The 72,089-nt window shown below is 37.9% G+C and overlaps 2 protein-coding genes and 1 non-coding gene across 4 annotated transcripts; 2 read left to right on the top strand and 1 right to left on the bottom strand.

The window, feature by feature from the left end:
* The first annotated feature begins 22,114 nt into the window (after positions 1 to 22,114).
* Positions 22,115 to 60,758, top strand: LOC140800940 (eIF-2-alpha kinase GCN2-like). Of its 2 annotated transcripts, none has more exons than XM_073155876.1 (11): positions 22,115 to 22,568; positions 22,697 to 22,759; positions 31,296 to 31,337; positions 31,436 to 31,499; positions 31,594 to 31,717; positions 39,365 to 39,419; positions 39,611 to 39,726; positions 40,190 to 40,377; positions 51,075 to 51,184; positions 51,265 to 51,487; positions 60,365 to 60,758. In XM_073155876.1, exons 3-11 carry the CDS (start codon positions 31,311 to 31,313, stop codon positions 60,373 to 60,375), a joined length of 918 nt encoding a protein of 305 aa, XP_073011977.1. In that variant the 5' UTR covers positions 22,115 to 22,568; positions 22,697 to 22,759; positions 31,296 to 31,310; the 3' UTR covers positions 60,376 to 60,758. The 2 variants fall into 2 exon arrangements, with proteins under 2 accessions (XP_073011977.1, XP_073011976.1); XM_073155875.1 differs by lacking the exon at positions 60,365 to 60,758 and adding an exon at positions 57,406 to 57,629.
* LOC140801158 (uncharacterized) lies at positions 25,304 to 27,864 on the bottom strand. The gene is made up of 2 exons (XM_073156161.1): positions 26,990 to 27,864; positions 25,304 to 25,814 (listed from the first exon to the last, which is right to left on the bottom strand). The coding sequence occupies exons 1-2, from the start codon at positions 27,862 to 27,864 to the stop codon at positions 25,304 to 25,306; spliced, it is 1,386 nt and encodes a 461-aa protein (XP_073012262.1).
* LOC140801520 (small nucleolar RNA Z266) lies at positions 59,587 to 59,679 on the top strand. The gene has a single exon (XR_012111468.1). It is a non-coding gene; the product is annotated as a small nucleolar RNA Z266 (small nucleolar RNA).
* Positions 60,759 to 72,089: the final 11,331 nt, after the last annotated feature.

The following is a 72,089-nucleotide window of genomic DNA, read 5'->3' as shown; positions in this document are numbered from 1 at the left end:
CTTATAGCTTTATAGCATTCATATCATGCATGTGCATATGGTTTTCTTACCATTAGTAATGCATGTCGTATATGTTAATTTTATTTGATATTTAGTAAGATTATGCGTATTATGATTTCTATGCATACATGTAAGGCATAATCATGTATGATAGCACGTAATGCATGACAATGATATGTATTCCACTATCCATGTTGTGTTGTGTAATGTCCTGCCACTTGCACATGTACATGACCATAAAATGACTTCTATGTCTTGATAGTACCTAACATTTTCCTAGCCAGAGTTAAGGGCAGGGGATATTATTATACTTATATATTAGGGCCCATACTTGAGGTCTTAGTCTGTTGATCACTAACAATCAGGTAGTTATTTCACTGGGCAATGAGCAATTTACTATCGATTAACAAGAGTCGAACTCCTTAGGGTATTTAAGTTATAAAGTAAATGGTAGGATGTCGTAGACCTAGTAGTACCCAATGCTGTAAGGTGAGCGCATTTATGAACAACGACTCATGATTTCAATATGGAGCCAAGGACTTGGATGGTAGTATCGATGTGCGATATATACATAGGTGATGGGCTTATGGTTGAGGTCCTCAATCTACGGTGGCAGACAATTGGTCATGCTATTTATCGAGTGATTTACCACTAGAATCTACCCTTCCCTTATGGGTTTTGTGTGGTCAGGTTTGAGCGTTGATGTGGCCTACGAGTGCAGCTCTACCGGTTGGACCTACCTAAAGGAACTTGGATCCATCCGATTTTTCACGTGTCAGCACTAAAGGCCCAGATCGGGCCTAATCATGTCGTGGGATTGACCTTACTCGAACCAATGAAGGAAGGATAGCTCAACTGAACCGATCCGAGCCTTCGGCCGTAGAAGAAGACGCCATGGATTTAGATTGGAGACAGAAGTGTTGATCGAGTGGCTAGGCAAGCCCACTGACGAGTCCACCTGGGAGCTAGAGTCAGATATCATGGATCGCTTCCCCAATTTCACACCTTGAGGATAAGGTTGCGAAAGCATGGTGGATTGATACGATTCGGACTTCACTGATGTCGTCTCAAGTATGGATACACCTTAGGGGTATCTTTTATTCTTGTTTTAGTGTTTATTTCATAGAAAAATAAGTTTTCTGCATGTCGCATTCGAACGCAGGTGGGATGCATTCGAACGCAGGTGGGATGCATTCGAACGCGCTTGCGAACGCCTACATTAGTTCACAAATATAGAGAACACAAAATGTGCGTTCAAACGCAGTCGGCAAAATTCCACTATTTCTATGGTTAATAATTGTAATTTTTGAATTGTTTGGTTAGCATCTAAAGGAGTGGATGACAACCAAGGAGTCATTATTGAATGAATTGAGTTTTTCCCTAGTCTCCTTCGTCTTCTTCTCTCTCGTTCTCTTGTTCCTCGGCGTCGCCGCTTCTAACCTCCCTCAACTGGCCATACACCCTAGTCCCTTAGGGGATGGCCCACTCCTCCCTCTTCTTCCAATCTATCTATCACCTTGCCCTAACCCCCCCTTCCATTATCCATAATCATTCCATCTCCACTTACTCACCGGTGTCACCCCATTATCGTCAATCCACCACCATCCATCAACACCTAGGATCTCGTGCCTCCATTCACGGATCCATAGATGGACTCCCTGATATTCATCTACTTCTCGAATGATATCTCGAGATCCCACTGTCCGATTTCCCTAAAATAGATTTGTTGGACTTTTCCAGGGCTAAAACATATTAAACTTTCATGTCGATCTGAGGACTGCATCATCCGGGATCTATTTTCAAAGTTTTATGCCAGATTTTGTCCAGATTTGAAAATGGGATAGATCGAACCTTGGCCTAAGGGAAGATTGTATCAAACATCAACTCATCAACAAGGTCCACGGGGTCTCAAATAAGGGGGTTCGGGATCTGAAAATATTTAAGTAATATGAAATTAGTCATTTATCTAATTAGAATTAATTCAAGTAAAATATAAATGTTTATTAGGTTTAGAATTACTTCTTTTTATTTTTGATTACATAACTAGATCTATATTATTTATACGATTCAAATACTATAATTATACTATTATCATAAAATGCTAATTATAGTATAAGGAGAAGAGGTATGTTTCCTTTTATATAAGAATACTTCTAAATATATAATTATAAAATAAAATAAAAGGCTAAATAACTATAAGTATAGACAAGGTCTAAATATAATTAATTAGGGATTATGCAGTCTTTACTCGATAAAATAATAAATAAATAACTAAATAAGCCTAGTATTTTATTTGTTGCAGAATACTAATATATAATAAATTACTAGAATTACTTAAAATGTATATCATAAGAATATTCGAATATAAATCTAATAATTATAATTTAAAAATCTATCTATTAATATAATAGACATATAAGTAAATAAATAAATAAATATAAGTATTACCTATATTTATGTGTAATAGTTTATAACCTAATTAATCATTAATTAATTATAAATAATAATAATCATATTGATGAATATATATTATTATTAAAATAATTAATATCTAAATCTATTTGTATTAATTAAGAAAGAAATACTTAAATAAATAAATAATAAAAAAATAAGGAGTACTGGCACTAGTGTTGGGCTTGCTTGCTACAGTAGCCCAGCACTGTTGCGGAAAAAAAAGAAGAGAAGCAATTGAGGAAGAAGAAGAAGAAGAAATGAAGAAGAAAGAAGAAGAAAGAAGAAAGAAGAAGAAAGAAGAAAGAAGAAAGAAGAAAGAAGAAGAAAGAAGAAAGAAGAAAGAAGAAAGAAGAAAGAACAAGAAGAGAAGAAGAGAAGAAAGAGATGAGGGAAGGGAAGGGAGGGGCCTCTCGCCGGTGGCTCTATTCCGACGAACCCGAGAGAGAGAGAGAGAAGAGAGAGAGAGAGAGAGAGAGAGAGAGAGAGAGAGAGAGAGAGGGGGGGTGAGAAGAGAAGGGAGGGGATGAGGGAGCACCAGTCGCTTCTCGACGACGGGTCGGGTGGTCGAAGGCGACGGTAGTAGAGAGAAAGAGAGAGGGAGAGAAATAAAGAGAAATAAAGAAAAAGAGAGGGAGAGAGAGAAGAAGGAAGAGGAGGAAGGAGGAGAAGAAGGCTCATCGACGTCGGTAGCACGACGGTGGAAGCGACGACGATGGTCCGAAGTGGCCGGCGTCGGCATACTAAGATGGGGAAGCTTAAGAGAGAAGAACGAGATAGAGAGAGAGATAGAGAGAGAGCATTTGAGAGGGAAAGAGAGATAGATAGAGAGAGACGCAGCGGCGGAAACGGGCAGCGGCGGCGAGGTCCCGCCCAGGCCAGCTGGACGCAGTCGGTTGACTACGGCAACGGTAGGTGGGGCGTGTGGCACCCTCCACGCAAGCTGCATATGCAGGTTGCATGGGCACGAGGCTGGCCAAAGTGTGGCTGGCCACGTTGTGCCCAAAAACTTTTTGATACGATTCAGACTTCACCGAGGACGTCTCGAGCATGGATACACTTTAGGGGTGTCTTTTATTCTTGTTTTAGTGTTTATTTCTTAAAAAAATAAGTTTTCTGTATGTCGCATTCAAACGCGGTTGGAATGTGTTCGAATGCGGTTGTGAACGCCTACATCATGTCCAGAGAGTGTGAATTGTGCGTTCGAACGCGTTGTGAATGCCTGCATCGCATTGGCAAATCCAGAAAAGAGCGAACTAGGTGCGTTCGAACGCGGTCGGCAAAAATGTACTCTTTAGGGTTAATTTTGAATTGTTTGGTTAGCCTCTAAAGGATGTGGATTGATGCGAATGCGATGCAAGCGTTTGAACACGGCGTTCGAACGTGACCCCTTCTGCGTTCGAACGTGACCTACATGAATTTTATTTTAATGAAAACAAACAACTAATGCAATAAGAAAAAACTCTAACAAGGTGTATTATGTTATTAAATCATGTATTGATGTTATGGATGCTGAGGTGTTATAGTCTGTGGAGCGTAATATTGGAGATATAGATATGTTCATATGATGTGATAAAGTGAAAATTTGTGAAGATGTGGAAATATGTATTTTGTGCAGAAGGATTATTCTTACTAGATTTGAGGTTATTTTGAACAGATATTGCATATTTTGAATTTTGATTCTTTTATGGATACACTTGGGATTATGAGATGATGTAAAAAGATATAAGTGCAGGAAGACCATTTTGAATCTTTAGGTAGATTTTGATCATTGATTGTAGTTGGATGATTTTCTACTGTGAAAATATGTTTTATGATATGATATGATTGGGGATTGTAAAATTTTAGGATGATTGATATGATAGGTTGTCTTTACAAGATGCTTGTGTTAGTAGTATAAAAGTTTTGATTGTATTAGCAAATAGATGTTTAACGTCTCTGTTACATTATTAACTTGATGATTACAAAGAGGATAATAAAGATCGAAAATATGACATGAACTAAAATTACGGATTAGGAATGATTTTAGTAGTTGAGTTTAATGTAATTTTTGGATGACATGAAAGTGAAGTTTAGTTTAGAAACTGCTAATTATATGGATATGATTAAGTAGAAGAATGATAATGAGATGAACTGTATAGGGTGATAGGAATTTACTAAGATGGTAGCACTTGATATACCTTATATGACAGTGCAAGAATGCATTACATAGATTTAGAAGATAAGAATATTATAGCATGTAGGTTGTGTACTTTTTATGATGTTGGATTTGAGTCAAAAATATGTAAACTTATATTGATTTACAATTATTATGTGGTACCGATGATGTTTTAGAATAATTTTAAACAATATGATAAGATTAAAATATTTTATTCAGAGGATGTAATAGAATATTAAGTTAAAACTTTTGAGGACTTACCGAGTCTAGGTGATTATTTATTAAAAATGAGATATGATGACCTTTTTTACATGGGTATTAAATTGGGTATTATGATATTGTTTTGATGATATAATTAGAGAGGTATATAGACAGGATTATATATAGAGTATATGACAGATATGACTATGCATTATAATCGATTTGGAAGTTGGACTAATTGCTGTATAGGATGGACCATATTTAGTGTATTGATGGATGTTTATTATATTGCTAGACGTTAAATAGATAGTGATGTATAGAAAGTGATTATATTAGCATTTCTATAACCTTTGACTTACGTGATAAATTATTACTAGAAGTGATTGAGCGAGTCTTTTAGAATGATGAAATTGAGCTTAATTGATTATTATTCTTGGGCATTCTATTATCCATATGAATAAATTGATTTCAGTTGTTTTATTAGTATATCAGATCATAATAGTATGAATAACTCAGTACATTGATCTTAGTATCTTATTAGTTCATAGACAGTACTTTTATGAGTTTATCTGAATTATGAGTATGTACTCTTAAAGATTGAGTAGGATGGGTAAATACTTAAAACTTTGTTAGTTATATGATGCTATGTTTATGTTATTGAGTATATGTTACCAATTGTTGGATATGGATTTATTTTATGAGTTGAGTATTATATTGTCGAGTCATTGGAAAAGATTGTTGGATTATTTGACAGAATTTACTAGGAAGTTATTGCTTTTACAATGGTGATTGAGTTGATCATGATTAGATTGGAACTATATGAATTAATAAATAGATAGTTTGGATGCAAAAAATAATTGATAGAAAGATCATTATAATTTTTTTTGCATATTGTTGCTTGAGGTAGCTTGAATTTAACCATTCAGATATTGTAGGTTAAGAAGGAAGATAATATAGGAAATCAGAAGGCTCTAGAAATTTTATTTGATATTGTAGCATGATTAACATTGATAGTTTGGATTTAATGAGTTATATATTATTTTGAAGAATGTATTATGAACATAGACTGTGATTTAGTAGCCTTATACAAATAGTTGTGATATCTCATTCAGATTTGTTTAGTAAAGTGCATAATGGTTTAAGTATATGAGTAGTGTATCTTTGGATAACAGAGTTTCTACTATTGCCTAAATTCTATGATGATATCAAATGATAGTGAGTATGTTGAGATTAGCGACATAATTTGCTTAGAAATAGAAACATGAGTTAAAATATTTCCGATGTTCTTGAAATATTATGTATTTATTATGCTACCCGGTATTAGTGATAGTATTGAGGGTTAAACCAGTAAGCATGTTTGGGATCGGAGTATACATTCAGGTGATAGATTTGAACAGGTTCAAGTATTTTGGAGTAGAACATGATACAATTAATAGATGACAACACTTTCTACAATGTACGTTCTATCTTGCAAACCGGTGGTATTATCGATGTCTATGGATATAGTGTGATTACTTGATTGACTTAGATCTAGGAATTTATTCTTATATGGAAGTTACTTGTGGTTGTGTAATGTTAGGAATTAATGTGTAAATTAGTAAACGAATTATGAGTTCTGGATCTGGATTTGAAAAAGTGAGATAAGACAATTGTCGATTTTGATTAGGTGGTAAAACTAGACATTTTGATTTTCTAACAAAACTAATGTGATTAAAATTTTGGGGTCAAAATTTTTATAAAGGGGGAAGGAATATAACAACCCAGAAAAAAAATTTAATTTAAAATGGGCACAATGTGGTCGACCACGTGCCCATGATAGTGCATGGCGTGTGGGGGTGCCATGCACCCCCCTAACGCCATTGCCGCAACCAACCGGCTGCAGCCAGCTGGCCGCGGCAGGCCTTAGCGCCGCCGCAGCCACCGCCCTTTCCTCCTACTGCCTCTATTTCTCTCTTTTACTTCTCTCCCTTCTCTCTCTCTTTCAGCCTCTCTCTCACTCTCATCTCTATCTCTCAAACACTCTTTCTCTCTCTCTACTACCCTCGTCACCTCATAGGCCTACCACCGTTGCCACTACCTCCACTGACGCCGATGAGCCTCTTCCCTCCTCCTCTCTCCCTCTCTCTCTCCCTATCTCTCTCTTTCTCTCTCTTTCTCTCTTAGGTACGTCGAAACTAAGCAACTAGCGAGAGGCCAGCCATTGGCTGGCCAATAGTGGCCGAGCCCCTCCCCGCTGGCCCAGCTCCTCCTCCTAACCTTCCTTTCTCCTTTTTCTTCTCTTCTTATTCTCCCTTCTTTCCTCTTCTTTTCCTCTTCACTTCCTTCCTCAACTCCTCTCTCCTAATTGTAATAGTGCTAAGCTCACCCTCCCTACTGGCTTAGTTTAGGATGCACTTAGTGGATGATTGATCGCTCGACATAGTCGTGATCCTATGGCCTTACGTCCGAAGTCATTAGTCTATGTGCGCAGTAGACATTCAGACACATGCCATTCGCTAGGATATATGTGGCGAGTTATCCTCACATGTTTCTATCAACTAGAAGGGTACCCGGTTTAGATGGATGTTGATACTCTTAGCAGATGGCAGGGTATGGTTATGATTGAGATACTCTTTGCGAAAGGCAGAGTATGCTTTGATCCTTCGAACATGATGTGGAGATCGAGTACCAGGTATTGACTATGCACAGTGATCTAGTATGATGATGACATACAGAGATGACATTGATGATTGAAATATTGAGAAATAAATATGACTTCATTATCATCTAATTACCTGATAATCGAGTGGTCAATATACATCACATATAGTTGTATTTGATATCATAGCATGGTCATGGTTGGCATACATTATATGTCATATTTGAGAGAGAGTTATGATGATAGTATAACATGGAGATTTATTTATTCATTATCGATGATTATATATTTTTATCAGTTATGACATATTATCTACTTTTTATTTATGTATTATTAAGGACTCATTCATGACATGATGCTCTTTCTATATCATATTATCCAGTATATGATTTACTCTTTGTTTGGCATCACTAATTCAGGGTAAGGTTTATTCACTCAGCCTTTGGCTCATGATTCTCTATTTTTTTCTAACCCCCCGGATATTATAGTACATAATAGCGACTTGAGATATCCTGAGGAGATATTTTAGAGCAAAGATAAAGTGAGCTATAGACGTGAGATGGCATAGAAGATAGTTTACCCAAATATTGAGTTATACCATTATTTAACATTAATACTCTATTGTATAGACGATGATTTGTATAATATAGGTCAGATTATAGTGTACTCATGTATTAGTGATTTTAGTTGTATCTTGATAGTTTGTCATAGCCTGTGTGGGTCTTGCCACATCATGTATAAAACAAATGATATGATTTGGACTTCACCGATGTCGTCTCGAGTATGGATACACTTTAGGGGTGTTTTTGTCTCTTGTTTTAGTGTTTAATTCTTAAAAAAATAAGTTTTTTGTATGTCGCGTTCGAACGCGGGTAGAGTGCGTTCAAACGCGGTTGTGAATGCCTACATCATATTCCTACATCTAGAGTGTGTGAATTGTGCATTCAAATGCACCTGCGAACGCCTGCATCGCATTTGCAAATCCAGAGAAGTAAGAAATAAGTGCGTTCGAACGCAATCGGGCGCGTTTGAACACGGTCGGCAAAAATGCACTATTTAGGGTTAATTTTGAATTGTTGGTTAGCCTCTAAAGGTGTGGATGGCAACCATGGAGTCATGATTGATGAATTGAGTTTTTGCCTTGCCTCTTTCGTCTTCTTCGCTCCCGTTCTCTCGATCCCCGGCAACGCCGCTTCTAACCTCCCTCGATCGGCCAATCACCCTAGTTTCTTAGGGGTGGCCCTCTCCTCCCCCTTCTTCCAATCTATTCAACACTTATCCTAACCCTTCTATCAACCATAACCCTTCCACCATCATTTTTCACCGGTGCCACCCCGTTAACGGTCCACCACCAACCACCATCATCTAGGATCTCGTGCCTCCATCCACAGATCCTGATTAGACCCCTTGATGTTCGTCCACTAATCAGACGATATCTCGAGATTCCTACATCCAACTTAAAACTTGATTTTTTGGAAATCTCTTTTCGAGAGCTAGAACATATCAAAATTTCACATCGATCCGACGGCAGCATCTTTCGGGATCTATTTACAAAGTTCCGTGCCAGATCTAGTCCAGATCTGAAAATCGGAAGAGATCGAACCTTCGCTTAAAGAGGAGATCGTATCTACAAATTTAAGAACCTAACATATTATATATAAAACACATTGATTCCAAAATACATCATGTTTTAGGGATAGTCATTGACGATTTTCGTGCATATGAAAAGTCTAAGTACGAAATAGATATCCTAATCCTATTAGGGATATTATTGGGAGACGTGGGGATATCTCGAGAGCAGAGGTGACGCCACTGAAGAGATGCCTCAATTCACGTACTATTTTCATTAATATTACATCTAGTTTCATATAAATTATCCACTACTTTCATTATTATGCTTCAACCATATTCATCTAGTTTCGTAATTAAATTATCCACTACATTCGTTATTATGTTTCAACCATATTCACGAACTTTGTAAATAAGTTGGTTGATCGATGTTATTAATTTCACTATCAATTCAGACATTAGCTAGAATCTTTTATAAATAGCTAATTATATTCCCAAACAACTACAAGAAAAAGAGAAAAGAAAGAAGAAGAAGAAGAAGAAGAAGAAGAAGAAGAAGAAGAAGAAGAAGAGCTAGTTATATTGTAAAGCTAACTTGCACATCTACAAAATTACTCATTTTTAACAGATGAACAAAATTTTGGAGGTGCTGCAAGTCAACCTAACAAAGAGAATATTCCTCATTTCAATTTAGAAAGAGAAAAAATGTATTGTACTCTTCATGCAACATATTTGTAAGTTTTTTTTTCATGTGCAAAATGTCCAATGAAAATCACCCGTCTAAGTCATGTTAGTTGATAAACATGTGCGAAGTAGCATATGCCATGTTCTATGTGGTTCTTAGCCGGGTGATTTTCATTGGATATTTTGCACATCTTCAAATCCCAGCCAAGAAACACATGTTCTATGTGGTTCTTGGCTCTTCCTCTGATGACTACTATTATCTCAACATTTTTTCTTATTATCGTGTTTAATGATAAACTGTCTTTCATCTTAACCTATATATAAAACTGGTGAAATTCGTCGTTATGCCAAAGGAATTCGTACTTAATTTGCGAACTTCCTTGATATGTTTGAAGCATTTCGAACACTAGTAAACAATTGATGCTTAAACACATCATGTTTATGACAAACATGTGTGAACCTAAACACATCATGTATAAAACAAATCTAAGAACCTAAGCACATCATCCTTAAACACTAACTATTGTATCTTTAGTATTAAATATAAATAGAGTATTTAAGAACTGTCCTTACAATATACTGTAAATCATTAACTCCAGTATTTTTTTCCATTGTAACAAGAATCGTCATTTAAGAATGAAACCCATCAAAAACAACTATAGATGTATAGATGGTATTCAATTTTAATAAGGTAGTTGATAGGTGAAAAATAAATAAGTTGGTGGGCAGATGAAAAGTAAATAAGGTAGTTGGCATGCGATATTAATTCACTAACAAATTCATTTAATAGATAGGATTTAGGGTTTAGGGTTTATGGTGGTTTCATTAAAAGAGGAAGACGAACGGATGATCAGAAAGGAGGGAGATGAAGAATGTGTCGACGAATTTCATCCAAAAGAGAGAGAAGCTATACCATGAATTGGTTCACGTTAACAAGATTAGTCGGTAATATTTGTAAGTATTGTGTTCATTTTAAATATATTTTAGCTCTTCTCAAAGATAATAATTTGTAAAATATTCTTTATATCCCAGCCAAGATACACATATAACACGCAGCATATTGTCATTTCGATAGGCAGTTTATTAGCTTGGCTCTTCCTTTGATGACTACTATTATCTCAATATGTTTTCTTATTATCGTTCTTAATGATAAGTGTCTTTCTGCTTAAACTACAGACAAAACTGGTGAAATTACGTACTTCTCCTAACGATATTCGTTCTTAAACTATGAAATTTTATGATATGTTTGAAGTATCTTACTTCTTCTAACGACATTCGTTCTTAACCTACATAGAAAACTGGTTAGATTTGTTGTTATTCCAAAGGAATTCGTAATTAAATTACGAACTTCCTTGATATGTTTGAAGCATCTCGAACACTAGTAAAACAATTGATCTTTTATACGTTTGAAGCAAAATTCGTACTTACTAATAAATTGTCTTTCTGCTTAACCTACATAGAAACTGGTGAAATTCGTTATTATGCCAAAAGAATTCGTACTTAACTTACGAACTTCGTTGATATATTTCATGTAACAACCCAATCCAAAAAAAAAAAAAAAACGCACTAGTTACATGGCACGACGTGGCTGGCCATAGTGTAGCCGGCCTTATGCTATGCAGTGGCAGGAGGGGAGCGTGCCACGCCCCCCTCGCGTCGCCGCAGCCAACCAGCTGCGGCCAGCTGGCCGCGGCGGGCCCCAGCGCCACCGCAGCCACCGCCAAGACCCCCCCCCCCACCGCCTCTCTTTCTCCCTCTACATCTCTCTTTCTCTCACTCTCTCTCTCGGTCTCTCTCTCTCTCTCTCTCTCATCGAGGCCGGCATATCGCCGTCGCCACCTCCGCGAGCTTCGGTGAGCTCCTATCTCTCCCTCTCTTTCTCTCTCTCTCTTCCTCTCTCTCTCTCTCGCTCACACTCGAGCTCGGGCCCGTCGGAATCGAGCCGCCGGCGAGAGGCCGGTCACTGGTTGGCCAGCAGCGGCCGGTGCCCTCCCCGTCGGCCCGGTTCCATAGTTCCCTCCCCTCCTCTCTTTCTTTTCTTCTTCTCCTCTTCTCTTCTTATTCTTCCTTCTTTCTTCTTCCTTTTTTCTTCTTCTTCCTCAGCTACTTCTTCTCTTCTTGTCTTTCTACAACAACAGTCTTGGGCTCGGCCCAAAGATCAGATGTGACTAGTGCTGGACCAAGCCCGAAGATCAGAGCGGGCTAGTGCTGGACCAAGCCCAAAGATCAGCGGGCTAGTGCTGGACCAAGCCCAGCACTAGTACTAGTGATCCTTATTTTGGTTTTTTTTTATTTGTTTAAGTATTTCTGCAACCTCCTCAATGTGGCATCTGTATCCATCAAAGCTAAATCCACCTCCGTCCGATCTGCAGATGCCACTGGATCATAAGCGCATAATGTCGGGATTGTGCGCTCATACACCACCTCAAACGGATTCATGCCAATGCTGCTGCGGTAGAAGGTGTTGTAAGACCACTCTGCCCACAATAAGAACACCAACCATCATCTCGACATCTCTACAGCAAAGCATCTCAAGTACTGTTCAATACCTCGATTGACCACCTTAGTTTGGCCATCCGTCTGTGGATGGTAGGCCGAACTAAAGTTCAATCAAGTCCTTTAAAATCTTAAAAACTCTGTTCAAAAGTCGCTCATAAATATACGATCATGATCTGAGACAATCGTGTGTGGCATGGTAACCGAGCCACTGACTTGGCTAAAAATATATGAGACAATGCAAAAAAATGTGTATACTTACTTAATCTGTCAACCACCACAAAAATAACGGAATAACCATATACCAACAAAAGATCCTATGAATTCCATAGAAATATCTTCCCAAAACAGTCCAGTATTAGTAGAGGCTGTAGTAATCCGGCCGATTTCAATGTGGTTGCCTTAGCCCTTTGACAGACTTCGCAAGCACAGACAAAGCTCCTCACATCATGTCTCAATCCTAAAATTCATAGAAATGTCTTCCCAAACACGGTCCGGTATTGGTAGAGGCTGTAGTAATCCAGTCGGTTTCAATTTGGTTGCCTTTGCCCTTTAATAAACTTCGCAAGCACGAACAAAGCTCCTCACATCACGCCTCAATCCTAGCCATATGCAACTCTGAGATATCCTCCTTTAAGTCCTCAAGATACCCTTATGACCACCCTCTGGAGTTTGGTAAAAGTGCTCCAACAATTTTTGCTGTAATCCATCATTTGCGGGCACCCAAATGCACCCGCAGTCCAGCAACAAACCGCATTGATTCTCCAACTTTGGATGGCGGTCCGGATCATCCAACACCTCCTGTAATAATCTCAAAACATCTGGGTCAGATGTACATGCATACCTCAGCTCATCAAGAAAAAAGAAAAGTGGGAGAAGAATAGGCTGCGAGCTTGGCGGTATCGGGTTGGCATGATAGTGCATCCACCGCTCTATTTTCTGTTCCTTTCTTGTATTGAATTTCAAAATCATACCCCCGCAATTTTGTGACCCATCTCTGCTGTGTCAGAGTGTGTATACGCTGTCCCATAAAGTATAGAAGGCTCCTTTGATCGGTTCAAAAAATGAAATGCCTACCGATCAAATAAGACCTCCACTTTGTTACCTCATGCAAAATTGCCAACATCTCTCTCTCATAGGTCGATAATTGCGGAGATTTTTATGATAAGGCCTTGCTAAGAAAGGCTATAGGACATTATCCTTGCATTAGTATAGCTCCCATGCCAACTCCCGATGCATCACATTTCACAATGAACTCTTTTGTGAAGTCCGGTAGAGCTAGAACGGGCATCGTTGTCATTGTTATTTTTAGTTTTTTAAAAGCTATAGTGGCTTCATCAGTACATCTAAAAGAGTCCATCTTCAACAAAGAAGTGAGAGGAGTAGCGATCTTGCCATACTCGGCAATGAAGCGGTGATAATATCCGTCAGCCCTAAGAATCCTCGTAATCCTATGATGGTAGTAGGGATTGTGATACACTTAGTTAGGATCTTTTCTTATTGCATTAGGTGTTTAGTTTCATTAAAATAAAATTCCTGTAGGTCGCGTTCGAACGCAGAAGAGGTCGCGTTCGAACGCCCTTGCGAACGCCTGCATTAGGTTCGCAAATACAAAGAATGCATATTGTGCGTTCGAACACGGTCAAGCGAGTTTGAACGCCTACATCACGTTCACACATATAGAGAACCTCTTTTGGTGCGTTCGAACGCGATCGACGAGAAAGTTCTAGAATTAAGGTTTCATATTATTGTAAGATTTGTTGGCTAGCCTCTATATATATGTGGATAGCAGCCAACTTTAGGATGCTATTGGATTATTGATTTCTTGCCTCCTATCTTCTCTCTAGACTTCTCCCTCCTCCCTCTTCACCATCCTTCCACCTCTACATCGAATCACCGCTTTGGAATTTTGGGAAGTCCAAACGTACGGTTCTCCCTCGATAGCATTATCGGGTTCACGAAAGATTCTTGGTTCAGGTCTGAACCTTTGTGCTTATTGATCTCCTCTAAATCCTCAAGCACGTCCATCTCCATCTCTAAAGGGATCAACATCATCCTCTAAGTGCCAATCCTCTTCATCGACGAAGCGCACTGGTGCCGCACGCCTCTCGAGTTCCACCACCGCTGGTCTTGGGTTGTGTATCGGGGGTGGGGGATGATGTGTAGGAATAGATAAAATATGATCATTGACATTAACATGTCGCACCTGGACCTGTGGGGTATCGGTTCGGTTTGGTCCCACTACTGGTCCTTCTTGAGGCACCGATCTTCGTCGAGGAGATGACAAAGCTGATCGGTTCATGACATATTCCTTTAAAGCATTATGATCATTCTGCATTGTATTTACCTTCTACAGCAATATTTAGAACATGCCCCTAAGTTCATCCGCCAAGCCCATGTTCACACCCATGAACGTTGGTTGACTCGGTCCTACTGTGGTCGCTCCAAAGGAATTGGCCTCATGGTTAGGGTTATCGTGGATTGAGTCTTCCCTTGTCGGTGTATTCTCTGTTGATCTCCTTGTTGATGCCATCTTCCTTGTTTTCACCGTTAAAGAATGTCTGAGGTTCGCCTAGCTCTGACTCCAATGATAGGTTACGGAACGATTCTTTCAAGATATGAATTTATTGTAGGAAGTAGTCCGTGCAACTAAAAAAAATATTCACAAAATATTCTTCCGTAATCAGAAAATTATGAAACCAAATGGGATTGATCCATAACTCTCTGATCTATGTTCTTTTTTATATTTACACCCTTTATAGTTTCAAACTAAAATTGGGACCAAAACATGATATAGTGCGAATAATGGTGGTGGTGATAGGTGGAGTAGATGTTAGGGTTATGGATGATAATGGGGATGAGGGTGGATGGCTGATGTTGTTTAAGTGATAGAGATGAAGGGGTCGAGATCCGAAAAAAGAGGGAGGACTCGACAGACGAGGGAGATTAGAAGTTAGGAGAGACCTTGCCAATGATAGAGATGGTAGGTTGGTGAAGAGGAAGGAGAGAGATTAGGGTAGAGAGACTAGAGAGATAAGAAACTAATATTTCAATAGCATTATGATTTTGGCTGCCATCCACACCTTTATACAGGCTAGCCAACAAGCTAAAATAATAATTATTAACTCTAATTCTAGTGGACTCCCGCCGATCACGTTCGAACCCGCCCAATCGCGTTGGAAAGCACAAAAGACGTTCTCTATTGATGTGAGCGTGATGTAGACGTTTGAACGCGGTATTCAAACGCAGCATTCGAACGCGCCTGACCACGTTCAAACGCGCATTTCGCGTTCTCTGTTTTGCAAACTTGATGTAGGCATTCGAATGCACCCTCAACCGCATTCGAACGCGACCTATAAAAATTTTATTTTAATGAAAATAAATAACTAATGCAATAAGAAAAGACTCTAATTAAGTGTATCAGATTAATGGCATACAAACTTATCATAACAAGTAAGCCTCTAAACTTTCCAGTTAAGAAAGTAGCATCGATGCCGAGCAATGGCCACAAGTGTGACTTGAATGAACGCAAGCATACACCAAGAGCTCAAAATACCCGCTTAAAACATCCATAGTCAGCCCATTGAAGTTTAGTTACTATATTAGGATCCCTCTTTTTAAGCTCATGGAGGTAGCCTTGCAACCACTTGTAAAATTTCTCATAGTTGCCACGGATCTCTTCTATTGCCTTCCATTTAGCGCGATATGTATTATAGTAACCTACTGAAACACCAAATTTTTTCTACATTTTAACTTGAATCATCTTCGGAGTATATGATTCAGTATTCTTTAGGACCTACTCACGCACTTCATCACGTATGAATAAACTTGTACATTGCTTATGATCCCTGTCAAATATACCTCTGCTGCATACGTGTTGTCCAATAAGATACTTTATCTTGAATGTATCAACATCTGCTATCTTTATAGCCTTTATCTTCCATGGACATTCCTCTGAACTACATCGGACAATAATCTTCTGAAGTTAGTTTTAACAGGCTTTAATTCAAATCTATGCTTGATAGCAAATAATTTCAGTGCTTTTGTAAACTCTAATGAGTTATGGAACATCTGTCCTATAAATAGATCATCTGATATGATATATTGTGCCACTTTAGCTTGAGGGGTTTCTAAATATTGTACATAAGATTCTACATAATCAACAACACTTGAAATATGTTCATTATCACAATAAGGTTGGACACACAAGTTTGTCAGCACATCACCTTCATTAGTGAGATGGATCAATAGAATTAAAGATAGGAAATTCTTCTTGAAGATTGTGATCTATTTTCTCATTTAAAGATGAATCAATACAATCAATAACATTTGATGTGACAATATTACCATGATCATGTACAGGAGAATCAACCTCACTGTCGGGTACATACGGTCAATTTAAGTCGAAGGGCTAATCAATGGGATGATTGAGAAGAGACAATCCTTCTGCCCCTAAAGTATCCAAATTAATATCGGTAGGATTTGGAATATTTGAAACAATAGGCAGCTACTCATTCATCGAACTTTTCATATGGATTGTCCTAAAAGAACATTAATAACATGACGATGTTAAATATTAAGAAAACCCATAGCTAAATTATGATATTCGTAACTAAATTTGTAGTTCAATTACAAAATTCATAACTAAATTTGTGGTACAATTATGAAATTCATAGTTCAATTATAAATTTAGCTACTATATTCGTAGTTCAATTACAAAATTCATAGCTAAATTCATACTTCAATTACAAAATTCGTAGTTGAACTAATAGTTCAATTTTGAAATTCATAATTCAGTTGCAAAATTCATAGCTAAATTCGTATTTTAATTACGAAATTCATAGTTGAACTAATAGTTCAATTTCGAAATTCATAGTTCAATTGCAAAATTCATAGCTAAATTCGTACTTCAATTCTGAAATTCGTAGTTGAACTAATAGTTCAATTTTAAAATTCATAGCTAAATTCATAATTCAATTGCAAAATTCATAGCTAAATTCATAGTTCAATTACGAATTTTGTAGCTAAATTACGAATGTCGTCATTAAAGTACAACATATGTTAATCAATAATGACTTTTATATTCAATGTCGTCATTAAAGTAAGTAAAAGTAATTTCCCTATATATGTTCAATATAATCACGAACATAAAAATATCAACTCACCCGGATAAATCCTTCTCTTTTCTCGTTCCAAAAATTTGTATAGCTCGACAAAATAACAGTAACAGATCATACATCTCTACAACATCACTATCTTCGAAGATATTGACAAATATATTGTGGTTGTTCGAAGGAAATAGGAACTTCAAAGAGACTTCAAACTCACCTAGAGAGATTCGTATTACTTTGGAGAACTTCGACTTCAGATCCAACAAACTATATTGTCTGCTTATACTTCTGTGAATGATATAATCGCCCTCATAGTACAAAATCTCTTCTTATCGTCCAAAATAATAGCACCATTATAGTGAAACAAAATCCTCATATTACGATAAGATAGATGTTCCATTCTTATGAATATAATGAAGATAAGTTCCTAAATGCACAAATTAGAAAAGGAAGAAGCAGCTCAATACGTTCCTACAATGTCTAGTCAATCAACTTCACGTAAAAAATATTAATTTGTTTGTTTGCTATTTGTCTGCGGCATTTAATGCAATACTCGAGTACAAGAAGGGCAAAGTTGGAATAAAAATATAGAAAATACCTCAAATGTAAGGGAAACCGAAAATGACCCTAGGCTGCCAAATCGAAAACCAAGTGAGTTTTCGGTGCAAATAACATTTGTAAATTTGATAATAGCAATTTGGGCGATAATTTGAGGAGAATATTTTACTTTACTTTTAATAATGCATCAGGCCTTGGTATAGCTGTGCGAGCTCTTCTTGATTAATAAAGGTAGGAATTTTGAGACGGACCTACCCAAGCCTGTAGTGAATGTCAGTAAGATTATTTAACTAATTAGTGATAGGAATATTGTGCTTATGATTATTTACTTTTTTTATCAAGGTAGACTCCATACCTTATGAGGATGATCCTGTGGCATAGTTGCAGCTAGTATCAAAAAGTGGTTCAGGCAAGTGAAACTTTATAATATAGGAGTAGTGTAGATAATGAAATAACTTACCACATCATGACATTTATAGCATATATGTGCATATATTTTCTTATTGTTATTATTGCACGTCATGCATGGTAATTTTATTTTTGTTCGGTAAGATTTCGCATACCATAATTTATATATAGGTCCTAGTATGTTGATCACAAACAATTAGGTAGCCGTTTCGCCAAGCAATGGGTGATTTACTATCGATCGACGAGAGTCATACCCTTTAGGGTGTTTAAGATAGAGAGAGAAGAATAGGATGACGTAGACCTAGCGGTACCCGATGATGTAGTGTGAGGGGATCCGTGAGTGATGACTTATGTTTTCCGCATAGTAGTGCAATGATGTGGAGCCGAAGCTCGGATGGTAGTATCAATATGTGATAATGACCTATGTGATGGCTTATGACTAAAGCCTTTAGTTTGTGGTAGCGGACAATTGGTCATGCTATTCGCCAAGTGATGAGCTAGCTATTCTACCGCTAGGATCTACCCTCCCTTAGGGGTATGCGTGTGGTCGGGTAAGAGATGATGATGTGGCCTACAGGCGTAGCTCTGCAAGAACCTAAGTTACAAACTTGGTAGTCTGAGAGGATGCATGTTATGTGGTGTAGCATTGACATAGCATGTGGGCGGAGCTCGGTGTGAGCTCGAGTTTGAGGACTAGATAGTCCGGATTGATGTTGTTTTGGACCAGATCTAGAATGATCCGTCCGTAGGATGATTATGAAAATTTAGGTGGAGGTAGCCTCGTGAGATAGGGTTCTAATGGCTTTGGTTTCACTAAATCGGAGGTCCGGATAAAAAGATAAAAATAAAAGAGTGGAGATAGGTTAGAGAGAGCAAAATGGTAATTTCTGACGTTGTGGCGGTTGTCGGAGGGTGGTGGACGGCTGTATTGTAGGGTGGCTACTGGAGATAGGAGGTGGCTAAGGTTTGAATGCTTGAAAGGGATCTATGGTTATGTTCTACTCCAATGAAGATAAAAATAATCTAATGGCTAAAGTAAAAAAGATACAGACGAAAATAATAACTGGCTAAACTTAGATTCATTCAATTCAATTTCATTCAATAATTATCAATACATATCCACTCCTATTTATAGGAGTAAAAATTCATAGCGGATCGGATCCATATGCGGATTATCCGATTTATTTGAAATTCAAACAACAAGATAAAGCTAGCTAACTAACTAAATTAGCCTTCTTTATCTTTATCAGAATACCAAAGTTGTAGATCTGGAGGTTGGCGATCTTATCTAGCTAGTTTGATATTATTCAAATATCTATAGAATATTTTATGAATATTTTCCTAAAACTACGCAGAGCTGAATTTAACTAATTAAATAAAATCCTAACCTTCTAACTAAACCAAATAAGCAAATAAGATAATTATACTCAATCCATTGAGCCCGATCTCTCCTTGATGTGATCCGATCTGACTCAGTTCGCATCAGAGGCATGGTAGGTTATTGATTGCATTAGAAATGTGTTTTAGTCTATAACAATTAAATATTTGTAGATTTTGCTAATACTAGGTACTTGTTACTTATTGTGACTCTTCTTGAATGTCAAATGCATTTTCCAATTTTTTGTTGTAATATTAGTATTGTTAAACTGAAGAAAGTAGTCTTTCTATCTTGTCATCCATGTGACCAACCAAAACTTCTACTCATTTTGATGAACCTAATGCTTTGAGGCCTGATGAATCTACAGCATTACAACATCCTCCGATTGAGAAGCAATGGGACGTTTGAATTCTTTTCTCTTTAGTTTTTTTCAGATTCTATTTCTTTCTTTTTCTACAAATCGGTTCATGAAAGTAATATCATTGATTTTTTTAAGTTGTTCAACGCAAGAGGTCCCACAGAGATTTTTTACATATGTTGGAGTACCTATTGTGTATAATATTAGGCATTTTCTTTGTCTTGGTCTGTATTTAACTAAATAATTTGGTATTACAATGACAAATAGATGATAATAGGTAATAAGAAATTAATAGTGCGGAGGGCAGGGGGAGGAAGGGAGGCGCCTTGTGCAAATGTATATAACAGTTAGTACATGACTTTGCTTGTTTTGGGCCTCAAAGATGGAGAGTCCACATCAAGGTCAATAGGAAGAATTATTAAACCACATTTGTCAATATCCTGTTTGTAATATTCTTTATCACAAATAGCAAAATATCAGTGGGACAACCAAGATTTAAGTCATTCGTGGAGTTTTATCATGCTGCTGCAATTAAATTCTTTCTACCTTTATGACATACTTGGCCAAGGAGCATCTCATATATTTAGGGACTAAGAATAATCTCAGGGAGTTTGCTTCATTGTTTATTACCTGATTACCTCCGATGATAGACATAATCTCTCTAACAAATGAACCATAAATAAGGACACACAATCACTATGCCAATGTGGCTCTCTGATGGTAACCTTATTTTCTATGATTTTTTATATTATTTTTGATATCTGTATACATGCCTCATTGTTCTCAACCGACTATGTCTAACTTATGAGCAAATAACGGATTTAGAGGTTAGCTAGAAATTTTAAAAATTTAAATTAATTCTAACATAAAATGATCTCGGCGTCAAGTTGTTTGAACGTCGTAGACGAGTGTTCGAACACTTCCTCAAATTCCCAATATGTACAGTTTGGGCATTGAACTGGCTACCAGTAGATGACGTTCAAACACCCTTAGATGAAGGTGCTCTCAGACTGCGACATTCGAATGTCGTTGGTGGGCGTTTGATGAAGACCGTTCTCGAGTTGTGGCGTTTGAACTTCATTAGTTGGGTGTTTGAATGCCTCGATGAAGGCTGTTCTTATATTGTGCATTTGAATGCCATTAGCCAAATGTTCGACCACACAAGCCTGATGCATACTAAAAGTTCTCTAAAAATAATAAATAACTAATGCTACGATAAATATGTTCAATCAAGTGAACCCAATCTCTCTCGTGAGATGACTGGATTAGGCCTTGATCACATCATAGGACATAGAAAATTTCTCTTTTATGCGAGATAAAAATTACTAATAAATTTTTTACGCTCTAAACTTCAAGAAAAATAGATTTTTTTATTATTTGCATGTGTTTGTTAATTTTAATTAGTAATAATCTGTTAAGAATATTTTGTTAAAAATTAACCATAATAATAATTCTAAAAGAATTAAAAGTAACATTTGAGTGGCAATTATAATGTTTTAAATAACATAATGATAATTATGATATTTTGAATGTTTTAGTGGCAATTATGTATAAAACCCTAATTTTTATCCAGATTGTGGTTACTATCATAATTATGATTTGGCCTTTCGCATGTTAGCATAATAAATTACGATTTAGTTAATGCAGATATAGGGTTCAACTGAGCCAGGTTTATTGACTGGCCACGTGTGAATTTATTTTAAGGATATGCTCCTACTAGTTGGGTTCCGAATCCATACAAGTCTACCCCATTTCCCAATGTGGACGCACATCGTTTATTCTTGTCGATCCTACGGAAGCTATGTTAATTAGCACTCCAATTAAATTAAATTACTCTAAAAAAGGAAAATTTTCAAATAACATACCAACATTTTCCAATTAACACCTCTTCTTTGAGGATTTTATAAATATATCTCTTTTTTTTTCTATAGTATTGAATAACCCTATCCTATCCCACCAAAGAATAATGTCTATATTAGTATTCTAATATAATATTTTTCGATTAATATCAAAATGGTTGGGAGGTACCATATAAAAAATTATATTAAAAAGGAGGGGTTAGATTACAAAATCTTTAAATATGAGATGTTAATCGAAAAACAATGAAAATAGAGTGTTAATGGAAAAGTCACTCGGCGGAGGAGCCTAACGAGAAGAGGAACAAGGGCTTTCCCCGCTTCCTACCTATAAATTCGAAATCGTCCTCCTGCTAAAATAGAAAGGTCCCGCTCCCTTCGTCTCAGTAGAAAGCCAGCGTCGCTCTCTGTTTAGGGTCTGATCCCATCTCCGGAGGCGAAAGAGAAGAACACTCTCAGGCCAAAGAGAACCTATTTTTTTTTTCCTTAAATGGAGGGAAAGAAAGAAATCTGGAATCCCGCGATGCCCAGCTATAAAAGCTTGGGAAACCCCCTCCGCCGGGGGCACTGGACTTTTCTTCTCTACCTCCTCCTCCTTCCCCTACTCTTTCCCTTTCTTCTTCCTCATCTTAATATTCTTCTTCGTCCTTCACCGTCGGAAGTGCAATAATCGGTTTTGGCCGTCGGAGTGTCGTCGACCCTGTGAGTGCTCTTCCACATCCTACAGTTTATTTCAGTTTAACTGAGTAATTTTGACTCAAATTCATTTGAAGAGGTGCTTTTTTCTTGTCATCATAATTAATATAATTTTATTCTTTGTTTGTCTTTAGGAAATTTTATCTTTCACCATGAGCAGCAAAAAGAAGGAAGAAACATGCTTAAATGACCCGGAGGTAGTAGATCTGTCACCTTGATATTAGTTTGAACTTTGAAGCTTGAACTTAAATTAAATTCTGGCTTTCTGTTTGTAGTTTACAGAATCATGTGCTTTATTAAGTTTTATATTTATATTGATGTTTAAACATCTATACTTTTTTTCTATATAAATGTTCTCGCAACTTCAACCCGTAGAATAAATTCATACATCCTTAATTTTCAACTTTAGTATTTTATCTAGAAAGAAAGGCGGATAGTTGTATACACTACTGGCAGCAACCGCCATGACATTTTCATGGAATATGTTATCCTTAGGTGCACTACTATGCATATCGAGAAGAGCTATACATTTGCACACTTCTCATTAGTGGAGGATCTCATTGTGACATGAAGTCTTATGCCAAACTTGTCCACGAGGAGTACTATTGATGCAAAACGTGGTGGAGAAAGATGAAGAGAAAATAAGAAGGAAAGGAATGGGGTTTCACACTTCCACCCTAAGAAAATAGTTTCACACCAAAATTCTTCAGAGAATAAAATTACATAAACTTTCATTAAGTTCCAAAGAAAATATAACGGATCTATATATAGACCTACAATGGAATTAAGCAAAAACCACCATACATAGGAAATAAACAAAAGATATCCTAAATAAATCAAAATCAGAACCAGATCTCTATAGGAGGGATCATCAACTATCGGCGCCCCCTGTGCTGGTACACATGCCATCACGTCCTATCAGTGATGTCCGCATCATTCTCCCTGAGTGGGAGAGAAGTCAACTCCGTCGAGTGTGCTGCTTTGCTGCTCTCATACTGCTCTAAGGTATCAGGGTGATGCTCCTCTAAATCGCGACGATCAAGCCATGTGTCATCAGATGTAGGTCGTCCTTTTCAACGTATTAGATACCGTTGGGATCCATCTTCTCTAGTTGAAATAATTTTGTAATCTAAAATTTTATCAATTTTGTCTGCTGTGTTAGGTGGAATATTGGGAAGTGGAGGTAAAGAGGGTCTCTCATAAATAGGCTCATGGGTAGGCTCAGTGTCTAGTGGATTATCTGTGGTAAAATCTGAACATTTATAAGCTATTAGATCCTCAATATTAAAAGTAGAACTGATGCTGAAATCACTAGGGAGATCTAGAACATAAGCATTATCATTAATTTTCTTGCGAATTTTAAAAGTTCCGGCACTTCGTGCATGCAAGTTTTTGACAATTCCAGGTGGGAACCGTTCTAGATGTATTCGGACCATCACAAAGTCTCCAACATTAAATTTTTTGAATCTCCTTAGATCAGCTCGAATTTTATAATTAGTATTATTTTGAGTAATTCTATTATTGATTTCTTTATGCAAGTCATGAATATGTGATGCGAATGCAGATGCAGACTCAGACAACCTATGATAATGGGACATAGGAATGAGATCTATAGGTTGTCTAGGTTTGTAACCATATACTACTTCAGTTGGACTCAGACCTATGGATCTATTAATAGAATTATTATATGCAAATTCAGCAGTTGGCAGTTTTTGATCCCAGTCTCTTAGATTCTCGCCGACAAGAGTTCTCAGTAGGTTACCTAAGCTCCTATTGACTACTTCAGTTTGCTCGTCAGTTTGTGGGTGGAAAGCGGTTGAATACTGAAGCTTAGTTCTCATCTTATGCCATAGGGTTTTCTAAAAATAGCTAGTGAATTTTACATCCCTATCTGATACAATAGTTTTTGGTAGCTCGTGCAACTTAACAATTTCGTCAAAATAAATTTTAGCAACTCGAGAGGCGTCAAAAGTTCGAGAACAAGGTATAAAGTGGGGCCATCTTTGAAAATCAATCCACCACCACAAAAACAGAATCATGCTTTCAGGTGGTCTTTGGAAGTCCAAGTACGAAGTCCATACTAACATCTTGCCAAGGACAACTAGGAATAGGTAAAGGCGTGTATAATCCTGTATTTTGCTTTCACTGCTTAGCGAGTTGACATGCATGATATCGACTAATAAGTCTCATAACATCTCTCTTTAAGCTTGGCCAGAATAATCGATGCTCCGTAGCTTCAATAGTTTTCGCGTGCCCAAAATGTCCAGCTAAACCCCCAGCATGCAATTCCCAAATTAAAAATTCCCTTAACGAGGTGCTGGGAATAGATAACTTTCGAGACTTAAATAGATAGCCATCCTGCAAGATGAAACCATCTATTTCTTGAGTCGCTCCATCGCTTAATAAATTGTAACTTCTTGAAAATCTAGACATGATTCATATTCCGTTTTGATTTTAGCAAACCCTATTACTTCTGCATTCATCCTTGAAAGAAGAATCATGCAACAACTCAGTACAACAGCCGCTTTGTTGTCTGCTCCAGACTTATGTCGCAAGGTGTACGTATAGTCCTAGAAAAATTCAACCCACCTGCCGTGTCTAGCGTTAAGCTTCTTCTGGGAGTTAAGGTAGCGAAGAGCTTCATGGTTAGAGAAGATTACAAATTCTTGAGGAAACAAATAATGTCTCCAGTAGTGCAGAGATTGAACCACAACATAAAATTCCTTATCATAAGTGGTATATCATTGTCTAGCTTCATTCAACTTTTCACTAAAGTAGGTAATCAGATGACCTTCTTGGCTCAGGATTCCCCTTATACCAACTCCAGAAGCGTCACAAGTGACCTCGAAAACTTTAGTAAAATCGGGGAGTCGCATGACAGGGGCTTCCACCATTTTCTTTTTGATTTCAGTGAAAGCTTTAGTAGCACTTGCTGACCACTTAAATTTACCTTTCTTGAGGCATTCTGTTATTGGAGCCATAATGGTACTAAACCCTTTGATGAACCGACGATAGAAGGTAGCGAGTCCATGAAAACTTCTCACGTCTCTTATGGTACGGGGTTCAGGCCACTCTTTAATAGCTTTGACCTTATCGGGGTCGCAGACACTCCTTCGAGATGAGACAATAAAACCCAAGAAAACAACTTTGTTTGTCAGAAACGTACATTTCTTAGGGTTTGCATACAGTTGCTCTCTCCTCAAGACAGCGCAGACTTGACGAAGATGATCTATATGTTGCTCCCGAGATCGACTATAGATAAGGATGTCATCAAAGTATACGACTAAAAATTGTCCCATAAAAGGTCGTAATATTTGAGTCATCACTCTCATGAAAGTACTCGGAGCATTAGTCAAACCAAAAAGCATAACCGTCCATTCATATAACCCATCTTTTATTTTAAACGCAGTCTTCCATTCATCGCCAGGGCGTATACGAATTTGGTGATAACCACTTTTTAAATCTATCTTTGAAAAGATCGTGGCCCCTGCCATCATGTCCAGCATGTCATCCAAACGAGGAACGGGAAAACGGTATTTTACCGTTATTCGATTAATAGCGCGGCTGTCGACGCACATGCACTAGGTTCCATCTTTCTTTGGCATTAACAATGCGGGAACTGTGCAAGGACTTAGGCTTTCCTTCAAAAAGCTTTTTCTCAATAATTCGTCAACTTGTCGTTTGAGTTCAGCATGTTCGGTTAGGTTAAGTCTGTAATGAGGCAAGTTAGGAAGAGATGCACCTGGGACGAAATCGATAGCATGTTGAATCTCTCATTGGTGGCAATTCATCCGGTAGATTCTCTGAAAAGACATCCAAGAATTCCTCAATCACAGCAGTGGCTTCAAAAAGAATCGATTCACTAGGCTCGTTTAGAATTTCTCGAACAACAAGAATCAGAATAGGAGTTCCTTTACTTATCTCGCGTTCAATGCTTCTCGCACTAATCAAGCTGACTTTACTGTTCAAGTGGATGGGATCAGTCTTCTTTTCCATCTTACCACCTCTAGGCTACGAGGGAAGAATTTTGATTTTCTTACCCTCGTGTTCAAACATGCAGATATTTGAATGGCCATAAATATGCACATCATTATCAAATAGCCAAGCAAGGATAATTTGATCCGCATCCATGGTTAATACATCACACCAGATTTTAAGTCGTGAATTCAATTGGAACCAAACAACGCTCTTTTATATTCAGCGTGGTTGAATTGATCCACGAAACCTTGTAAGGATTAGGATGGGAAACTACTCTCAGGTTTAGTTTTGAAATAATGGTGGAAGATACGGCATTTATACAGCTGCCACTATCCACAATTACTTTACAATTTTTACCTCCAATTTTTGTGAACGTGTGGAAAATGGAGCTGCGTCTCCAATCATCATTGACTTTAGGTTGAGAGAGGGCACATCTAACAACATGTAACCTGGTGGAGTCTATGTGCCTCAGGCATCCTAGGGTATTTTCTTCCTCTTCATCCTCAAAATCTCCTTCACCGTCTACATGGTGAACATATCCATCAAAATCTTGTTCAGAGTCTTCTTCGAAGGGTTTCTCAATTAAACTTATTTTATACGGGCTCGCACAATTTGCAGCAACATGTCCATAGCCTTGACACTTGTAGCATTTGACCCAAGGATTAACCTTAGAAAAGTCTTTCTCGACGCTCTTATCCTTGTATTCTACCCTGGATTGTGAAGGGCTAGGGGTAGATCGGTTAAAAGATTGATTGGTAGTTTTGGCTTGATGAGGACCTGTGGAGGATTTATGAATTTGTGGTCTTGTTTTACAATTTCTTGAGATGTGGTTAGGTCTAGACTCTTCTAAGTCTTGAACTAAGCTGTAGGCCTTTACCAAAGTATCAATATTACGGGCAAAAAGTTCACTCCTCAATTCTTCACGTAGGCCAGCCCTAAATCTGGACAAGATTTTCATAGGGGTTTCTGATTCGATTACGCTACACCGAACAAGCAATTCATCAAAGGCTGCAACGTAATCCTTAGCTGACTTACTCCCTTGGGTAAGTCGGTTCCATCTGTCTAGAAGTTTAGGGTAATAAGAAGGTGGAAGATATTTACATTTTAGTTCATTTTTCATGTCAACCCAAATTTCAATTAGAAGCTCACCCCTAATCTCACGAAGAGTCTCAATATTGGTCCAGTATTGATTCGCTTTCCCAGTCAATTTCATGGCAGCAAATCTGACTTTACGGATTTCCGACATATCATACCATTTAAAGTAACGATCCATGTCTTTGATCCAATCTAAGAAGTGCTGCGGATCTAGATGACCATCAAACATCGGAGCATCAATTTTAATACTTCAAAGGTACCGTTTATCAGGATCTCGTTCATTCCCTTGAAAGTGTTGACGAGGTAAAGGAGTGGGAGATTCACTATGCTCAAGGTCAAGGCGGTGATTATTTTGAGGAGCAGTGTGCTCACGGGGTCTTTCTACCCTATATAGTCGTTCATCGGTCACCCGTTGATACCCAAGCAAAGTATCCTGAGTATCCCTGACTTGTTGAGCTAAGGTACCTAGTTGTCCCATAATATCGTCGAACTTTTTAATAAGTTCGGGATCCATACTGCTACTGCTGGACTCACTAGAATCACTGAGGAGATAAGCTTTACCTCTAGGTGTTGGCATACACTAATATGCAATGAGTGAGTTATGTATTACTTTATTTTTTTATTTTATTTTTTATATTTTATGCTTGCTAATTTAAACAAAATTAAATAGTGTTCTAACCTAATGGAATGTAGACGTCTCCTAAATTTAATCCAATTCAAATGTCTTGATCTAAATGATATGAGATGATATGCTATGTAGTCAACAAAATCTTAAAAATGAATACTTAATTGAATTTAGATTTTCTATTCAGGAGATTCAAAGACTAATGTCAAGATTTAATGGTTTTTAAACAAAAGTCACATTTCATAAATGCCAAATCCGTTAAATTTCTTTCCAAAAATTAACATAATACTAATATTCTATTCGGCATAGTTCATTTCTTAATATCAAGACTAAAGCATATAAGGTTTCTATATAATCTCTCCCTCACTATATGTGGACAATAGGAATTGATAAAAGTTTAGAGATGATACTAGAAAAGAATGGCCCAAAAATATTTAATACATTGAAAAGAGCATGTACCTGACCATCTGAGAAAAAAAAAAGAATTGAAATTGATTAATTTGTTTTCACCCTTCTTCTTCCTCCCCTCTTCGCCCACAATGTGTTGTTGTACATGTCCTTTCCGTCAGCACTAGGGAGTGGTCAGTAGCAATATCGGTGATGTCGGCAGCAAAGTCTGAGACAGTGGAGATATCGGACGGTCCAGCAGTGATGGTCGTAGTCAGAGCTACGATAGGGAACGAAGCACGGGAGATCACGGCACGGGCGTCGGCGTCGGCGTCGTTAGTGATGGCTGCAGGCGTCAAAGGAATGGCGTCGGTGAAGAACGTAGTCGTCAGAGGTGGAGGAGGTGGGCTGTCGAGAAACCCTGGTAGCGGTGCCGAGGCAGTGTCGTCGTGGAGGCGTCGAGGCGGGGTGGGGCAGGGCAGAATCGGTGCAGCGTCGTCGGGTGGCGTCGTCGGGGCGGGGCAGAACCGGGGTGGCGTCGTCGGGTGGAGCGACGGCGTCGGGGCTGCGCTGAACTGGGGCAGCGTTGGGGCAGCAGCGACGGGAAAGGGCTAGGGCTTGGTGTGAGGTGAGGGGGAGGTTGGGGATGAAGTTGGGTAATGGGTTGAGTGGTTATGATTAACGGGTTGCGGGTTTAGTCTAACAGGGTTTGGGTTTTGGACTAAGGGATTTTGGGTTTAGGTTTGATGGGTTTAATGGGTTTAATAAGATTGGGTTGAGTTGGAAGTGTGAGGGTTAATGGGTTTGGATTTGGAGCTGATTTGAAGGGGTTGGTTTCAAGTTAGGGAGGGAATTCGAAAATTAGAAATATTGGAGGGAGAAAAATTAGGAAAGATAGGATTTGTTGGGATGTTGAGAAGAAATAGGAAATTTGGTAGGAAGTTTAGGGAAAGAAGGAATTGGTTGGGATTTAATAGAAATTAAGAGCCAAAAATGAAAATTTTCGAAAATTTGAAACACTGAATTTTTTTTTTTTTTACAGCAAAAGAGACGTGCTGTTTTCTCTCCTTTTTTTCAATCTAAAAAAAATAATAATAAAGATGGAATATTAGATCACTAAATAATGCAACAACAATTATTTTTTGAAGGATTTGGGATCTTACGCGGTGGTGATTCCGCTATGACAAGAGATTCTTTTTGTTTCTCGTCGACGGTAATTTTCTTACTTGTCGTACGCCAGATTTTTTGACGTTCCGGTGTTCGTGGAGCGATTGGTCGTGCGAAGAATAAATGTGGAGCGACGTAGAACTCGGGAGGAGGGGCGTCCATAAACTAGGATCCTTCGCTCTGATACCAAAATGATGTAAAACGTGGTGGAGAAAGATGAAGAGAAAATAAGAAGGAAAGGAACGGGGTTTCACACCTCCACACTAAGAAAATGGTTTCACACCAAAATTCTTCAGAGAATAAAATCACATAAACTTTCATTAAATTCTAAAGAAAATATAACGGGTCTATATATAGACCTACAATAGAATTAAGAAAAAAATACTCTACATAGGAAATAAACAAAAGTCACCCTAAATAAATCAAAATTAGAAACAGATCCCTATAAGAGGGATCATCAACTGTCGACGCCCCCTGCGCTAGTACATACGCCATCGTGTCCTATCAGTGATGTCCGCATCAACTATCCCATTGAGTTTGCACTAATCAGTTTGGTTTCCCTGTTCATGTGATCCAATACTGAGTCTCATTTTGTTCATGTGCATTTCTATGATTCCATCTGATTTCTTGAATTAATACAGTTGCATTTCAATATTCCTTGTTATATATTTCCAAACCATCTTTAACAAGGTAAGGTTATTGCTGGCTCTCTTTTCATATTAGTCTTATCTTGCTTTCTTTTTGTGGGATGATTGGATTTATATCTGTTGATGTATTACTATTGTACCCCAAGAAATATTCGACCATTACCCATTTGCTTGCATGCTGATGTTGGATTTTGGTTCAATTATCAACTCTCATTAGTTATACACAGAAGATCAGCACTTAGTGGCAAAAACAGATCCTCTGCAGACGTGACTGCAGCAAGTTCCTGCAGTCTTGGGTACTTGGCAGCCCTGAATTTCTTTAAGAATAGTTAACATATTTTTGTAACTATTTTACTTTTGATTACTATGTGGTCTGATAGCCAACTTAGGCCTGCCAAATAACCTGACTGAAGGAATTTTCTGTAGTCTCTAGCTCAAGCATCAAGCTTGTTTTGAAATTAATTTCAAGCATAGGATTGATATTCAGAGTCCGACTCATTTAATTTCTGGTAGAGCTTAATTTTAAGCCAATTTCCAATCACGCAAAGACAAGGCTTGGCGATAATTGTGATGAACTCAAATCACGCTTGGCTAGATCTTGTTTGTTCATGATTTTTGTGCAGTTGAATGTAATTCAAACTTAATTCATCAAATTTAAGTTGAATAAGAGGTCGAAAGAGTTCAAGCTTGAATTAGATCAACCTTGTATTACAATTTAAAACTTTATGGTGTATTGAGCAGAACTTTCCCAGAGTTATTATAGTAGAATGAGTCAAAGTAGAAGCATTTAATATGTAGTGCTTGCCTAACCAATAATTTATTTATACTATGCAGAAGTAGAAGCTTGAGATGGCTAGCAGTGATGATCATGATGAGGTATGATATATTGATCTACTTTAAAAATAGAATGTTTTCTCTTTTATAGATGAGCCTAACTGTTTCTCACCCATATAACATTGCATGACAACATTTAGTACGAGGATCCAGAGTATTTTGGTTCTCGATATTTCAAAGATTTCAATGAGATCTCAGAGATCGGTGAGGAACTGATCATACTAACCTGTAAGTTATCATTCCCTACATATTTTTTGCATTTTTGTGCTAACTTTTTATTCTTTCTTTTCTATTGCAGGCCATGGCGGTTTTGGAGTTGTCTTTTCATGTCAACACAAATTGGATGAAAAAATGTATGCAATCAAAAAGATTCGTCTGAGCAGTGCTGATGTTGATGATATCAGTAACAAGGAGATAATCAGGTAAGTTCTTTTTTTTTTCCAAACCTTTCTTCTTAAACTGTCACTTATTTTTCCATTCATGCAATCAAAGGGAGTGAAGGTTCACATATATCACATGCATTTTGAAGCAAATATGGGCATTCAAAAGGCTTAGTCAGATACGGGAACTTCACATGAATATTGGAGTATTACAGGCTGCTAATCAGTGGCAGATAACGGTAGATAATGTCGTCACTGTTAGACATGCACCTATGGTGATACTTGCTTGATCTAATGAGAATGGGGCTCAAGTAGGCCATGTTATCGATGTTGTGCCTCATCCTAGGGCTTATTCATAGAACATTTAGGTGGCATTTGGTTGTGGAATAACTTCCAAACTAGTTTAGCTATATTCATTTCTTAAACTTGTATAAGAAAGCTTATACTAAGGTTCTAAAACTCGGTATCGCAATTGGCCATCCAAAAAAACAATAAGTATCGGTCGTATCAGCCGCCCGTTTAGGATCGGACTATTTTTTAATCATATAAATTCTAAATATTAATTAAAAATACAGAAAAATTTCTAAAAATTTAGAAAAATGATAAGAAAATTACATAAACTTATTCAAAACTTTGATGAGTACTGAGTTAGTTCTCCCTTTTCTTTCCCCTTCTCTTTTCCTCTCTTTCTCTATTATTGCCAAGGCAAATTTTTTTTTTTTTTAATTTTCTTTCCTTCTCTCTATCTTCTCTCTCTCTCTTATTGCCACAAGGCAAATTTAATTTTTTATTTCTCTCTTTCTCTCTTTCTCCCTCAATCTCTCTTTCTCTCTCTTTCTTACTGTCGCAAGGTAATTTTTTTTTCTCTAATTTTTTTCATTTATTCTCTCTCTCCTTTCTCTTTCCCTCTCAATTCTTTCCTCCCTCTCTCTCTCTCTCACTCTCCACTCTCTCTCTTGTTTTTCTATCTCACTCTTTGTTACTATAGCAGAAAATCTTCTGTAGTAACAAAGATTGAAGGAGAAAGAGACAGATAGAGAAAGAGATTGGAGAAAAGAAATAGGAAAAAGAACAGAGAAGGAGGCGCTAGAGGGAGAAAGTAGAGAGAAATAAGAGAGATAGGGCACCAGTGGGAGAAGAATTGAAAATCAATTAGAGGGAGAAGAGAGATGGTTTAAGAGAAGAGAGGAGAGCCCGTATAGAGCGGGATCAGCCGATCTAGCTGATACCTGGCTGAAACCAGTCAATAGACTAGTTTTGGCCACTCGAGATCGGCCGAAACATGGAACCATGGCTTATACACCATTTAGGCTATTATGGTGTTTGGTTGGAAACTAGTGTAGTAGCGTGATTATTAAAGTTGTTGTGAGATGAATTTCAAATTAAAGTGAAGGAGAATAGTGAAATTGCTTTGAGAATTTTTGAGTACTAATACATAAGATAAATTATTATTTTTCTTAAAACATGGTTAAAAAATATTAACACCTATTTTGATTGCAAAAATTACTATTTTAGCCTGTGAATGACATGTTATACCTAATTTTCTGAAAACATGGTTAAGAACATTAAAACTATAGTTTTCCCTTTAAGCTTGGTTTTAACATGTTATATCCTTTTTTTTTTTCTTAGAGCATCATTACCAAATATTAACTACTGTTTTGACTGCTAAATTTACTGTTTTGCCTTTTAACCTAATTTTCATATGTTATACCCATTTTTCGTAAAACATGGTTAATAAATATTAACACCAATTTTGAGCGCTAAAATTATTATTTGACCTTTTTAACCTAGTTTGACATCTAATACTCGTTTTTCTTAAAACATGGTTAAAAATGAGAAGAGGCTTAAATTCTTGTATAGTGTAGATCTATATGAATACATGTCTGCATTGCAAGCTTATAGGTTTGCACTGCATGCTTACATCTGTAATGCATATATGTCCGTGTTGCATGCTTGTAGATCCACACTGCATACATGTCTACACTGTATGTCTATAAGTCCTCTACTGCGTTTCACGCTTGTAGGTCTGCATTGCATGCATGTCTACATTGTATGCCTGTAGGTCTGCACTGATACATGTTTGCTGCATGCTTGAATTAAGATGAAAAAGTGATCATGTTTTCTAGAATAAGAAATGGATTTATGAGATATTTTATTAAAAAGCTTATGAAGAGAGAGAGAGAGAGAGAGTGAGAGAATGATTGAAATGATTGTTGATTGAAGTGATTTCTCCCCATGTTCTATTGGGCATAACTGTGGGGATTAGGACATAAGTCCCGTTGTTTAAGGGTAATAGGTTGATGAATGAGGTGGTTTCAGAAAAAAAAGGTTAGCTGGGGTTGGGATTGCTAACGGACTCATGTGGAATGCAAATGAGCTAAAAAATGTCAAAAAAGATATATACATAGATAATCGAAAGACAGACAGATATTGAAGTGGACCAACGAATGAGTTTACCAGCCGTTTCTTTAGTATCAAACTTGTCTCTAACGCTTGGATAGAAGATCCAACCCCTTGAAGCAAGGTATGCACGAACCACTTGGGTGAGGTGGGAACCTAAGCAAACTACCAAGGGGCCGAAAACCTTCACGGAAAGTTTATTTTAAGGCACATCATGTTAGTTGCATTTGCATCGTAATCGATTAAATGATCTCGCTCCAATGGTTAAGATAATCAAAGTCTTTTTTAGCTGTAATACCCCTTCGATAAGTAGATCCCCGGTGGTTGTCAAGGTTGTCCAAAATCATTGAAGCAACTAGCTGAGCCTCACTGTGGGGACTAGCAGCTAGGCCGGTCGAGACGTAGTTGGATAGGTCGATGCCACTGCACTACCTCGATCCTTTTTAGTTTGTTTATCTCTTCCCTTTCTCGCCTTCGAAACAATCATAAAGTCATTCAACGTTAACTTATGCCCTTTTTTCCCTCTCTTTATGACCAGCAAAACTCACTCACGGGGATGGGAGTTGGGTTGGCTTCGTATCGGCTGAGGGCAAACACACTTGACTGATAGGGATAGGTACAGTTCAATCCGAGCTAATCTTTCTGAGGCCATCGATGTATTTCTTCAGTCTGATTCCCTGTACATGGGTGTGCTATAAAACAAGGAGAAGAATAGAACAAAACGAATCAATTGCTTTGACCGGTCTTTTCGAGCTTCTAGTTCTTCTAGAATACTAACATGGTTCAATGATGCTGATGGAAGGAATGAATCACTAGAGATTCATCCAACTTCGATCCCCTAAAGGCAAGTGCAGGCTATTGAATCCAAAATAGAGCTCAAAGGGCTCGTCACAATATTGCGCTTATTTGGTCTATCAGCTACTTGACCTGCTATTGACCTAATTGGGAGCTTTTCTATCTTTGTCATCGGATTGTGAGACCCTTTCGCTAGGGTCCAGATCATTCCATTGGGGGGAAAGCTAGAGTGATCTATTTATTTTTAGTACCAGTGGCATGACGGATGAAGATGGGGAGTGAAGGGCTCATAAGTCGGGCAGCAGTGTTCTCACTTCTAGGAAGACAATAATCTGCAAAGGGAGCAGCAGAAAAAGGGGGTGCTTCTTCCCCTCTCTACAATGCAGGTTTTAAGAATATGCGAAGATCTACAACTAAACACGAATCATCAATTCTTTTGACCATTCGTTTTGAGCTTCACATTCTCTTAGAAATACTAACGAGGTTCAATGATGCTGATGAAGGGAACCAGCTAAAAGGCTCTCAAAGGCAGGTGCATAGCATTGGAAGAAGAATAGGATAAGACTGTGTGTGAATCCCAACGTTAGAGCTCCTTTCCATTCTCTTTCTATAAAGAGCTACTCAACCTATTTGGAAAGAGCTACTCGTCAACCGATGATATTGGTAATTTTTTGGTTGAAAGCCTTTCAATTTCAGAGATCACTTATCTTAGGCCAAGACCGATTGAATAAAAAAAACCACTCATTCTTCGGCGGGATGGGATCAACTGGCCATCAATATCTTTACAAAAAGGAAAAAATGACAATTAATTCAAGCCATGAACAAAGGGGATTGATTGAGAAGTAGAGCTAAGCGATTTATTGAATGAAAGGCAAGAATGAATAGACTGATATCTTGCCCCAGCTCAAAAGGCAAGGGGGAAGATCATTAATAAAAGAAGACATGGATAGATGGACTACTTACTAGAAGAAAAAGGAAAGGAATTCTTTGCTTACTAATAAAGTAGAAATGCAAGTAACTAGTCCGTTGGACCTTAAAAGAAAGACGAAAGCATGAGAATTGAGAACCAACATGTGAGTGGCCCATAAATTCACTCCCTTTTTTTGGACTCACACTAAAGCTCTTGTTCTCGCACGCCATTACCCCCATTTTACTTTGAAAGATGGTCGCAGACTCAAAAATATGTTCATGGACATGTAGGGGAAGAAAATGTGGTATCTAGTACCAAATGAGGCTAAGAAGAAGATAGCGTGGCGGAAGAGAGCAAGTACGAGCGATGAAAGCGGAAGATGGGATATGAATAAAAGATAAAACAAAAAAATGAAAGATAAGAGCTGCTAGCAAGCAGAAGCGTGAAACTAAGCGAGCAAGTCAAGTATAAGCAATTGATGAATTGATTGGACTTTGTTGACACCGAGGGAGAAGCAGAAAGCAGTGGGAGGGGGATATATTATGAAACTTATTCATTTGATTTACCATTTGAGAGATTGAGATTAACGTCTCCAGAAGACTAAAGGGAGATATTCGAAATGGAGGGGTATAGAAGATCAGATCTACTATGAAAAGAGAATAAGTTGACATGATATACCAAAATAAAGATTTACATAGATAAAAAAATAGAAAAAATGAGTGCCCTAAAACGAAAAAGAAATAGGGGCTTTAATAGAAAAGATATTTTGGCAATAGACGACGGCTAAAGATTTACCAACAGAAATAGGTCTTGTAATGGCTTGAATTTGAACAAGTCTTGCAATGAATAAGGGCCTATCTAGGGGACTAATGTAACCAAGCAAGGGAAGCTGCGGAAGAAGCAAAAAGCCAAGCACCGAAATGTGCAGAAGAATAAGCAGCGACTGAGTGTCCTACTGAACAAGCAAGGGTAGAGTGCCAATGCGCTCAAGCTGTTGCAGCCTTAGCTTACTAATGCGTACTCCTTTTCTTGCTTACCTTGAATCACACACCTAAAAACTCAAGTTTTAGGCAAGAAAAATAAGGCCATGAAGAGGGTCTTTTACAATTTTCAGTTGCAGTTGACAAAAGAGTAGGCAGTGGGGAGTATTGAATCCAAAGAGTTCGTTACATGGGATTCACTCATAGCAAAGAAGCTATGGATGACCCTTAGCAGAAGAAGAAGAGCTAAAGCTAACATCATTAGGACTTTCATACTACAATACCTTATGTGCCCACTAGTACTGAACACAAAGAACTTTTACGTATTTTTCAGTTGAATGAATTTCTCGACATTGAATTCCAATCTTAAGGATTCGGTACTAGCGCTCCTCCTATCCTACTTCTTGGCTTAGCATAGTTCGCATACCTGATTGGCTGGCTTATAGCGCTATGCACTTGCCTTATGCTATACACTTGCCTTATGCTATACACTTTTATTTATTAAGATGAGATCAAATATTTCCTTATCTATTGCCTTTAATGATACTTGCTGATAAAATATAGAAAAAGATTAACTATAGATAGGGCGCACCACAGAGATTGATTGCACAGTTGATTAAAGTGACCAATAGTGATTAAGATATAGATTGTGAGCACACACTAAAGGAAGGCGATATAGACAGATGACAACTCGACCTCTGCCAGCCATCCCTTACTAGCTTGACTGACTGAGACCAAGGGCTTCTTATTAACAACAAAGACAAACCCTCTTTTGATCGATTGAAAGAGGACTTGAAGGGACAATACACGATCGATGGAATGTACACGACCAATATTGACCACTTGTGGGAGTTGAGACCAGGCGGGATATTACTATTTCATTTTTGAAATTCTTTATTCTTATTCAATTTCATTTACTCCTTCAACTGAAAGAGAAAGTGAAACCAAAACTTAAACCGAAAATCAATGATGAACTTCCTTACGTGTGCCTATTTCCATATTTACCATGGCTACTTCAATTGATTGACTTCGCTAGCCAAGCCTTGAAAGATTCGTTATAGTTTGATTGAACAAGTGATTGAAGACCGATGGCCGTGCCGGGAAGTTGTAGTTGTCGATCGCTTGTTGTGGTCTCGCAAACTTACAGTCTATCATAACTTACCATTTGATGCCACTGCTTTGCTCACTTTATTCTCTGCCTCAAATCTTTGTGAGGTAGGTTCTCTATGGTTCGGTGACCAAAGCCAAATTGTGGAGGATGGTTACGATTCCTAGTAGAACCTACTGATCAAAGAGCGATAGGTTGAAGATGGTTGATTAACACAAAACTAAGATAGTTCTATAGCCTTCTTTTGTTTTTAAGCGCAAAAAGACAATTTCTTATAATTTTTAAGCCCAAAAAAGCAAGTCAAAAGGGATGCGTCAAAGCAAGACAATACTATGGCCTTCTTTGAAGCATCAAAACTAAAGGACTAAGGCACTCCAGCTTTGATGCTGGAGTTTGGCGGCTTTGAAGTGAAGCTGCGAGCTTTGCGTCGAAAAGCGAAGTGAGCCTTGCTAGTGTGCTCATATTTCGGTTATCCTACCTTTTTCTTGTGTCTACCTCAATTTGAAGCGGTGGAGGGCGCACAACCCCTTCTCCGCTCCTTTCTTGAGCCTTGCACACTAAGTTCTGATATTCTGTCCTGCAGAAAGAAAGTGCATTCTCTAGCCTTTGAAAGAGTCATATTATTGTCATATCAAAGGCTGGAAAAAAGCCTACGTGCCAGAGTACGCAACAAAGGGAATGAAGGCTTCAAAGACTTAGGTCTGGGTAGGTTCAATCAAACAAAGCAGGAGATTGAAAGACAAAATAGGCTCGCTCATTCATCCCGTTATCTTTGGTAAAATAATAGTGGTGTCATCATTACTTTTGATCTGACATAAATGAGTGGTCTTTAAACTAGAATAAGAAGTTGGTTTAATAGATATTCTATTTAAAAAAAATTACAAGGAGATAGAGGAAGAGAAGGGTTGAAAAGATAGTTGATTAAAGTGATATCTTTTTAAGGGCAAAATGGTAGTTTTGTTTTCTTATTAGATTGAAATAACTTGGTGGTATAAAGTAATTCTAGGGAGAAGTATTAGTATTGAGATAAACACTTGTTTGGTTACTTTACTAATATAAAACCCATTAAATTGATGGGCTTTGAGGGTGAACATGAGTTTTGGCGTCATTCTACCATTTTGGGCTTGCTTTTGTCCAAGATGGACAATTTAAGCTTTTAGAATTGGTAAGTTAACAATACATATGAGTATATGGGATGTATTTGCTGTTCTTAGTTTATTCAGAACATTATGGAGATAGATAGATAGATATCTCTTGCTTCGATTCTTTCCTTTTATGATGAATGCTTAATGCACTTAGCTATGTTTCTTGCATATCTACATTTGGTAAGATCCGCCTTAGTCTGGTAAGCTAAACATGAGTGTTAGTTCCCTAACACTATTTGCTTTCTCTTCTTATGGGTTCTCAGTACACTTACCTATTTTTGGTGTCATCTTTTAAAGTATGCTTCAATACCTTAGATATATTCATGTATTATCATATGATATATTTCTCAGGGAGGTGATTATCCATTCATCCTTGAACCATCAGCATATTGTACGATACCACCAGGTGACATATCATAGAAACCTAATCTAAATTTTGAATGAAGATGAATTATATAACAAGAATACTTCACGATTGATCAATCGAGACGTTTGCTTTGAGGCTGAAATTTTATCTCTTTATGTATGGAAGTTAGGGTTCTTGTATGCTTCTAACTATTTTTACTGGCTTAATAATGATTTATATGCGTGAAACAGGCATGGATAGAATCGGGTGTTGCCTATGAAAGCAACAGTTCATGCGGAACCCTATTAGAAGCTGAACAAGCTGAGGACTCAATATATTTACACATTCAAATGGAATGTTGTATAAGGTAATTTACCTTTACTAAATTCATAGTGTATATAACCAAGTATTCGCAAGACATTCTACTAAAGGTTTATTAGTTAAATGATATATTATGACTCATGATCATTTTAGCACAATCCTCTGTACAAATTGGATAATATTTTATAGCATTAAATTATCCAAGTAAACAACAAGCCATTTTTAACAAATACATTGAGTTGTTGCAAGGAGTATAGTGAACACAACAAATACAGAAAAGGTTAAAAGAATTCAAGGAGAAAGGGACATTGTATTATTGTAAAACTTTTTTAACAATATCCTAGAATATGTGAATAGATAGATGTATCCTACCAATTTTAGAAAATAAATTTTACATTTGTGGTTTATACTGTTGGACAACCTTATTAATTCAGTTTATTGTTCAAGCATTCTCATAGAATTATTTCACTAGTATTTATTTGTTTCTCAATATCTTTTGTGTTTCAAAGGACTCTAAAGGACATGCTTGGTCCAGAAAACAGTCCTTTGGGCGAGGAAGTAGCATGGCGTGTGTTCTACCAAATTCTAAAAGGACTGGAGCATATACATCATCATGGCATCATTCATGGTGATCTCACCCCGAGTAATATTTTCCTTGATGCTAATGACAATGTAAAGATTGGCGACTTTGGTCTAGGTAAGTGCTACCATGCATTTATATTTTGATTATCTGTTATTTTGTGACCTTAGAAGTAGTTTGAACTGATTACAAGAATAAGTTTTATTGTTCTTTTTTTATAGTTTCTATATCTACTCTTCTTTATTTTATAAGGACTCAGATGTTTAATATTCTTTTCTCCATAAAAACCAAATTGTTACTATATCACCCCAAATATTTGAGTTGTCTGCTGCTTAATCTTGTTGGACAAGTATTAGATCTATGCAAATGGGTTACTATATTTGCCCTCCAATGATTATGTCTTAATAGTCTATTAGTCTTCCAGCTTGAAGATTTTCTCCACCGTGAAGTACTTTTTGAAGGATTTCTCTTGTGCTGCGTGCACCTACATAAAGTAAATAGTGTGCTTTTGCATGTGGAGAGGCAAGAAAATATTAAGTTTATTAGTTGGTAAGAAAAGAGAAAAGAAAAAAGAAGAAGAGGCTATAGCCTCAGAACCTGACAAAGTCCAGATTTACAGGGAGCAAGGAGATTTTATAAATGAAGTAAACAACTGATCTTATGTTGTGGGTACATTCCACCTATGTGGGCCATTACATTAAGCCTCAATCAGTGCAAGTGTTTGTCTGTCTTATAATGCTTTTCTTTTGTCCAAAAGTGCCTCGATATGTCTCTAAAGCTGTAACTAGTGCATTTGAATGTTTTATTTGGCAGCTTATGCAAAGATTTGTTCAATCCTACTTGAGAACAACTTGGTTTTTTTTCATTGCCAAATACATGCTATTTTACACTTTTCCATGATGACATCTGCCTCTACTTAATCTATGAACATGTGGGATATCTGGTTGAAGAAAAATTGGACCACCTTTGGTATAAGATAGAACTTAAAGTGGAGGTTGTTGCTTATTGCATGAAGTTATACAGTATGCTCGAAATAAAATCTTACTTTAAATAGTAAGAATAGAGAAAGTTTATATGACTGGAGAAGAGGTGAGAGAAGACCACTTGAGCGAACCAAATGGAGTTGCACACAAAAGTATAATATTTAATTTACACTCAGAAATATAATATTTAATGTGATCATATAAAAAGTATGAATTATAAGACGAATAAAAATATGAATGAACCCATTCCCCTGAGTTTAAGCAAATTGACTGAAATCTCTCATCCTCATGATATACCTTGCTAGAGTATTTTCTTATTGCATTAGTTATTTATTTTTATTAAAATAAATTTTCTGTAGGCAGCGTTTGAACGCAGAAGGGGGCACGTTCGAACGCCTTTGCGATCGCCTGCATCAGTTTGCAAAAACAGAGAACACGAAATGTGCGTTCAAAGGCAGTCGGGCACGTTCGAACGCCCACGTGCGAACGCCTGCATTAGTTCGCATCCACAGAGAATGTCTTTTGTGCATTCGAATGCGGTCGACTCCGTTCGAACGCGATCGACCCCGTTTGAATGCGATCGGCGGGAGTCCACTAGAATTAGAGTTAATAATTATTATTTTGGCTTGTTGGCCAGCCTCTATAAAGGTGTGGATGACAGCCAAAATCATTATGATGAATGAATATTGGTTTCTATCATCCTCTATCCTCTCTCTAGTCTCTCTACTCTAATCTCCCTCCTCCTTTACCAACTAGCCATCTCTACTGTTGGCAAGATCTCATCTAACTTCTAATCTCCCTCGTTTGTCGAGTCCTCCCTTCTCCTTGGGATCTCGACCACTTCTTTCCCTTCGTCTTTATTCCTTAAACAATATCAATTATCCACCCTCATCTTTATTATCATCCATAATCCTAACATCCACTCCACCCGTCACCACCACCATCATCCCCACTCTGTCGTGTTTTTGCCCCAGTTGTAGTTCAAATCTGTGAAGGGCGTAAATACGAAAAACGTAGATTAGGAAGTTATGGATCGATCAGCCTTAGTTTCGTAATTTTCTGACTGCAGGAAAATATTTGGTGAATATTTTCCTTCGGTTGCGCGGACTGCTTCCTGCAATCAATCCAGATTTTGAAGGGATCGTTTCGTAACCTATCGCCTCATGCTAAGAGAATTCACCACTGGTGAATCGCAAAGTGGACACCGTTCGGATTTGACAACAATTCCGATGGAGAAGGAAAGAAGAAGAAAAAGAGAAGGAAGAAGGGGGTTAGGGTAAGTGAAAGAAAGGGATCTAGGGTTTTTATTTATATGGGGGGTTTTGATTTCGATTTGGAATCAATTGAGTCGGTCGAGAAACTCGCTGCCACTCTTCTTGTCGCATAATAGTGAAGGGGAGGGAAGGGGGTGCATGTGCAGTCACGTGCACCCTCTATTTTCTTTATTATTACAATTATTCCTAACAAAAAAAATTTCGTCGAAATTAAAACCAACGTAATAAAAGGATAAGGTAATACCACAATAATCACTATGTAGATTGAGGAAGTAGCTTTAGATGTTTCTCTCGTATTTTATCTTCACACTCCTAAGTTGCTTATTTCGGCTTGTGCTTTTTCATAAGATTTTCACGAATATAATTACCTTGTTGCATCTTTACGATTTCTACATATTGCTCCTTATAAGATAAATTTTCTCGGATTTCGAAAGGTTCGAAGTCAATCACATGATCAACACTAGGCATATATTTTCTCTAGACACATGAAAAACATTATTGATCTTGGCCAACCTAAATAGCAATGCTACTTGATATGCCACATCTCTAATCTGCTCTAGCACCTCAAAAGATCTAAATAAATGAGGACTCAACTTGCCTTTCTTACTAAACTTGATCAATCCTTTCTAATGTGACACTTTGAGAAAAACCATGCCTTCCAACTGAAACTCTAGATTTTTTCTTCGACTATCTACATAATTTTTTTGATGACTTTGAGTTGTTAGAAGTTTTTCTTTAATTTTGATAATCTTCTGTGGCATTTAGTACCAGATCTAGACTCAACAATTGTCTCTCACCAACCTCATAGCAACAAAGCGGAGATCTACATTTCCTACCATACATTGCCTCATAAGGTGCTAATCTTAAACTAGAATGATAGTTATTATTGTAAAAGAACTCCATGAGGGAAGATGGTCATCCCAATTTTCTTTTCACTCCAAGGAATACGCTTGCAGCATATTTTTGAGGGTTTGGATAGTTCTCTTGGATTGTAAATTGGTTTACGGGTGATGAACTAAGTTAAATTTCAATTGTGTTTTGATAGCTGAATGTAGACTCCGCTAGAAATTAGAAACAAACTGACTGCATATGATTGTTCACTTTTGATGTGATGTCATCTTTATCTCTAAGTGTTTGAAATTCTCAATTATGCATTGATGACAAGTGAGTGCTGCTAAGCTTCCCTCTGATAATTTTCTGTTCAAAGCAACTGTGACCACATTCGCCTTCTCTGGATGATAATTGATGCTGACATCATAATCCTTGATCAGCTCTAGCCACAAGTTAAATTCTTTCTAGATGAAGATATATTTGAGGCTTTTGTGATCAGTGAAAATCGTACAAGATTCTCTATAAAGATAGAGACGTTAAATCTTTAGTGCAAAAACCACCACAGCCAATTTAAGGTCATGAGTAGGGTAATTTTTCTCATGAATCTTAAGTTGGGCTATCATCTTCTCGTGCTGCATCGATACACAACCCAAACCTTGACGAGATGCATCATTGTAAATCATGAAGTTTCTTCCTTTATTTTTTTTATTATGCATAATGATGATTAGCTGTGGATCTTCTCGTCCTTACTTCATCAACCTACTCTCTTGCCTCTTGGTTCCCCTATTCATTTATCCTTTACCTGCAAACCATCGTCTCCACCCTCTGCTTCTTTGTTCACTTTTGTTCCTCTCGCCATCGTCAGTCAAATCTATCGCCATACAAAATGTACTTTGTGATAATCTTCTACTAAGCAAGTTAATAGTAGAATAACATATGTTCTGATAATAAAAGAGCAATAAACAATATTATAGTTTACAAATAAGATGGCTATTTACTTTGAAGTCAACAAGATTAAAATATAAATACTAACGCCACTAAAGGATGATATATTCAGAAATTATTTGTCTTATAGATTTTGTCACATGAATTTTAGTGTTGAAGATTCTAAAGGTGTATATCGATTATATAAGAAGTTATGCACAGTGATGGCCGTGCCAGTGGCACGTGCCGTGCTGTGCCACCATCGGTACGGCATCCCCCGGCGTGCCAGTGGCATGCCCCCTTCGTGCTAGTGGCACACCCCTCGTGCTAGTGGCACACATTTATAATATTTTTAATAAATTTTTTAGAATATTTAGAGATATTTTTTGGTCTTTGGTATGTCAATATTTGATTTTTTGTCTAAATATATGTATTAAAATTTAAAATCTACATTACAATATTTTATCTTTAGATTATTTTTGTAAATAACCTATTTTATTAAAGATAAAACAACAGTTGAATATAAATATTATTCAATACATAATATGATTGAATACATTCATTAAAATTAATATTAATAATTAAACACTCCATAATATGATTGAATACTTTATAATATAATTGAACACATAATAACATTTAATACATAATTAATCATTTAATATATAATTGATAATAGTTCAATAATTAAAACTAATATCTAGTTGAACGTAGAATGACGAGGAGGATCAAAGACTTCATTTGCTGGCATAAAAATAACACCGGAATGTTGCGTTAAATACTGTCGATATTCTTCAAAACTCATCCATTGATAATATTGCTCGTTATAACGTCTCACATAGTCTTCATACAAATAAGAATTTTGTAATTCTTCGATGATATAATATGAATATTGAATATGCACAAGAACGACTGGCACCGGCATAGGCACAGACACATCATAAACATATGCAGATTGTGGATATGGAGTATAATAAGGGTGTTGCGGCTCTGGTACGTGTGATTGATATGATGGTAATGATGATGAACTCATATCATCCTTTGGGCGCACCTCTCCTGATGTCTTGCTACCTGTAACCTCAAGTCCTTCCCTTATCTAACTGTAATCATATTGAGCTTAAGATAGTCTCTTTTTTTCTTCTGTCTCTGATAAATTCAGTTTTGTGGTTGTCTAGGTCTGGTAAATGAGTTGTCATTCCAATTTTAAAAAATGACAAATAAGTTGTCATTTAAAAAATGACAAATGACAAAAGTTAATTGATGGAAATAAGAAAAAGTAAAAAAAAATAGGTTTTACATATCATATCATGTTTGTTAAGAAAAAAAGTAAAGTTGATTTGATAAAGATTGATAGAAATAGGAAATTTTTAAAAAAATGTCTCTACATTGGCACATGACCGGCATGAGGCTGTGCCAGACGACACGGATCGGCATGGCACATGTGCCGGTCGGCACGGCTCGGCACAGGCCCCGTGCCACTGGCACACCCCGTGCCAAGTGTCATGCCTCTACTGGCACGGCAAGTGCCGGTCGGCACGGGCCGTGCTGCGGCACGGCCATCCTTGGTTATGCACATTTGTCAAACCACTCTTAGGTGATCTTTGGTTTGTGTATAACCCTTAAATGATATTTATAGTATGGCACCCTAGAGAGGTGCCCCTAACTATGATAGAAAACATGTATAAACTAAAGTTATGTATGTTGCTAGAGCTTGTGCATATTTAGATAGTGAATAATGTTTGATTAGTACTCATAACTTAGCGAGGGTTGATGCAAGTAATAATGGTAAGGAAGAACAAGAAAAAGAAGAGGAAGGAGGGGGCACCAGTTGTGTGAAGGAAGACGTATCTAGGATTTTGTTTTAAAGGTAAGGATTTGACAAATTGGATTTGAAAATCTAATGTGTCGATCATATATTTCGTAACCACCCTTTCCTCGTGTAACGAGCAAGGGGAGAGGGAGGTGGGTCTCGTGCAGCACACATGACTCTTTAAGTTATTACACAATCTACACAAGTACAAACTAGGAACTAAGTTATCTGATTGCAAAAATTCATAAATTATAATTGTCACGACCCAAAATAGAAATCATGACCGGCCATGCATCTCAATATGCTTGAGATGCACGAAGCCTTAATAATACTCTTTACGTATACGATGACAAGATAAATAAATAAAATGAAAATGTGCTATATTAAAATTTTATTTCTAAATGCAATTAAAATAAAAACAATGTTAATGTTTTTGAGTTTCTAAACTAAAAAAAAAATAAAAAAAATTTCTAATCTAAAGCACAAAATCTAAAAGAGCGGAAAGGTAAATAGGTGAATCCTTAGTGGAGGTGGAATCCGGGTACATCACGCTCAGTCGCCCCGCTGACTATTACCTGAAATAAATAAACAAATATAAAAAAAATAAAACTCGTGAGCCAACAATTATAGCTCAGTGAGTGGAATCCACTCGAACCAAATAAATTTTAAAACATAATAATGCTAAATAAATTAAACTAAAAACAACAATATCCATCATAATATGCAATAGGCATGCTCTCTACATAATAACAATGATATCAATAGAGAAATGTCACAACTTGTAACCTTGCACGTTTTCAACATATTAACATCTTGATATTTATACCGTCATATGTCTCAATGAGTCTAAACCCTGTGGATCCACATCAACTAGAAGTCACCTCGAGATGATGCCCGGGACTTTTCTTCATAGCTGATCCGGTTATGGTCATCAAAGGGTATCACCCTGTGATCAACACACTCTGTCTTTTCCTCTAACCGTTAAGAGAAGTTAGAGTCACCTAGGAAATTTTCTCATACTTCCTAGGACTGTTCCCTAACCCCGCCAGAGTCACCTAAGAAAGTCACCGCAGTGATCTAATTTAGGACTTTCCCCTGGACTTCCAGATAGACTTGAGTCACCACGGAAAATCGCACACGATTTATACCGGGACTGTTCTCTAGGTCGTATCAATACTAGTCTCATTTTTGTTTTTACAAATTTTAATATTTGCACGAAGTATGGTGATGTACTTAATATAATAACTAAATGCATACAGAAAATAAAACAATTAAATTTTCGCACGTACTGATGAAATAAATAAATTTGCACATAGAAATTTACATATTCTGACAAAAATATGAAATACAATGAAATAAACATGTGAATGAACCCACTCACCTGAGTCTAGGCAAGACAACCAAAATCTCAAATCTCTAGCCCATGTACTAAAAATCACCACCTTAAATAATAAATAACAATAATATTTTTAATTAAAACAATTATTAAAAATGTTTATACAATTTAACCTAAGAATAATTAATTTGGGCTAAAATAAGCCCAAATCAATTATCCAATTAATTCTTAAATGGATTGGGCCAAGGCCCAATCCAAATAGATAATGGAACCGGGTCGGATTTCTTGGATTCGGATCCAACCCGACCCGAATCCATCACTAAAAGGGAGAAGATCAGACTCGGGCAACCCGAGTCTGTCTTCCCCAAACCGAAGAGAGAGAGAAAAAGAGAGGAAAAGAGAGAGAAAGAAGAAGAGAAAGAGGAAGATGCCGGCGATCGCCACGGCGAAGGTTCGCCGGCCGCACCCCTGGCTTCTCAACACCCATACGGTGCCGCCGTCCTCGCGAGGTGGAGGAGAACCCGCAAACGGTGGTCGATCCCATGACCGACGGCGACCGGAGCCACGAGGGCTCCAACGGTGACTGCCCACGGCACGAGGCCAACGGCAAGGCGCTTCCAGAGGTAGCGGCTGCGACTCGAAGCCGCCACGCCGATTTTTTTGCGACGAGGCTGAAAACCCCCAAATTAGGTATTTTCACTAAACCCTATTATTCTTAAATTAACTTTGAGGGGTTAGAGAGGGCTTTCGGGGGAGTCGCGTGGTGGTCTCCGCTGGCTCCGACGACGCTCCGGCAGGCCGATTCCACGGCGTGACTCCATCGGTGAAGGAGGAAGAAAAGAGAGGGGAGAGGGCTGAGATTATTAAGCATTAAGCAGAGAGAGAGAGAGAGAGAGATTAGGGTTTAATTTATAGTTTAGATGAGGATCAAATCTAATCCGATTCGGATTAGATGAAATCCCTTCTTTCCCGCTGCGCACCGGAGAGGGAGAGGGGAGGGGCTGCACGTGCAGAGCACGTGCACCCTCCTCTCTCAACCCAAATTTTTTTTTTTTGGTCCTAACAATAATTATTTAATAACTGTGAATTTCATAATAAAACTGCGAAACAGAAAATATAAGTATTCAATAACTGCGATTAACATAAAACTACAAAACATAAAAATAACTATAAAGTATGTAATAAACTAAGACACTTGCAAAAATACCAATTTTGGACTCTTACTGCCACAGGACAATTTTTTTTAATTTTATTCTCTTTCCTTATCTTTCTCTCTCTCTTCCTTCCTCTCTCTTATTGTCACGTCGACCGGTACTTGAAATATTAAAAGAAGGAACCTATGAGCCAATAATCATAGCTCAGTTAGTAGAATTTACTCAAAAGCCAAATAAATCTCCAAATTCAGCGATATAAAATAACAATTACACTAAGCATGCTTATAACAATAATAATAATAACTACACAAGTAATAACAATGAAAGTCATATCTCATTACATGCTTGGTATCAATATACTGAATTTTTAATAATAATAATGTCATATGTCTCAATTGGGTCAATGCTCTGTGAATCCACATTTATTAAAAGTCACATTGAGATAGCGCTCAGGTCTTTTCCTCATAGTTGAGCCAGTTAGAGTCATTAGGAGGTATCACTATGTGATAAACGTATAATATCTTTTCCTCTAAGGGTTACCAGAAGATGTCACTATGTGATAAACTCACTCTGTCTCTTTTATTAATAGTTGAGAGAGATTAGAATCACCGCATAAAATCTTTTGATCTAATTAGGAGTTGGGACTACTCCCTAACCCTCTTCTTGTTGTGTAAATTTTTCTTTTAAGTTATTACATAGGGTTTTATAAGGGAAAAGTTAATCGTTGGGGAAATCGCGTTCCTTCCATGAAAAAAGTGAAATAGTGGCATTACAACAGAAGTACCAACAAAGGGCATCAACGACACGAGGCTTTGTTGTAACGATGATCTGAAGTCACCGGCCAATGAATTTCACCTATGAAGCCACAAACACAACAATTAAAGTATTTAGATCTACACTATTAAACTCTAATTAATTTAGAGGTGTGGAAGATGACTCATGGGCGAGTCGCAGAGCACTCTTTGAATGATTAAGTGGAGCTTCGTTTGTCAAATCTAATGACACATTCTAACGAGGTTAGGAGGAGGAGAAGAAGGGAAGAGAACGAGGAAGGAGGTGGTTGCAGTGTAGAAAAGGCGGATTAGGGTTAGCTAGGTCTTTTATAAAGTTGGGTTAGAATTTGATTCGTGCCTTGGATGCGCTAGCGATCAGCACATTAGGGGGAATCCATGTCTCACCGAGGAATTTGCGGCCATCTCCTTGTCATGTAACAAGCGAGAGGGGAGGGAATGTGGGTCATGTGCACCGCACATGATTTTTTTATTGTTCCTACAAAAGGTAAATTTAAACCATTGTCAAAACGAAGGTCAATATGGTTAGAGATTATATACAAAAAAAAATAATTTGGCTTATGCTCGTTAAAGATAAGCATGCTAGAAGGCCACACCTAAGATAAATTCACAATTTCAAAAACCTTACATATACATGCTAAAGAAAGAAAGTGCTCATCGAGACACATGGGCAAGTGAAATAAAAAAATGTTAAATATATTTTACCCACTTGTAATTATGCCCGTAATCACTGTTTCCTTTTATTTTAAAAAGTCTCAAACTAATCCATATATATATGACTAAGGTAAGATTGTTAGATTTTCTGTCTAATGGTCCTATTTTAGTCATAAGTACAAAATTGTAAAATTTTAAAGTACATAGAGGTAAAATAATTTTTGGCGTAAATATAGGAAGATAAAATATATTTAACCCAAAAAAACATAGCTAGATAGGTTAGAGAGTCTTATATGACTGACTATAGTACACAAGGATAGCAAAGATATCTATGACTGGAAATCCATGGTTCACAGGTATGGAATATGGTTTGTAAACCTTTTCAGAGAAGGGAGGATTACCCTGATTAGCCTTGATGAGAATCAAAAAGATCTAGCTTCCGCTAGTGAATCATCAGGAATGTCTAGAAATGATCAATGCAGAGATGCCTTTGTGATAGACAGATACATGACCCGAAGCCATGAGCATGCACCAAAGTAGAAGTGATTGGTGACCTTGATGAGAAGATAGGCAGTTTAGATCCAAATATCTCAATTAATTGACAAACTTAGTTTCTACCATGGAGTGGCAGAAATATATTTGAATATAATGTTTAGAAGTGATAGGAGTAGGACATCTATATAATCAGCCTACAGTGTTAAGATTTTGTATTATCAGTTAGATTTATGATCTAAACCTCTGATTGGAAGACCCATTCTAGGTAACTGGAGAACAGTCAAAGGATAGGTCATCTGTTCTAAATTTATAATAGTTCAACCTAGGGAAAGAAGGTTCCTGTGAAGGATGCTCAGCCTGAGGTTCAGGACAGCTCTCTCTCGTAGCCAACTTAGACTCCTAGACAGGGACCTAAGAAAGTAAAGAGTTAATAAGATTATATTCCAGACATCTAAATTGCCATGTTTTTATCCTGTTAGAATAATATATATTTTCTATGAACTTTTCATTATTTCTTGTTAATTGTGCAAACTTATGTTTAAATGTTTAATATTATGCATAGCGAGGAGGATCTTTTCAGATCACGACACGCAGATCCCTAGTGAGACACCCCTGCACGGTACGTCATTTTATATTGCACCGGAGACCAGATCTGGGCCTATGACTGAGAAGGTTACTACAAATACCTTATATAATTACTAAATGTTTCCCTTCGCAAACTATTATTGAATATATTTTTGATGTCTTTGTAGGTTGACATTTACTGCGTGGGAGTCATTTTTTTTGAGCTATGTTTCCCCTTCTCTACTGAAATGGAAAGGAGAATTGTCCTATCAGATTTGAGGGAAAAAAATATCCTTCCAACCGAGTGGACTACACATTACCCACAGCAAGCTGACATTTTGAGGCGGTTATTATCAGCTAGTCCATCATGTCGCCCAACTGCCACAGAGACATTACAGTTGCTACCCTTTGGTGAGTATATTAAGTTACATTAGGAAATAGGATAATTTTTCAATCTATTAGAATATAAGATAAAATAATCGTTCTATAATTAGCTGAGATTGTCCTTAGAGGGAGGTGGAGATATCTTTCAGCTTGGAGATAACCATTAGGCGCATCTAAAATATACAGTAGTAATTGAGGAGGAAGAATTACAGAAAATAAAAGAAAAATCCAAAAGCTAAAACCAAAATGGGTGGAAGTAATCTTGCATTGAGATTTTCTGGAGGAGATTAATGGGGAGGATGTTGTGGTGGAGAGGGGCAGTGAGGAGCTATGGCTGAAAACGGTGAAGGAGCTACAGTAGTGAACTATACCACAAAGGAGGAGGGCAAGGTGGTTGTGCAAACTGAGGAGATGAGATTCTTTGGTGTGAAAATGGCTTTAGGTTGGCAAGATTACTTTGATAGGGTCCTTAGTGTAGTTAACTTAACTTATGCGCCTTGTTAATTTAGTTAATGAATCTAACAGTAGGGTATGTGATGCAAAACGTGGTGGAGGAAAATGAAGTAGAGAAATAAGAAGGGAAGGAATGGGGTTTCACACCTCCACCCTAAGAAAAGGTTTCACACCAAAATCCTCTAGAGAACAAATCACATAAACTTTCATTAAGTTCCAAAGGAAATATAACGGGTCTATAAATAGACCTACAATGGAATTAAGCAAAAAAACACCCTACATAGGAATTAAACAAAAGACACCCTACATAGGAAATAAACAAAAGACACCCTAAATAAATAAAAATCAGAACCAGATCCCTATAGGAGGGATCATCAACTGTCGGCGCCTCCTACGCTGGTACACACGCCATCGCGTCCTATCAGTGATGTCTGCATCATTCTCCCCGGGTGGGAGAGAAGTCGACTCCGTCGAGTGTCTTTCTCTCCTTTGCTCTCATACCTTGCTCTAAGGTATCAGGGTGATGCACCTCCAAATCGTGACGATCAAGCCACGTGTCATCAGATGTAGGTCGTCCTTTCCAACGTACTAGATACCGTTGGGATCCACCTTCTCTAGTTGAAATAATTTCATCATCTAAAATTTTATCAATTTCGTTTGCTGTGTTAGGTGGAATATTGGGAAGTGGAGGTAAAGAGGGTCTCTCATAAACAGGCTCATAGGTAGGCTCAGTATCTAGTGGGTTATCTGGAGTAAAATCTGGACTTTTATAAGCTACTAGATCCTCAATATTAAAAGTAGAACTGATGCCAAAATCACTAGGGAGATCTAGAACATAAGCATTATCATTAATTTTCTTGAGAATTTTAAAAGGTCCGGCACTTCGTGCATGCAACTTTTTGACAGTTCCGGGTGGAAACCGTTCCGGACGTATCCGGACCATCACAAAGTCTCCAACATTAAATTATTTGAATCTCCTTCTTAGATCAGCTCGAATTTTATAATTAGTATTATTTTGAGCAATTCATTATCGATTTCTTTATGCAAGTCATGAATATGTGATGCAAATGCAGATGCAGACTCAGACAACCTATGATAATGGGACATAGGAATGAGATCTATAGGTTGTCTAGGTTTATAACCATATACTACCTCAGTTGGACTCAAACCTATGGATCTATTAACAGAATTATTGTATGCAAATTCAGCAGTTGGTAGTTTTTGATCCCAGTCTCTTAGATTCTCGCCGACAAGAGTTCTTAGTAGGTTACCTAAGCTCCTATTGACTACTTCAGTTTGCTCGTCAGTTGAATACTGAAGCAGTTGAATACTGAAGCTTAGTTCCCATCTTATGCCATAGGGTTTTCCAAAAATAACTAGTGAATTTTAGATCCCTGTCTGATACAATAGTTTTTGGTAGCCCGTGCAACTTAACGATTTCGTCAAAATAGATTTTAGCAACTCGAGAGGCGTCAAAAGTTCGGGAACAGGGTATAAAGTGGGCCATCTTAGAAAATCGATCCACCACCACAAGAACGGAATCATGCTTTCGGGTAGTCTTTGGAAGTCCAAGCACGAAGTCTATACTAACATCTTGCCAAGGGCAATTAGGAACCGGTAAAGGCGTGTACAATCCTGTATTTTGCTTTCGCTGCTTAGCAAGTTGACATGCATGACCTCGACTAACAAGTCTCATAACATCCCTCTTTAAGCTTGGCCAGAAAAATCGATGTTCCGTAGCTTCGATAGTTTTTGCATGCCCAAAATGTCCTGCTAAACCCCCAGCATGCAATTCCCAAATTAAAAATTCTCTTAACGAGGTGCTAGGAATGCATAACCTTCGGGACTTAAATAGATAGCCATCCTGCAAGATGAAACCATCTATTTCTTGAGTCTCTCCATTGCTTAATAAATTGTAAACTTCATGAAAATCCGGACATGATTCATATTCAGTTTTGATTTTATCAAATCCTATTACTTCGCATTCATCCTTGAAAGAAGAATCATGCGACGACTCGGTGCATCGGCCCGCTTTGTTGTCCGCACTCCGGACTTGTGTCGCAAGGTGTACGTATAGTCCTGGAGAAATTCGACCCACCTACCGTGTCTAGCATTAAGCTTCTTCCTGGGAATTAAGGTAGCGAAGAGCTTCATGGTCGAGAAGATTACGAATTCTTGAGGAAGCAAATAATGCCTCCAAAGTGGCGAAGAGATTGAACCACAAAGATAAAATTCCTTATCGTAAGTGGTATATCGTTGTCTAGTTTCATTCAGCTTTTCACTAAAGTAGGCAATCGGATGGCCCTCTTGTCTTAGGATTCCCCTATACCAACTCCCGGAAGCGTCACAAGTGACCTCGAAAACTTTAGTAAAATCGGGGAGTCGCATGACAGGGGCTTCCACCATTTTCTTTTTGATTTCAGTGAAAGCTTTAGTAGCACTTGCTGACCACTTAAATTTACCTTTCTTGAGGCATTCTGTTATTGGAGCCATAATGGTACTAAACCCTTTGATGAACCGACGATAGAAGGTAGCGAGTCCATGAAAACTTCTCACGTCTCTTATGGTACGGGGTTCAGGCCACTCTTTAATAGCTTTGACCTTATCAGGGTCAGCAGACACTCCTTCAGATGAGACAATGAAACCCAAGAAAACAACTTTGTTTGTCGAAACGTACATTTCTTAGGGTTTGCATACGCTTGCTCTCTCCTCAAGACAGCGCAGACTTGACGAAGATGATCTATATGTTGCTCCCGAGATCGACTATAGATAAGGATGTCATCAAAGTATACGACTAAAAATTGTCCCATAAAAGGTCGTAATATTTGAGTCATCACTCTCATGAAAGTACTCGGAGCATTAGTCAAGCCAAAAGGCATAACTGTCCATTCATATAACCCATCTTTTGTTTTAAACGCAGTCTTCCATTCATCGCCAGGGCGTATACGAATTTGGTGATAGCCACTTTTTAAATCTATCTTTGAAAAGATCGTGGCCCCCGCCATCATGTCCAAAAAATGTCATCCAAACGAGGAATGGGAAACAGTATTTTACCGTTATTCGATTAATAGCGCGGCTGTCGACGCACATACGCCATGTTCCATCTTTCTTTGGCGTTAACAATGCGGGAACTACGCAAGGGCTTAGGCTCTCCTTCAGAAAACCTTTTCTCAATAACTCGTCAACTTGTCGTTTTAGTTCAGCGTATTCAGTTGGGTTAAGTCTATAATGAGGCAAGTTAGGAAGAGATGCACCCGGGACGAAATTGATAGCATGCTGAATATCTCTCATTGGTGGCAATTCATCCGGGAGATCCTCTGGAAAGACATCCGAGAATTCCTCAATCACAGCAGTGGCTTCAAAAGGAATCGATTCACTAGGCTCATTCAGAATTTCTCGAGCCGCAAGAATCAGAATAGGAGTTCCTTTACTCATCTCACGTTCAATGCCTCTCGCACTAATCAAGCTGACTTTATTGTCGGAGTGGATGGGATCAGACTTCTTTTCCATCTTACCACCTCTAGGCTGTGATGGAAGAATCTTGATTTTCTTACCCTCATGTTCAAACATGCAGATATTTGAACGGCCATAAATATGCACATCTTTATCAAATAGCCAAGGCCTTCCAAGGATAATTTGACCCACATCCATGGTCAATACATCGCACCAGATTTTATCCTTATAAGTCGTGAATTCAATTGGAACCAAACAGCACTCTTTTATTTCCAGGGTGGTTGAATTAATCCACGAAACCTTGTAAGGATTAGGATGGGAAACCGCTCTCAGATTTAGTTTTGAAATAATGGTGGAGGACACGGCATTTATACAGCTGCCACTATCCACAATTACTTTACAATTTTTACCTCCAATTTTCGTGAATGTGTGAAAAATGGAGTTGCGCCTCCAATCATCATTGACTTTAGGTTGAGAGAGGGCACATCTAACAACATGTAACCTTGTGGAGGCTATGTGCCTTAGGCATCCTAGGGTATTTTCTTCCTCTTCATCTTCAAAATCTCCTTCTTCACCGTCTACATGGTGAACATACCCATCAAAGTCTTGCTCGGAGTCTTCTTCGAAGGGTTCCTCAATTAAACTTATTTTATACGGGCTCGCACAATTTGCAGCAACATGTCCATAGCCTTGACACTTATAGCATTTGACCCGAGGATTAATCTTAGAAAAGTCTTTCTCAATGTTTTTACCTTTGTATTCTACCTTGGATTGAGAAGGGCTAGGGGTAGATCGATTAAAAGATTGACTAGTAGATTTGGCTTGATGAGGACCTGTGGAGGATTTATGAATTTGAGGGCTTGTTTCATAATTTCTTGGAATGTGGTTAGGTCTAGACTCCTCTAAGTCTTGAACTAAGCTGTAAGCCCTTTCCAAAGTATCAACATTACGAGCAAAAAGTTCACTTCTCAATTCTTCACGTAGGCCAGCCCTAAATCTGGACAAGATTTGCATAGGGGTTTCTGATTCGATCACGCTACACCGAACAAGCAATTCATCAAAGGCCGCAACGTAGTCCTTAGCGGACTTACTCCCTTGGGTAAGTCGGTTCCATTTGTCTAGAAGCCTAGGGTAATAGGAGGGTGGGAGGTATTTACGTTTTAGTTCATTTTTCATATCAACCCAAATTTCAATTGGAAGCTCACCTCTAATCTCACGAAGAGTCTCAACGTTGGTCCAGTATTGATTTGCTTTCCCAAATCAATTTCATGGCAAAGAACGACTTTACGGATTTCCGACATATCATACCATTTAAAGTAACGGTCCATGTCTTTGATCCAGTCCAAGAAGTGTTGCGGGTCTAGACGACCATCAAACATCGAAGCATCAATTTTAATGCTTCGAAGGTACATCGGAGTTATGTATTGCTTTATATATTTTATTTATATATATATATATCCCTTTTTTTTTCTTTTTAATCTTTTTAATTTTATGCTTGCTAATTTAAATAAAATTAAATAATGTTCTAACCTAATGGAATGCAGACGTCTCTTATATTTAATCCAAATACAAATGCCTTAATCTAAATTATATGAGATGATATGCTATGCAATCAAGAAAATCTTAAAAATGAATACTTAATTGAATTTAGATTTTCTGTTCAGGAGATTCAAAGACTAATGTCAAGACTTAATGGTTGTTAAACAAAAGTCACATTTAATAAATGCCAAACCCTTTAAATTTCTTTCCAAAAATTAAGATAATGCTAATATTCTATTTGTCACAGTTCATCTCTTAATATCAGGACTAAAGCATATAAGGTTTCTATGTAGTCTCTCCCTCACTATATGTGGACAGCAGGAATTGATAACAGTTTAAAGATGATACTAGAAAAGAATGACCCAAAAATATTTAATACATTGAAAAGAGCACGTACCTGATCATCTGAGGAAAAAAAAGGAATTGAAATTAATTAATTTGTCTTAACCCTTTTCTTCCTCCCCTCACAATGTGTCACTGTTCATGTCCTTCTCCGTCAGCACCAGGGAGGGAGTGGTCAGCAACAGTATCGGCGACGTCGGCGGCAAAGTCCGAGACAGTGGTGGTCGCCGTTGACTACGGCAGGGAACGAGGCACGGGAGATCACGGCGTCGGCGTCGTCAGTGATGGCTGTAGACGTCAAAGGAATGGCGTCGTCAGGTGGAGTGACGGCGTCAGGTGGCGTCGTCAGGTGGAGTGACGGCGTCAGGTGGCGTCGTCGGGGCGGGGCGGCCGAGGCGGGCGGCGTCGTCGGGCGCGGGCGGGCGGGCGGCGTCGTCGAGTGGAGTGACGGCGTCGTCGGGCGAGGCGAAAGTCGGGCAGCGGCGTCGTCGGGTGGAGCGACGGCGTCGGGTGGCGTCGTCGGAGGAGCTGCGCTAAATCGGGGGGTGGCGTTAGGGCGCGCCCGGGCGGCGTCGTCGGATGGAGCGATGGCGTCGGGTGGCGTCGTCGGGCGGGGCGGAACCAGGGGCGGCGTCGTCGGGCGGGCGAGCCGGGCGCGTCGTCGGGCGAGGCGAGCGGGGCGGCGTCGTCGGGCGAGGCGAGCCGGGCGGTGTCGTCGGTTGGAGCGACGACGTCGGTGTGGCGTCGTCGGGGCGGGGCGGGACCGGGCGGCGTCGTCGGGGCGAGGCGCGAGCGGGGCGGCGTTGGGGGCGATGCGACGGCGTCGAGTGAGGATTTTGGTGTGAGGTGAGGGGAAGGTTAGGGATGAAGTTGGGTAACGGGTTGGGAGGAAATGATTAATGGGTTGTGGGTTTAGTCTAATAAAGTTTGGGTTTTGGGCTAATGGGTTTTGGGTTTAGGTTTGATGGGTTTAATGGGGTTGGGTTGGTTTTAAGTTAGGGAGGGAATTTGAAAATTGGAAATATTGGAGGGATGAAAATTAGGATAGATAGGATTTGTTGGGATGTTAGAGAAGAAATAGGAAATTTGGTAGGAGGTTTAGGGGAAGAAGGAATTGGTTGGGATTTAATAAAATTAAAAGCAAAAAATGAAATTTTCGAAAATTTGAAACACTGATTTTTTTTTTTTTTTTTTCACAGCAAAAGAGATGTGCTGTTTCTTTTTCTTTTCAATCTAAAAACAAATAAAAATAACGATGGAAACTAGATAATGCAACAACAATCAATTTTTTGAAGGACTTGGAATCTTACACGGTAGCGATTCTTGTTGTTCCTCGTCGACGGTAATTTTTTTGCTCGTTGTACGCCGGATTTCTTGACGTTCCGGTGTTCGTTGAGCGATTGGTCGTGCGAAGAACAAATGTGGAGCGGCGTAGAACCCGAGAGGAGGGCGTCCATAAAATAGGATCCTTCGCTCTGATACCAAAAATGATGCAAAACGTGGTGGAGGAAAATGAAGTAGAGAAATAAGAAGGGAAGGAATGGGGTTTCATACCTCCACCCTAAGAAAAAGTTTCACACCAAAATCCTCTAGAGAACAAATCACATAAACTTTCATTAAGTTCCAAAGGAAATATAACGGGTCTATAAATAGACCTACAATGGAATTAAGCAAAAAAACACCCTACATAGGAAATAAACAAAAGACACCCTAAATAAATAAAAATCAAAACCAGATCCCTATAGGAGGGATCATCAACTGTCGGCGCCTCCTGCGCTGGTACACACGCCATCGCGTCCTATCAGTGATGTCCGCATCAGGATGTTCAGCAAATATTTTATAAAACATAGGGTGTGAATTATAAGTATTGAGAGCAGAGGGTGTAAACAACAGATACAAGAATAGGTAGGTTATTAGTTTCAGATTTTCCTAAATCTAAAATTCATTAAGTAGAGAAATACTGAAATCAGTTTTATATCAATTTTCTTAAGAACAATATCGTCCGAGCATCAGAGTTTTTAACTATACATGAGAGATATTTAGACTAGAGAAATCTCAAGGTTAAAATATTAGATTTCCTCTTTTATCGATAGTTATGGCTTTTTTATATTTGAGAAATTGTTTTTCCTCAAATCAGTCACATGCCATGTAATCTTTTCTTATTAATTCCTGGGTATGAAATTTTTTGTTGTCAATCTGTTGTGGGTTTGAGATACCCACATTATGAACATTGGGAGTAATTTGTTTATTTTTCTTCTTTAATTTTCTTTTAACCTACCCTATATCCCAATTGTTTTACATATTCTTTTACTTGGCTTCCATACATGTTCATAGTCATTGTATGGCAGGAGTAATGAATCAATTAGATATGTGAAGGATAGTTTCATATAAGCTAAACATTTGAGGCATATCAATTTTCTGACCTGCCATTTGGACATATTATTTCGTGAATTCCTTCAGAATTTGACATCTCACACTACAGGATACGTCAATACTGATAGGATGAATCTTTCTTTTTCCCAATTGTGGACTTGGTTCAAGAACTTGCACCTAAGTTTGTTTAGCTTGAAATATAAGCTCCTTTTTGGATGCCTTTTTCTTTTTCTCAATTGCAGATGAATCTTTATTTCCATATGTCATGTTCTTTTCATGTTCCTTTTGGATATTTGGCTTTGTAACCATAAGAATGATTTCGTTACTGTTTATTTACTGTTTATTTAGTTTATTTTCTTTGCACTCATCTCTCTACGTGGCGTTTCCTCCCATGATCTATGATGATGCTGTATCCATCTCTTTCTTATATTTGTATTACACTCATTCATATATATCCTCGATTCCGACTCTACTTCTAGCTGTTATATTTCTGAAGCCTGAAGCAGGGTGGGTATATGTGTTGAACCGTGAATTTCGGAAATGAAAATAAATGTAGAATAGTAATTAATCAGCTGATCTGTGGTCTATGCACAATTGTTTGTTAGACAGTTTGGAATATGTAGGTTCTAATATATTTTAGTTTCCTTTGTCTAATGGATAACACTTATTATTTGTTTATTGTTTCTAATGGCACCACATTATGGTTGTAAGAAAAAGTTTAATTCATTTGGCTGCTGAACTCAGGAATTTGGTGAACTGAAGATGTAAGGTTGCTAGTTGGATATTAGCCCGGAAGCATCAAGCTTTTTAGCTCAAGTCAGAAGAATGTCGAAGCTGTGTGCCATAGTTTTGCTGTAAATCCTCAAGTTGCTGTTGGCGAAATAGGTAGAAAAAAGCAGGGCAGAATGTTATATAGGTCAAAAGGCGTTTAAAATTCTCCCCCCCCCAAAAAAAAAAAAAAAAAAAAAATCTTCCCAACCTTTTTGATTTGTTTTTCTCTATTTTTTTGTAACACCTTGATCTTTTGATTTGTTTCCAAGAAAGCTCCCATTTGTTCAGTTTGTTCTGACATTGCCTTCAAATTTACATAACAATGATTCAATCAAATAAATACAGCTCAGAGCAGAATATTGGCAAATTTGCACTCCTTTTAAGTTCACGGGAACTCCAAAACAGTGTTACCGTATGACATCACATTGGTTTAGAAGGAAGATGAGCAGACTGGAGCTGCCGCTTTAGGCACAATTTTAAGAATGTTAAGAGTTTAAATTTTATTTTACGGTATTGCTGCATCAAATATGTAAGATTTACAGTACATAAGAAATTTAAACCTAATATACAGGGTCAATGGGTCAGTCTTATTGGACCAAAAGAGCACGTATTACTTTTGTCAATATTGGAAATCAGAATCATAACAGGCTATAAACCTTAATATACTTGAGATAAACGAAGTCTTAATAATATTTTTCTTAAGCCGCAATGATAATAAATTTATGAATACTTAATTTTAATAAATATACTCTAACAATAATAAAAATGATTAAATGTCATAACTAATGTTCCTCCAATAAGACTCAAGTAATAGGTAATTTAGAACATAATAACTACTGCAATTGAATGTTAAATGGGTAGTTCCTAAGTGGAGGTAAGAAAGTCATTGTAGTGATATAAAATAGAGCTCTCCTCTAGACTTTCACATAGATTTGAATCATCAAAAAAAGTTGCAAATGATCTATGTCGGGATTATTTCTGTCATACCAAATATTAATTATGTTTTTTCACTAATATTCATGGTTAATAAAATTATTATTTGCGCGAAGTACAACAATGCACTAAGTCATATATTTAGCACATAGAATATAATATTTAATTTATGCACAAAAATGTAATATATAATTAGGATAATTCCTTTTTAAACTGTTGAAAGTATTACTATTTTCCACAATACCCTTTGAATTTTTTTTGGGGTACATAATGACCCCCATTTATATAAGGATGTCCACAATGCTTTCAAACGCATCTGTCCACCCGCAAAGTCTTCGGTAAGGTGGTGCCTGAGTATGCATGCATGGATAGACTTGGGTGTCTTCCTCTGTGCTCTTTTCCACTATATCCTCGTGGACCTCCTCTGTGAATTCTTCCTCTCTAGCAACATCCATTTCTTCACCGTTGATAAGCATTATGCTCCTGATTCATTTTGTGCACCGATGACCGGAGTGAAATGTTCATCACATCGAAAGCACAGCCTCTTCGCTGCAAATCCTATTCGGATGCTTCTCGTTTAAAGTTCTTGAATGGCTTGAATCAAGATATCAAATTGTTCTACAATTGAAAAGTGTTCAGTGATATGATCAAGAAAGTCTTTCTCTTCTTTTTATTTTCACAATTATTTTACAAGTAATAGACTAGTTATAGAACATGGCCTAGTTAGAGTTGAATGGAGCAAAGGATTCATACAGCCACACTAATCTTGTGAACAATAGAACTCAATATGATAACATGAACCATGATGCTAACCCGTGGGCTGACTTCGAGTTCGAGACTGAGCACGAGTTGGAGGAGTCAAGATAGGGCGCATCAGGTCGGAGGCAACCACGCCAACAAACCATGGTTCACCAAGCCCTGCCACGATTGGGTTTGGGTTCGACCAAAACTGGGAGAATGTTCTCAAGAGTCGGACTGCACAGTGCAATTTTCCTGAATATAAGGAAGGCGATCCATTCGAGTGGATCTTCAAAATGGAGCATTTTTTTCTACTTTCAAGGGACGCTTGAAGACCATAAAGTAGTGATGGCATTGTTCCATCTCAAGGATACATCGTTGCGATGGTTTTGCTCGACAAGCTCATATCATCAATTTTGGACTTGGGCCAAGTTCACCAATACCTTGTGCAAATGATTCAGTCCAACCGAGTATGAAAACTTCCATGCTATGCTCAGTAAGATGTGATAAAAGATGACGGTGAAGGCATACGTGGAAGAGTTTGAACGCATCCATAGCCATTGTAACTTGTCATGGTATGATCTTCACTAATAGAGTGCCTTCATATCAGGTCTTAGCTTTGACATCCAAGCCAGCGTCAAGGCCCTTAGGCTGAGCACCATGGAGGAGATTATGGAGGACGAGTTGCTAATGGAGGAGAAGCATTGCGAGCTATGGTTGCACTAGCGAGAAGCGTGGACCGGTTAAGACACGCGCTAAGCCAACTAGTCGAGCGCACCGAACTGCCACGGCAAATTGGACAATATTAGCTATTTGTGCTGAATTGAGGGCTATTTTGAGGTGATTCATAGATATGAAGCATGCCCTGAGACCCCTAGATAGGCTCTCACACTTGCTCAAATGGAGGAGCAATGCTTCCAATGTGATGGGAAGTACGTGCCCGGTCATCGCTGCTCACAATCGAAGGGCATTGGTATACTTCTCATTGGTCCAAAAGATGAGGTGGAGGACTTTGCTAGTGCGGAGAGTTCAGAGGAGTCTCAAGAGCTAATGATGAGTGAGGCGAAGGAGAACGAAGAGAAGATGGTGACTAAAATCTCACTACATGCGTACTCAAGCACGATGGCATCGAAAACGTTGCAAATAGAGGGATTGATCAAATGGATCGCTATTCAGATATTGTCTTATGAACTGCAATGAAGGTTAAACCCTATGATGAAGGATGTTGTTAGAGCTAAAGTGCTAAAATTATTAGATGCGGGTATCATTTACCTAATTTTCGGATAGTGCATGGGTGAGTCCAATTCATGTTGTGCCTAAAAAGTCTAGCAATAAGGTAGTGCAAAATAAGAATGATGTGTTGGTAACAACTCATGTTCAAACAAGGTGGCGTATTTGCATTGACTACCAAAAACTTAATTTTGTAACTAGGAAGGATCATTTTCCTATTCCTTTCATTGATCATGCTTGAAAGGTTAGATATACTTATTATTATTTTTTAGATAGTTATTTTGGCTATAATTAAATCCCTATAGCACTTGAGGATCAAGAGATGATCACCTTTACTTGCCCCTTTAGAACATTTGCTTGTTATTGCATGCCTTTAGGGTTATGCAATGCTCCTAGTACTTTTCAAACGTGTATGATTAGCATATTCTCAGATATGGTAGAATGTGTAATGCCCTCGCCCAACATGGGCACGTGCACACCCACGCGCCCACATGGCACGTGTCGCATGCGACAAGACGGATGTGGCCGCCACACACAGTAACACCTCTATGCTCACATAATTCATCACAAAATAAATTATGATATCATCAAGTTAAACGTGTTAACATATCCATTTCTAAATTCATAACAACCATACTAGCGAGTTACTTAATCTAGCAGTCATAATCTAGTAGGACCCATACTAGTCACGACAAACTATCAAGATACAATTAAAATAACTAATACATGAGTACATTATAATTCGACCTGTATTATACAAATTATTATCTGATATAGTAGAGTACAAATATCCAATAATGGTATAACTCCAAAATTTAGATAAACCATCTTCTATATCATCTCACGCCTATAGCTCACCTCATTTTTGCTCTAAAAAATCTTATCAGGATATCTTAAATTGCTATCACATACCACATATCTAAGAAGGTTAAAAAAGAAATAAAATCATGAACTAAAGACTCAGTGAATAGATCTTACCCGAATCAGTGATGCTAAACAAAGAGTAAATCATGTACTGAAAAATATGAATCACATAAACATACCTTGCCATCCACTAAGGGTATCAATATCCATCCAGACCAACCACCCTTATAGCTAATAGAAATACATGAGGATAACTCGCCACATATGCCTTAACGAACAACATGTGTCCGAATGTCCTACGCACACACAGACTAATGACCTCCGACGTAAGGCCATAGGATCGCAACTATATCAAGTGATCAATCATCCACCAAGCGAGTCCTAACTCTCACGCCTACTATGGTATCCTCATGTTTTTTATCAACTATCCTATCGTTCTAATAGGATCAGTAATAATGAGGTTGCAACAATATGAAGATCTGCCCAAATTCTTCTTAGGGCGGAACTTTCGAGAAGTTCTGTGAGAGATCTAACCATCCAATAGATATATAACATGGAAAAATTGTTCCTCTTGAAGTAAGGAATCTAACGCAACTGAGACCACGCCGATCGGACTTGTAGATCAAAATTTATGGGGAAAATACTACCCGTGGGTTAGATGGTGCCGCGGGGGATGTGTGTAATGGAATAGGAAAATAGTGGTTAGGTTTTGTGGAAGATACTGACTATGGTGGTGGGGTAGAGCATTAAGCTCGACGAAAGGGGAGAGAGTAGACCGATCTTTTAGAGGCAAGGGGGCATGGTCAGATTGAGGGAGGAAGAAGATGGCGTCCAAGATTAGATGCTGTTGGAGGGAAGAGAGAGGGTTAGGAAGGATAACTCCAATATTTTATCAATAATCCTCAATTAGATTGCCTTCCACATATTTAGAGGCTAACCTATAAAAAAAATTAAAAGATAACCCTAGGATAAAGTAGTCCGCCGATTGCATTCGAACGCAGTTGAACGCGTTCGAACACGGATTTCGTGTTCTCTATCGTTGCATACGTGTGCAGGCATTTGAACATACTACACACATTATCTATGTTTGCAAATGTATGCAGGCGTTCGATAGTCGCGTTCGAACACAACTTCTTGGCGTTTGAACGCGACTGCCAAAAATCTTATTCTTCCAAAATAAAAGTTATTTCTAAAACAAAAATAAATAAAAGTCATGACTAGCTGAATCATAACAGCCCATCACATTTCCCCCACCTTGCCCTCAAGGTATAAAGTCGGGAAATCAATCGATGATCTCGGACTCAAGCTCCCATGACGCCTCATCGGATTGTTTGCCCAACCATTCAACCAAGATCTCCATCTCTAGCCTCGAGCCATGTTGCCTTCGTCATTGTGCTAGTACTTGTATCAACTCCACCTGATGCAAATCCTCCTCAGGTTCAGGTAGAACTGACCCCGCCACTTGATCTAGCCCAATTCTCGCCTTTAGCAATGAAATATGGAACACTGGGTGTACTCTAGACTCTTCGTGATGATGTTAATCATATATTTATTTCATCGATTCTAGGCTGCTCTCATATGGATCTACAACCTCCTAAGGGTAGCATCATGATCTATTAATGCCATATCAACCTTCGTCTGTTCCGACGAAGCCGTCAAATCATACCCCCTTAACACTAGTACCTCCCGTCCATATACTACCTCGAATGGGATCATGCCGGTGCTACTGTTATGAGAAATGTTATGCAACGACTCAGCCTATGGAAGATACTCAAACTAGCATTTAGGACGATCATCGACGAAACACCGAAGGTATTGCTCAATTCCCCGATTAACCACCTCCATTTGCTCGTCGGTTTGCGGGTGGTATGCCGAGCTCAAGTTCAGTTCTATGCCCTGCAACTTGAAATATTTAGCCCAAAAATTTCTGATGAATATATGCTCATGAAAAAAATAATTGCGCGAGACATTCCATGAAGTTTGGTGACAATTTTGGATGAAACATTCGGCTACCGATTTGGCAGAAAAAGGGTGCACCAAGGCTGAAAAATGTGCGTATTTACTCAACCTCTCCACCACCACAAAGAAAACTGAATACCCACGTACTAGTGGTAACCCCTCTATGAAATCCATAGAGATATCCTCCCAAACACGATCCGGTATCGGCAAGGGTAGTAGAAGTCTATCCGGCTTCAAGGGTAGTAGAAGTCCAGTCGGCTTCAAGGGTAGTGGAAGTCCGCACGCCCTCACGTGTGCCTTGACGTCCTTCTTTGGTCTAGCCCAGGTACAACTATAAGATAGCCTCTTGTAAGTCCTTAGAATACCTTCATGAGCGGCTTCAGGAGTGCTGTGGAAGTGTTCCAATAGTTTGGACCGCAACGATGCATCTGTGGGCACTCAAATACACTTGTGGTCAAGCAATAAACCGTCTCTATCCTCCATCTCGGGATGGTGCTCCGGATTAGCTCAAACTTCCTGCAAAAACCCCCTTATGCATGGGTCAGCAGCACTTGCGCTCGCCAACTTCTCGAGGAAGGGAAAAGAAGGCATGAAAAAAGTTACCAATTCAACTTCAATCGGCTAGCATCAAAGAGCATCCGCCACTTGATTCTCCGTTCCCTTTTGTATTGTATCTCATAGTCATACCCCAAAAGCTTTGTGTATTGATTCTCCGTTCCCTTTTGTATTGTATCCACCACTGCTGTGCCGGTATGCGTATCTGCTGACTCGTAAAATATGGCAAACTTCTCTGGTAAGTGTGGATGATATAGTGATGTTCCACCAAATACGACCTCCACTATGTCACGGTGTGAAGAATCGCCAACATTTCTCTCATAAGTTAGAGTTGTTGTGATCTACCAGACAAAGCTTTACTCAAGAATGCTATAGGTCTGCCCCCTTGTATTAGGATAGCGCCTATTCCCACTCCGGATGCGTCGCATTCAACAACAAACTCCCTTTGAAAATCTAGCAATGCCAAAATTAGGGCTGAAATCATAGCATATTTCAATTCTTCAAAGGCCGTCGTCGCCTTGTCGCTCCACAAAGGAACCTCAAAAGGGTGGTGATTGGTGCTGCAATTTACCATATTTAGCAACAAATCTGCAGTAGTAACCTGTTAATCCAAGGAGCCCACGTAGCTCGCGGACATTCCTTGAAATCGGCCAATCCGTCATACTCTTCACCTTCCTTGGATCGGCTGCTACACCTTCTGTTGAAATGATATGCCCCAAATATTCCACCTTTCTTTCATACCACAAACATTTAGACATCTTAGCTTTCAAAGAGTTTTGTTCAAGTAGCTTTAGCACTTCATGTAAATATTTCAAATGATCTACAAAGCTTTTGCTATACACCAAGATATCATCAAAGAACACCAACACATACCGACGCAAGAGTGGCCTGAATATTTCATTCATTAAGCTTTGAAATGATGCCGGAGCGTTAGTCAATCCGAAGGACATGACTCGAAACTCATAATGGTCGTCATGAGTTCGAAAAGTTGTCTTGTGCACATCTTCAGGATGGACTCGAATTTGGTGATATCCAACTCTAAGGTCAAGTTTGTTGAAATAAGAAGCCCCCGTTAATAAATCCAATAACTTTTCTTTCACCGGTATTGGGTACCAGTCCTTGACCGTTATGGCGTTGAGTGCTCCGTAGCCATGAACCATCCTTCTTGCGCACAAGCAAAACCAGTGAGGAGTAAGTACTATTGCTTGGTTGAATAAATAGCTTTTTTATCTCTTCTTTTTGTATATGAGGATACCGATAGGGATGCACATTAGCCGGCTCAGCTCTCGGTACAATGGCAATCTTGTGGTCTAAATTTCTGCACGACGGCAGTCCTTATGGCTCTTCAAACAACATAGAGAATTCTGATAATAATTGTAATAATTCTTGGGGTTTACTCAAGCTTAAGGGAAACTCCGTTTTTGCTGGAGACATCTGAAAGAGATAGGCCAACTCCTTGGCTATGGTATCCCCGCCATAGGTTACAATGTGGGGTTAGATTGTGTTTTCACCCTATTTAGCTACACCACCTTGCCATTTCTCTGAAATGTCATCCACATGTCGTGAAAATAGAATGTCACCGGTCATAGGCTTTGTAACCACTGAGTACCTAGGATAAGATCAGCACCCCGCAAGGCAAGTGGATACAAATCAACAATCAATTCGTGTCCTTGGACCCAAATTTCCACTCAGTGACACAAACTATTAGCTTTCAATTTTGTTCCATCGTCAATTGCTACATCAAATGCATTAGTCGGTTCCGCTTCCAACCCAATCCTTCTTAGCAAGCGCTCATGTAGGAAGTTATGCATAATTCTTGAATCAATAAGGATGTGCACACAATGCTTCTTGACTAACTCATCTACTCAAAGTATCTTTGGTGCAGCGATTCTGGAGTAGGCATGAATTGAAATTTCGGCTTGCATATCCTTCTTGTCATATGGCTTGGTAAGCCATCCGATGAGGCGACATGGGAGATGGAGACTAACATTTTGGAGGTACTAGAAATACATTATATATATATAATGGAAATTAGGTTATATTTATAAATCTCATGACTATAAGTAATGAAGCTAATTATATGCAATTAATATTATATCTAAGTAATAGGTATATTTAGGTGTTTATAATACAATAAATTATTAATTCTACTAATTATAATTAGCTACATTACCCTATATATATATATACATATCAAAAAATTAATTAACTGCCTATTTAAACTAATGGATTAACAAAATAAATTACTTAGTTAAAAGGAAAAAAGAAAATAAAAAATAAAATAAAATAAAACCCCTACTGTCACACAGCACTATTGTAACGAGAAGAGAGCAACCGAGGAGGGAAGAGAAGAAGAAAGGAAAAAGAAGAAAGAAGATAGAAAAAGAAAAGAGAAGAAGAAAGGAAGGGAAAGGAGGAGGAGGAGGAGGAGCCGGGCCAACGGGGAGGGGCTCGGCCGCTGCCGGCCTCTTGTTAGTGGCTCAATTTCAGCGAACTCAAAAGAGAGAGAGAGAGAGAGAGAGAGAGAGAGAGAGAGAGAGAGAGAGAGAGAGAGAGAGAGAGAGAGAGAGGAAGAAAGGGAGCGAGAGAGAGAGGAGGAGGAGAAGGGAGGAAGCTCATCGGTGTTGGGGGCGGTGATGGTAAAGTGGTCAGCATCGGCATACCGAGAGGGAGATAAAGCTTGAGAGGGAAGGAGAGAGAGAAAGAGACCGAAAGAGAGAGGGGGAGATAAAGAGATTGAGAGGCGGTGTAGGGGAGCACGTGGTGCCCTTAGCACGCGCCCACTACTTGCATGGCATGAGCTCCTACCATGCAATAGCTATATATTTTATTTTTTTTATTTTTTTAATGTTGTCTTTCTTTTCTGTCTCTCTCTTATGTTTTTTCTTTTTTTTAATTTTAAATTTAATTTCTATTACAATAATAATAATAATAATAATAATATTATTATTATTATATTTTTTATCTGAGTTATTACATTTTCCTTTCCCTCTTATAAAAATTTCGATCCCAAAATTTAAATCATACTAAAAATTACAAAATCAACATTACTAGTTACATGGCCTTCTCACCAAATCAACCATTGTCTAATGTAACTCCTTTAGATCCATAATTCATATATCGTTTACTACTTTCTAATCACTAACTCCTAACCTTGCAATAACACAGATATTCTCAATATAAGAATCAATTATCTAAATCCAAGCCAATCAGGTAATTGTACTATTCTTCTACAAACATCATTTCTAGAGAAACTTTTATAATAGTATTGGTCCTTAACAAAAAATTATTAATGCTAAATAATTGCGTACACTAATTCTAAAGCATGGAAAGTGTTAACATCAACTAATTGTATCATGTTCTACTCCAACGTACTTGAACCTGTCCTAATATCACTTGTCCTGCTAAATAACAACCATATATAATAATAAAATGACATAAATACCTATAATAATACAATACAACTTATTTAAATAAATTATCTCTAAGATCTACATAATGTATACTTTGATTCCAAGCATGGCTAAACGATCATCCCTCAACACTATCACTAATACTAGGTAGAACAGTACTATACAAAGGAATAATCACAATACTAATTTCTAATTTCTTTTCCTAAATGCACTTTTCGTTGATCCTAATTTTCACTCATAACTAGTTTGCTATCATCGTATACTTAGAAACTATTTTGATCCTAGGCATTAGTAAAAATTCTCTTATCCAAAGATATACACTGCTCATATACCTAAACCATTATGCAATTTATTAAATAAATCAGTGTGAGATCACACTATCCATATAAGACTACTAAATCACAGTTTGTATTCATAATACATTCATCAAAATAACATACATGTCATCTAATCCAACATGTTAATATTAATCATATTACAATATCAAATAAAGTTTATATAACCTTTTGATCTCCATGTTATCTTCTTTCTTAATCTGCAATATCTAAATAGTTAAATTCAAACAACCTCAAGAAATATACATGCTAAAAATTTATAATGCTCTTTTTATCAATTATTTTTCGTATCCAAACTATCTATTCATTGATTCATATAGTTCCAATCCAATCATGATCAACTCAATCACCATTTCTTAAGCGAGAACTTCCTAGTAAATTCAGCCAAATGATCTAATAATCTTTTTAATAACCTAACAATATAGTACTCCATTCATAATATCAATCTATATCCCACAACTATTAACATATACTCAATAACGTCAACATAGCATTACGTAATATAATACAATTCTAAGTATTTACTAATCCATCATGTTTGAACTTTAATAATACACACAAATAATTCATATAAATCCATAAAAATACTGTCCATGAACTAATAAGCTACTAAAACACCATTACACTTCACAGATTATAAAACACCGACATTAATACATGTCCTTCATAGTAAATCAATGCATGATTTAGTAATATTTCTTTCTGTTTATTCGTAGCTCCAATAAATTCTCAATCTACAAAGATCTTAAATTATAATTTCTATTGATATCGCCAAGTATCAAAATTTTAGAAACTTAAGATCACAACCTAGACCTCTATCTCAACCAATTATAGTCAACTCATAAAGATCGACTACTAGTGTAATCTTAAAATAAACCAACAGCTACTATACTTGATAGTTTGCTAGATCATCCTTAAATCTAAGCTCTAATACCACCTGAATCATAACGCCATTGCCCGACATAGGAACGTGCACAGCCATGCGCTCACAAGGCACACGCGACACACATGACAATAGGCAAGGCCGCCACATATAGATGAACCCTTGTACTCACATAATCTATCATAAAATAAATCATGACATCATCAGATTAAATTTGTTAACATATACATATCTATAGCCACAACAACCATACTAAACAGCTGCATAATCTGATAGGGTCTATAGAGGCCACTACAAACTATCAAGATACCACTAAAACCACTAATACACGAATACAATATAATCCGACCTGTATTATACAATTTATCATCTAATACAATGGAGTATAAATATCCAATAATAGTCCAACTTAATATTTAGATAAACTCTATTCTATACCATCTCATGTCTATAACTCACATCATCTTTCCTCCAAAATATCTTCTTAGGATATCCCAAGTCGTTAACACGTACCACATATCCCACGTTTGAATGCCTGCATTACTATGCATTGAAAAAGAACGCCTTTTGTGCGTTCAAACATGGTTGGGTGCATTCGAACGCGATCGGTGGGAGTCCACTAGAATTAGGGTTAATAATTATTATTTTGGCTTATTGGCTAGCCTCTATAAAGGTGTGGATGGCAGCCAAAATCATTATGCTTAATGAATATTGGTTTCTTGCCTCTTCTTTCCTCTCTCTAGTCTCTCCTCCCTAGTATCCCTCCTCCTTCTTCACCAACCAGCCAC

Source organism: Typha latifolia, chromosome 14 (assembly GCF_019914945.1).
Source record: "Typha latifolia isolate L0001 chromosome 14, TyphaL0001v2, whole genome shotgun sequence".
In the NCBI taxonomy this organism is placed as follows: Eukaryota; Viridiplantae; Streptophyta; class Magnoliopsida; order Poales; family Typhaceae; genus Typha; species Typha latifolia.
Note: the sequence above shows the minus strand (reverse complement) of the source record. Positions and strands in the feature narration are given on the sequence as shown.

Bases quoted from the DNA above. Each gene is read 5' to 3' on its own strand.
- LOC140801158 (XM_073156161.1), bottom strand. From the start codon at position 27,864: ATGTTTGATGGTCATCTAGATCCGCAGCACTTCTTAGATTGGATCAAA. The intron at 25,815-26,989 runs GTTACATGTTGT...CCTTATCTATAG, and splicing joins AGGCACATAGACTCCACCAG to TCGATCTCGGGAGCAACATA.
- LOC140800940 (XM_073155875.1), top strand. From the start codon at position 31,311: ATGGCTAGCAGTGATGATCATGATGAG. The intron at 39,420-39,610 runs GTGACATATCAT...TGCGTGAAACAG, and splicing joins ATATTGTACGATACCACCAG to GCATGGATAGAATCGGGTGT. The intron at 51,488-57,405 runs GTGAGTATATTA...CTTCTCCGTCAG, and splicing joins ATTACAGTTGCTACCCTTTG to CACCAGGGAGGGAGTGGTCA.